The 60,948-nt window shown below is 42.1% G+C and overlaps 1 protein-coding gene across 4 annotated transcripts; it reads left to right on the forward strand.

Moving 5' to 3' along the window:
* Positions 1-10,348: 10,348 nt before the first annotated feature.
* LOC123362237 (norrin cystine knot growth factor NDP) lies at positions 10,349-54,806 on the forward strand. Of its 4 annotated transcripts, XM_045002650.1 has the most exons (6): positions 10,349-10,365; positions 16,568-16,815; positions 27,610-27,751; positions 30,662-30,782; positions 41,127-41,482; positions 50,274-54,806. In XM_045002650.1, exons 5-6 carry the CDS (start codon positions 41,309-41,311, stop codon positions 50,499-50,501), a joined length of 402 nt encoding a protein of 133 aa, XP_044858585.1. In that variant the 5' UTR covers positions 10,349-10,365; positions 16,568-16,815; positions 27,610-27,751; positions 30,662-30,782; positions 41,127-41,308; the 3' UTR covers positions 50,502-54,806. The 4 variants fall into 4 exon arrangements, with proteins under 4 accessions (XP_044858585.1, XP_044858586.1, XP_044858583.1 ...); XM_045002651.1 differs by lacking the exon at positions 30,662-30,782 and having other exon boundaries at positions 41,080-41,482; XM_045002648.1 differs by lacking the exon at positions 30,662-30,782.
* Positions 54,807-60,948: the final 6,142 nt, after the last annotated feature.

A 60,948-nucleotide genomic window follows, 5' to 3' on the forward strand; every position in this document is an offset into this window, starting at 1 on the left:
TAATTTAAAATCTAGAGAATAAGAGTATCTTGAACAATAAGGATCATGGGTTTATAAAGAACATATTTTAACAGACTAATCTGATTACTTAGTTACAGATTTAATATGGTCACAGTTCTCTCCCTGCTTGCTCCCAGAGAGAAGTAATCAGCTCCTGCCCTTTACCAGTAGCAGACTACTTGTCCCCCTGCACCAGCTCAGCTGTGCTGGTTGGTACTCTGAGGGGCTGAATCAAGTCTCTATCTTATCCGTGTGCCTATCCGCCTATGCTCTCTCCGCCTGAATGGGGGATGTCATGGTCCTCCCAAACCTGTTGTGCCCCCTCTGAGTGGTGAACTTGGGAAGCCACATTGTGCGAGTGTAGAGAATGTGTCTGAGTCTCTCTCACACTCTTATAAAGCTATATAATAAACCCAGGCCATTGTCTTTGCTCTAAAAGAGTGGACGAAGGGAAATCAATAAATATAAAGTATTTGGATCTCAATTTTAAAATTCCATGAAATCTCACTCTCAAAATTAATTCACATTGGACTGAATATGTGCACTGACCTGTCAACTGGAAACTTGCTAAAGGACAATAAACAATATATAATGAATAAGTACAGGATCCTTTCTTGTGGGCAGACCTCAGACAACTGTGTGTTCCTAATCCAGACTATGTTTCCTGTTGTGTATTTGGTTGTCATGGGTTTTGTTACTATGGCAACTGAGTTAGACTATTAAGGGATAGCTCAGCCGGTTTCAACCGGCTGAGTGAGCTCTCTGTATATCTGTAAATAAAATGGAGGTTTTGGTTAGCTGCCTGCTCTCTGGCCTCAAGTGATTGCTTCCTACACCGGCTGCCCCAAGGATATAACATTTCCCTTCAACACACAGCAAATAGGCTCTCTTAGAAAGGAGGACTGCTACTGAATCTTATTCTTTCTTCCTCTCCTGCACCACCAGATTCATCCACCAGTTTCTGCCATTTATTTCAGTCTTGTCTTTGGATGTTCAGACTTTGAGTGTCATATTGATGGATTTGGCCTCTTTCTCTATTGTTCTACATAAAGTTTCTCTAGGTTTTCTCTTTCCAGGTGGTGCCTATATTACCACTTGCCACAGAAGTCATGTTGGCGGCAGCCTTCAAGCATATCCTAAATATGTTGTTCATCATCTTCTTACCATATTTAATATTTTAGATTGGTTTGCTCTACTTAGAATTTCTGATGTTACAAGAAACTCTTTCCAATGGACTCTGAAGATCTTCCGAAGGCATTTACTTTGGAATGAGTTGATCTTCTTACCAATTTCTGTTGTTGTTTTCCATTACTCTGCTCCATAAATAAGAATAGACATGATGCTGGGTTAAAAAGTCATATTTTTATGTCAGGGCCAATCATGCTGCTTTTCCAACTCTTTTCAAGTTTATGAAAGTTGTTTGCTGCTTTTGATATTAATTGCTTGAGATCTAGCATGGTGTCACCATTGTTGCACATCTCACTCTCTAGACAGGTAAAATGATTGACTTCTGCTAATGTTTCTCTGTCCACACTAATGGTTACTTTTGGGCTATTGATAGCCATATAGTTTGTCTTCCTCTTGTTGATGAACAAACCAGAATATTGCTACAGAATATTGGAGTCAAGTTCCACTACATAAATCTGAGTGCTGAATTTTTCTAATTAGGGCTGGATTAGTACAGGATAAAGTGTAATGCTTTGATATTGAAATAATTGCCATGATGATCAGTCAAACTGCAGGAGAATGCTATACTCTGTCGAAAAATGTCACAGGGACTTGACTCTTCTAAAATGTTTATGCAATATCCTTCCCTTTACCACTGGTGGAATTAGCCTGGTTCACTTGAAACTCATTTCTGAATTTGAGAGGGTGTAATTTACTTGATGTTATCCTGGTTCCCTCAGCTTCCTAATCCATCTCTACTTGCACTCACCCACCTTACTGTATTTTCATGTGCTATATCGATAAAACTGCTATTTTAAAAGACAAACATGTGTTATAATAATAATAAAACACCACATTACTCTCAAAGGCATTCCCACTCATTAACACTCATCTAGATCTATGCAAACTCATTTTATACCTATAATTTGATTTCCAAAAATGCTAAATTCTTACCTGTGCTCTGGGACTTACCCACAGGTAAAGTTTTTCTGTATGAATTGGACCATTGCTGTACTTACCATAGTGCATAATACAAAGTGCAACAGAAACATTTTTTCTTAGGGCTATATGCTAAAAATATACAGTCCTGACATAGTGCTCTAGTCCTATGCAATGATACAACCCATAGTCAATATTAATTCTGTGACCTAATATTAGTTTATGGGTTGTGTCCATTTCTATGGTAATTTAAAATTTTATTCTATCAATTACTTTTAAAAAAAAGTGATTAAATGACATTGTAATGTAATATGAATTTGATGCTTCTGAAATTTGCTGCATTGGCAGTACTTAAAACTGAATTCTCTGTTTTTCTTAAGAGAAAGTAAAGTATGGACATCTTTGGTGCCAGGCTCTCTGCATAGGCTTCTGTCATAAATTATTTGTTCAGCATTAATAAAGAAGAATGATCATTTCCCTTCTCAGTCCATTAATGCCTGTATTTATTTAGCCCCAAATCACTGTTATTGCCAGATAACATTTGTTATTTTTGTTGAGGCATACCATTGTCAGTTCATAGCTATAGGAAAGTGCTCGATAGACAATCACAGAGGGACAAATGGTCATTGGAGATAGATCACTCCCTCAGAAGAGTGAGTTTTCAGGAGCTTCTTAAGTGCAATGAAGGAGGGTGCTTTTCACCCATTAATGGGAAGATTGTTCTAGGGGCAGGCCTGTTCCTGCATGACAGAAGTTGTGAAATTCTGAGGGGGTGAAAATAATGAAGGTGAGAGGTTGGGGCTGGCATGTCAAAGCAGGAAAAGGCATAGCATGAGACAAGGGCCAAGTCTAACCTGATTTTTAATATCTGTGGCAATAATGCTGTGGTCACTTCCCTTAACACTCCCGAGCTTGAATGTTCAGTGAAAAACATTTTCATAGCTTCTCATCTATGTTTCCTTTCTTAACCATTGTTCCTTGTTATCCCACCTTCAGAGACGGAAGCATTCCTTTTGTGTGTGTGTGTTTTCTGAAGGTGTGTATAGATTCAGATCAAGTCCCCATTGCGTCTTACCTGTCCTAGGTTATAGACGTTTAGTTCCCTCAGGCTCTTATTGTTTGTCTTACATTCTCATCACCATATCATTTTGAGCAACCCGTCTTTGTAATTTCTCAACATTTTCTATATCCCTATTAAACTGTAGGGACCAGAACTGTGTATGGTATTGCCTGTACTGTTGCACAAGAGCCATATAGAGTGATACTATTATAATGTCTATCTATATTCAAATAGCATTGTTTGCAATGGCATTGTACTGCACATTCATGGCTGTCATCTATCACACCCCAATATGTCTTGAACTCACTGCATGAGGGCATTTGCAGGGCAGAATTGAAAAAAGTCCAGCATTGTCAGTTCATTAAAGAGAGAAACTGCATCTTTAGTGAATTTTAGTATTTGCCTGGGGCATTCTCATCTTCTCTGTGGGTGTCCATCAGCACCCCAAAGGGTTAAATCTCTCACTGTCTGGTCCTGGCCCATACTTCTTGGTCTAGTCTCTTTCAGAGAGGCAGCCGTTAACCATTCTCTGTGTTTAGAGACTTGAAAGCTGGCTCCCTGCCCACAGCTTTTTGTTAGAAACTGGAATCTTTTCTCCTTTCTGAAAGCATCAGTAGAAGAGCAGCAAGTGTGCCTTGCCTGACAATGTACCAGCTGGATGGTGGTGTATCTGCTGTTCAGAAATGTTTCTGGTCCGGTGACTTGCTGCTTATCTGGTGAAAGCACTCAAGAGCCAAGATATGACATTTTTTATTGGAGTCCAAGCAGATACAAATCTTTTACCAGTGGCTCATTAAGTAAAATGTGTTCTTAACTAAGAAGTGATTCCTCACAGATCTACTTACAGAGTCTGAGAGCATGTAACCTATCTCCAAGTGGTTTGTATATCTAAAAACAACTCTTTTGATTGTGATTTATAAACCTGTGCACTTTCTGGGCCAAATTCTCTGCTGGCATAATTCTGTTATCTACCATAGACCGAGTCAAGTTCAAAATAGCTGTAAGCTTGCAAGCGAGTGCAACACATCGCAGGCTAGTCAGACCACTTGCCCCCATGGAGATTAGGCACAAGGGTGGGGGGAGAACACATTGGGCCAACAGAGAATTTGGCCGTCTCCGTCTGCCCCCTTTTTCCCATTCTCCACAGGGGAAAGTGAAAATGAGTCCTTCAAGCTTACAGATTTGCTTTGAACTTGGCAGGTCTAGTATTGGCATACGGACAGGTTAGAGACAGGCATGCCTATGCAAACATTAATACAGATGCAAATTCAGATTACTTTTTCTTTTTTTGCTTCATCCGGGATAGAGGCTCATTCCTAAGAGTAACTGGAGCACCACATTCTCCATACATTTCAATCAATATACTACAATCAAGACTGTGTGGATGCAAAAATGTCATCTCCCAAAAGGGAAGGTGTCCCAAAAATACTGATGATGATTATGTTATTGTATTCCTTATATAATGTTGAGATGTGTCTGATGCTTTCAGTATAGATTATAGACCTTATTCACCACTGCATTACTCCAGCTTTCAGCCGGTGGAACTCTACTGAAATCAACACCGTGGTGAATCAGGCCCAATACTTGGTGCAGCTCCAATACATTAATCATTCACATATCTAGACTTGCCAGCACTGGGTTTTTTTTATGGACAGGCCTGTGGACCCTTCTATGAAAACTGCATTGTTCTTGGCTAATCCACTTAGAAAACTGAGATCTGTTGACAAAAATGAGGCAGTTGACTTGTTTTCCGATCCCTTACGTGCGAGGGAATTGTTGAGAGTTGGTATTTCACTGACCACAATATTAAATCATGGGGACAGTGAGAATTGTTGTTATTTGCCATTCTTCCACAGTTGGAATAGGCTTTTTTACAGGTCATGAGCCACCTAAGGCACCAGTGCAGGGGAGTTCAGAGGCCCCATCGTCACACTGTGCATGGAGTTGGCAGGGAGAGCAGCCACTCAAGCTCCTCTCCTTCCTGTGCAGGTGGCAGGGCTGGCTCCAGCTTTTTTGCTGCCCCACGTGGCAAAGCCAAAAAAAAAAAAAGAGAAAGCCTCGATCGGCGGCAGCTCTACCGCGCCGCTTCATTCTTCGACGGCAATTCAGCGGCAGGTCCTTCCCTCCAAGAGGGAGTGAGGGACCCACCGCCGAATTGCCACTGAAGACCTGGATGTGCCGCCGTTTCTATTGGCCGCCCCAAGCGCCTGCTTCCAGGTGTGGGGAATGGGTGGAATTTTGGTTCTGTCCCCATCTGCACCAGCCAGCACTGCTTGGCCAGCAGGAGTGGGGGAGAATGCAGTGTCAGGAAAAGGGCTGGGCCAGGTTCTTCTCCCTGGAGCCAGGGCTGGAAGCAGGGACTAGAGTCACAATCTGGTCCCTGTTCTGCTCTGGGAGGAGTGCAACTAATTTTTTTTGCAAGGTGCCCATCCATCCCTATAAGATTAAATCACACACCTTTTCTACAGAATACAACACTGTTTATCCACAGCTGCTCAGTCTGACACTAGGCCTCGTAGCAAAGCTCATGTGTGGCTGAGTTTTTCAGCAACAGGCCAAGATGCGCTGTCATGGTATGAAGGGTATATAAACAAAGGGTGTGAAGTACAGTATTCCAAATACATTACTGTACTGGTATTTTTTGTCAGGGCAAACCTGGTTGATTACATGGCTTCCATAACTCTGTGCAACTGAGCAGCTGGCTGTTGTCTTTCAGGAACCAAAATCCAGGAACTAAGCAGCATGTGTGTGTGCGTGTGCGTGCACGTGCATAGAACCGGGTGTCAGGTCTTTGGCCTCACAGCTTCATTTGACATGCTGCATTTTTCCTTCTTTATACTCATCCTCCGCCCCCTCTAGGGAAAGTCTCCTGAGGGCCTCCTGCCCAGCAGTGGTGCCAAAAAAATGTCCTTCAGCTGAAAGGAGGAACCTTTTCAAGCACAGCTTCCTACTAACTTGGCTAGAAGATGCCATCGTGGTAGTGGACAAAGGTCTCTCCTCTCCACCCACCTAGCAGAGAGGGTAACCTTTGCCATGTTCAAATCCTCATGGCACCGGAAGTAAAAACAACGTGCTACCATCAACTGAACGTTATTATGCTCTCTATGCCTGCTACAGTGAGAAGTGCAAACGAACCCCTGGTTTGCACCAGGCAATCTAGAACTTACTTGAAAGGTCAGCACTTATTCTCATTTATTTAAGAGCAACCAAAGAAAGCTTCATTGTGTTAGGTGTCTTGGCACAATTAAGCTGTGACTAGTGCTCCTAGGCCTCCCTTGCAGCATAGCAGATCTGTGCTGTAAGCCTGATGGAGGAGATATTTCCAATGATCAGGCTCTAGGGTGTGCATGAGTCCATATATCACAGAACACATGCAATGGCTTTGCAAACACCCCTAGAGTTATTCTGAAAAACTCTTGGAAGAAGCTGCTGCTGGGTGTTATTGATTACTGACTATTGTGGAGTTTCTGTTTGTGTGCCCCTTTACTTCCAGAAGCTCCCCTTATTACAAAGTGTATTCCTTTATAATCCAGTGACTGAGAGGTGATTGCTGACACACAGACAGAGGATGTTATGCTTGAATCTGCTATTTAAAATCCCATTTAGTTAATTGTTTCTGTAAACAAGGAATGCATCTGTTAATTAATGAGACCCCAGGGTAAGATGATTAAACACTGTATCAGCCATTATACAAAACTAACCAATCTGCCCTGGCTCATTCAGTCACCTCCACCCACTGCTGACTTGTGATTTGTTTTCCTTTTGTCCAGCATTTGTATCTGCTCAGGGAGGAGCTGCACTCATATTTCCTATAGCATCTGGACAAACTGGAGAAATGGTCAGAAGTAAATAGGATGAAATTCAATAAGGACAAATGCAAAGTACTCCACTTAGGGAGGAACAATCAATTGCACACGTACAAAATGGGAAATGACTGCCTAGGAAGGAGTACTGCAGAAAGGGATCTGGGGGTCATAGTGGACTACAAGCTAAATATGAGTCAACAGTGTAACACTGTTGCAAAAAAGCAAACATCATTCTAGGATGTAGTAGCACGAGTGTTGTGAGCAAGACACAAGAAGTAATTATTCCGCTCTACTCTACGCTGATTAGGCCTCAACTAGAGTATTGTGTCCAGTTCTGGGTGCCACATTTCAGGAAAGATGTGAACAAATTGGAGGAAATCCAGAGAAGAGCAACAAAAATGATTAAAGGTCTAGAAAACATGACCTATGAGGGAAGATTGAAAAAATTGGGTTTCTTTAGTCTGGAAAAGAGAAGACTGAGAGGGGACATGATAACAGTTTTCAAGTACATAAAAGGTAGTTACAAGGAAGAGGGTGAAAAATTGTTCTCCTTAACCTCTGAGGATAGGACAAGAAGCAATGGGCTTACATTGCAGCAAGGGAGGTTTAGGCTGGACATTAGGAAAAACTTCCTAACTGTCAGGGTGGTTAAGCACTGGAATAAATTGCCTAGAGAGGTTGTGAAATCTCTATCATTGGGGGGTTTTAAGAGCAGGTTAGATCAACAGCTGTCAGGGATGGCCTAGATTATACTTAGTCCTACCACAAGTGCAGGGGACGGGACTAGATGACCTCTTGAGGTCCCTTCCAGTTCTATAATTCTATGATGAATGGAACTAGAGAAAGAGAGCCAGGTCTCAGGAGGGATCTCCTGTGGTGTGGAACCGGAGGGCTCAGGTGTGCAGAGGCCTGACTGCCTGCTCTCAAACTCTATTACCTGAGCATATGATATTGGCCACTCAGCATGCCTAGTAAAGAGCTTTTTCCAGCAGCACTGCCTGTCACATCACTTGTTGCTTATGAATAGGCTTGGAAGGACTGGATTTTTGTTAGCGTTTGATTCAAGGATATTTATCTTATATATTTTGACATGTGGTGTTGACAATTGGTGCTTTAATGGTTATAAAGCTTTAACTTTTTAAATCTCAGTTGGTGCTGTCATTAAATAATTATTGTCTGGCCAACCTCTCAGAATTCTGCACAACTGTGAAAATTGAAATGGATAAAAATAGAGAAAAATGCTTAAAAATAAACATCAATATCTGTCAAAATGATAGAAATAATATTTTCCCAATTTTATGAAACTCTTCTGCCCATGCACAGATGATGCTCTTGTACATTGTACTCCTCGATTCTAATATGCCTGGCTCCTGGGATCTCTAGTTCATCTGTAGACTAATGGGTTGCTTTCCTGCGTCTTGTCCTTGGTACTTATAGAATGTGTTCCTCATCTTCACAGTTTTACTACCTATCCTGTTGTGCCAGGGTTTCTGACAATCTGATGGGTGAGAGAACATGATATAGGCAGTTGCATGTATCTTAAGAAAGACCAAAATATATTTTAAAATAGACCGTAAGAGGTATAAAGCAGGAACAGTATACATTCCTAATTCATTCCAAGGGAGGGAGAATGCAATGGAATATTTCATGATCTGCCTACACCTGATTTTTCCCTTGGCTACAGCTAAATTTTCTGAGTGCTGCAGTAAAACTCTGTGGAATTACCATGATGGTGACTCTTCAGTGTATACAGAAGATGCATAACACTCCTATGTGGTGTTCAGGCACCTTGCCTATCTTTACTTAAAACATGGTGCAACGTGCACCTTACTAGACACTTGTGCAGTTAAGGTGGCTAAAATGAGTAAAGAGCTAACCTTTGATAGTGCTACAGCCAATACCCTGATTTCCCATCAGGTACGATCACATATAGATTGTAATAGTATTGATGTTCTTTTTCTTACATGGTTACCATCATCTTACTTAGCGCATTTAGTATTGCACCACTCGTTTTCTTAGAAATGTCCGATATGCTATTTCTGTCTCATTTGTCTTGCATTTTACAACACGAGACTTAATAGAGAAGTAATAATAGTAAGGAATAGTAATGAACCTGTCTCTCTCACCCCTCTTTGTTCCTGCATCCCAGCTCTGGGAGTTCCCTCTAAAAAAGCCATCTGGTGCTGGTTGATTGGCTTGCAAACCCAAAATCAAACACCTATATGCCAGGCGTAAATAGCTGTGAGTCTATTATTTATGATCTCGCCACAGTACAAGTCACATGTTGGTTATTCTATTTAGGATGGGAATGGTTAAGAATGGACTCATTAAAGAGACAAAGTCAACTGCACAATTAAGTGCATTTTTTACTCCTCGCCTTTCCTGGTTATTGTAGGAAGGAAGCGTGTATGTGATTGGGCAAATAGGAGCTGGGTGTTGTTAATCTGGCCCCAGTTGATTAAAGCACTTAAGCATATGCTTAACTTAAATACATGTTTAAATGGTTTCTCGAGGAGGGATGCTTTCCTGACTAAGGGCCCCTGTTACTTGTCTTTAATAATACTAGTGGGTAGCCTGCCAGGTTGGATATTTCAAACATGCCCTAGCACTTATGTTTATCCAGTCATGTATAATATTACATACTATGAGAGTTTTTGATAGGGAATTAGGATAATGAGCTGCAATTTGCAGGCACCACAGGTTTTGTAAGGGCATTGCCATAACACAATATTACCTGTGTAGGCTCTTCTGTCTGTAGATCGGTACCTTTTACCTTTAACACATCTCAAAGTATAACAAACCAAATCTGCCTTTGTTTATCCTTATAGATTCACTGACTTTTTCATGTTTGTTTCCTGTAACATTTTGCATATTCAGAATATTGTGGATACATATCATAAGTTTTGGTGGTGGTGTTTTGTTTTTATTTTTAGCCTGCAACTTCTTGTCCTGTCCAAAGGGCACTGCATGGAATGCCATTTCCAATAGTCTGTGTTTACATGCCTCTTCTTGATTTAATCAACAACCCCTGGCCCTCTGCTGACAAATTCAATAAATATATTGAATTTCAATATGGATCATGTTTTTTTTTTTATATAATTCTCACATTCCACTAGACAGTTTACAGTTTGACAATACTGCTATCAATGCTTTCTATTTGTATTTTCGGCAAGCTACTAAATAGTTTAAGCTATATCAGATCACCCTGGTCTCTCTGTAGTTGTCTTATTATAAGCCCCCAAGGTTTGGCTCAGACTTGATGTTAAATCTAGGTTATAATAAAAACAATCTGTGCTTTTACAAAAATTAAAGTGTGACATACATTTTCTCTTATTTGTCATGTATTATAGGAATTTTGCATTAAAAGAAAGCTGCAAAGATGTTTTCATGCAGGTAATGTATAGTCAAATCAGTTTGCTGCAATGCATTCATAGTCACCGGCAGCAGGATAAAAATGTAAACGAATAAATAGAAATAAATAGTAATCTGTTGCTTTTGCAAATGAAACTTGGGTGAATCTCAGAAACAGTTGTAGAGTGAAATGTCTTTGGGTTGATTTTTTTTGTTTGTTTTTTTTCCAGTAAGACTGCAGCTGAGTATTATGGGTCAGAGTCCTCAAGAGGTTGGATTTAATTGTTGCCTTTTAATTTTTTAAACAAATATATGCCATCTGTAATTGTATCCCTGTTAAAATGTGAGAGTAAACAAAATCATAAATAGTTCCAGGAATAATGGTTAAATGTCTATTTTATCCATCGCATACACATAGAAACCTAATACAAATAAATAATAATAATAATACTTAAGCAACTACACATGGGCCCCATTAAATCAGTTGCTCACTTGAAGTAGTCTTCTTATATTGACTGAGAATATTTTGAGTCTCTTGCTTAATACAGATTACCTAATAATTGTAGTCTCTTGTACATGTGTATATACCATGCCATATTTCCAACGCTGTTGCCATGGTTTTGCTTATGGTGACAAGTCCTAAGAAGGGGCAGATTGGGTGGTGTTTAGTGTCTCTTGGTGCTGTCTAATTTAAATATCACTTACTTAATCTTCAAATGTCAAAAGAAAATGTCAAGCTGGGCTGGTAATGACAATTTGACACTGAATGCTTGAGAATTAGGGATTCAATAAATAAAATTCTGTTTTTTCCCCCCTGCAAAACAGTTAGTTCTCAGAACCCCAGGAACAAGATGAACCATTCTGAGGTTGCTCAAATGCATTCTCACAACAAATTTCAAACTTGAACAGAATGAAATGGGAAATCTGAGAAAAGTGGACAAATGAAATATATTAGCTTGGAATTTTGTCTTGTGAGGAAATCTGGATTTGGATAATGTAATTTACAAGAAAAGTCAGAGAAAAAGAAGATGACATTTAAGCACGTTTAGTGCCTGGACAATTTCCTAACATACAAAAATGACTCTGATTTCAGATGAAATCTCCTGCATCAACTCTGGAGCCCAGCACCAGAAAAAATAAACAACAGTAGGTAGGTTGGGCTTCCCAGTAGAAAGAACTAAAAAAAGCAATAGTCTACTGGAAAAAGCAGTTGGCTTGGCATGGTTGAGTAATCCCCATTAATAGTTACGGGCACTGTGCTTTCATCTACTTTAGAAGTGTCTATTGTATTGTTCTGTGTGCAAACACACAGTAAAAGAGGGAAGGAGAAGTTAGTCTCTCTTTTTATTTGATCTAGGGGGCATCTTGAATGAAAAATAATGATGTGGTTGAACACACAGACCAAGTTTTTCAAAGATAGATGCCCAAAATTAGTCTCCTAAGTCCATATTTAGATAACTAAATAAGTGACCTAATTTTCAGAAGCACCGAGAGACTTACTAGCTTTCACTGAAGTGACTGGGAGCTACTGAATGCTCAGCGCTTCTGATCAATGGGGTGTTTGGACCTCCATTGGAAGGGCTGGTCACTGAAGTCATTTCATTGGAAATTTTAAAACATGAAGTAATTCCATTTACTCACCCTTTCCTGGATGGCAGGAAGAGTAATCATCTGAACAGGCCATACAAATCACATCACAAGTGGGAGCCTATCTGATTAATCTTTAAAAATGCATTCTTTTCAGTTAGTGGATCTGGACGTCAGAAACACAGTCACTGTTTGTTGGTGATAACCGTCCTGATGAACGGCCTGGGGGAGAGCAGTCGAAGTTGGTTTTCACTGGTACGTTCAATCATGGGGGAGAGAGCAGTTGGCTGACACACCTGGTTAACAGTGCCAGGTTTTCATCAACTTGTACAGGTCTAACATTGTGAGGCCCTGGCCAGATTTTTCAGCATGATGGCGGGATTAGTCCTGAGGAGACTTTTTTTTCCTTGTATGAAGCAGAGGAGAGCAGATAACTCTGAAGAGATAATAAATTTGATTCACAAGCTGTTGCCATGTCTCATACTACTATTACTACTACTACAGCAGATGTGGAACCAAGCATAGGCCCGTTATTGAAGACAGGACTTCATTTCATAAGCCCAGATATAAAAACACAGAACATGCAGCACAGAACAGGAATGAAGAGAAGCCCAGAAAATATAGTCTACTACTATCTCTGCAGTTACTAAGATTACCTCTGAGGTTCTTTACAGCAAAACCCCACCTCATAAAGAACGGCATGGTGCCTGCTCCAATCTGAACCAAACAGGTACTTCTGGGCAGCATTGAAGGACCCTCCTCTCTCGTGCACTACACACCAAGGCAAGTTACAGCAGGAACAGTGCGAAGTTTGGAAGAGCATGCAGGACATCAGGTGTTGCAGTGGAACCTGAATGTTATGAATTGCCACCAGGGCAAGGATATTTTGCGCCCTAGGCGAAACTTCCATCTTGTGCCCCCCTTGCACATCAGTTCATTGAGGGGCAAATCCCAATGAGCCTTTATAGACCCCAGGGGCCAGCCTGCCCAGGGGCTGCTCCCCAGATCAGATTTCCCCCTCCCTGCCCCCTGAACTCCCCTGGAGGGTGCACAGCCCCCCCATGAGCCCTCCCCACCCCACCCCAGTGGCCCCCACTCGAGTCCACTCACTGACTTTGCCGGGCTTGGGCTGCTGCAGCAGCTCGGCAGGGAGGAGCCGCCTTCTGGAGGCACCAGAGAGCCAGAGCATCCCGCTTGCAGCGGCGGCGAGCCCCAGCCATGGAGGAGCCGGCACGGTGCAGGGGGGCAGCAGCCCTGCAAAGGCGGCAGCGCTGCTAGTGGGGAGTAACTGTGCCCCCTGCCCTTTCTGTCCAGGCTGCAGCCCAGCGCCCCCCTGGGGGCTCCTGTAGGCTGCAGTGGATGCATGTGGGTGCCAGCCCCCATGTGCCCCCTGGCTTTCCCCCTTGCCTAGAGTTACCATATTTCAACAATCAAAAAAGAGGACGCGGGAGAGCCCTGCCCCATCCACTCTCTTCCACTTCCCACCCCCTGACTGCCCCCCTCATAACTCCCAACTCCTCCCTCCTGGGACCCCTGCCCCTAACTGCCCCCCAGAACCCCACCCCCTACCTAAGCCTCCCTGTTCCTTGTCCCCTGACTGCCCCCTCCTGAGACCCCCCCACCCTAACTGCCCCCCTAGGACCTTATCCCTACCTGTTCCCCCTTACCCTACCCCCACCAACCCTTATCCACACCCCCGCCTCCAGACAGACTCCCAAGACTCCCACACCCCATCCAACCACTCCCCGCCCCCTGACAGGACCCCCAGAACTCCCGACCCATCCAACCCTCCCCCTGCCCCCTGGGACTCCCCTTACCAGGCCCAGGCCGGTCAGACGCTGGCTCCATGTGGAGACAAAACACGCTGCTGGGCTGCTGTGCGCACAGCCCCTCCCCCGCAGAGTGCTGAGGCAGGGGAGGGGGGAGCTCCGGGAGGGGCAGTGGCGGCGGCTCACACGGGAGCCGCAGAGCCCGAGCGTGGCAAGCGGGGAGCTGGGGGGCGCACGGGGACTGCCATCCACATGCATCTGCTGCAGCCTGCAGGAGCCCCCTGGGGGGGGCGCCAGGCCACAGCCTGGGCAGGAGGGGCGGGGGGGTGCGGCTGCTCCCCGCTAGCAGCGCCACTGCCTTTGCAGGGCTGCTGCCCCCCCCTCCACTGCGCCGGCTCCTCCATGGCTGGGGCTCGCTGCTCCCGCAAGCTGACGCTCTGGCTCTCTGGTGCCTCCGCTTTTTGGCACCCCCAACCATTTGGCGCCCTAGGCGACCGCCTAATTCACCTGGTGGTTGCACCAGCCCTGGTTGCCACCAACTGAATCCTGATGTAAGCAGAGTCAGGATGAGCTCTACCCTGACATCTGGTGGTAGATTATGGGGAGTGCGGAAAGAAGTTTCAAATATTCGCATTAGCATTTCAGTTATTTGCATGGGCACTCCCACCCCACTTAGCATACCGCAAAGCAGCCTGGGATGGTTATTTTCACAGCTATGGGAGCCCCAATTTTGTTGTTATTGGGGCAGGAGCAATAAAATGTTGTCATCCCGATTAAGTAAATGAGGAACTACAAAACTGTCTTATGATAGAAGGTTTCATTGTCAACTAAATAGCACTTGCTAGACAAGGGACATGGGTTCCAAAACCCAGTCAAGAGAGAGAGGCGCTGGGGACAGAGATTTGTACTTGGTGGTGCAGGCTCCTTGTGTGAGCCAGAAGCACCAGTTCCACCTGTGCTTCTCTCCACTGTGGAATGTCAGAGTTAATTTTTGATTCCCTTAAGAATCTAAATGCAGGTTACTGAGCTGAATTCACTGGTACTGGGGCTCCCCTACTAAGAGCTGAAATCACTGAAGAGCTGGACTTGCTGAGCTGAGAGCACTGAGTACTGTGCTAATGAGTGGGGGAGCCTGAAGCCATACTGTGGAGCAGAGCAGCTGGCAGAGCAGAGTGGAGCAGTTTGTGCAGCCACTGGGTGAGTGGAGCCAAGCAGCTCGCGAGGACGGCTGGAGTGGCTCACAGGACAGCTGGTGGACCAGAGCAGCTGGCAGAGTGGAGCAGCCCACAGAGCAAGCGGAGCTGAGCTGTTTGCGGGGATGACTAGTGGAAGCAGAACCCCACGAAGAGGCAGGGCAGTTGGCCCCGAAACCACGTAAGGTGCCCCTTTCTACCCAGGCTGGGGAGGGGGACCTCTGCAGAGAGACTCTTGAGCTTTGGGGCTGCACTGACCCGGGACAGAGACTTTTGGATTGTGGGACTTTTGGGACTGTGGGTGATTTGGGGGTTGCTGGACTCAAGGGCCCCGAGAGAAGGACATGGCCCAATTTGCTGGAGTGGGTCTTTGCTCACGGTTTGACCTATGAACTCTAGCTGAGGTATTTTCCCAATTTAATGCTTGTTGTTTGTCATGTAATTAAACCTTTTCTGCTACACCAAGACTCTGTGCTTGCGAGAGGGGAAGTATTGCCTCTTCGAGGCGCCCAGGGGTGAGTGTAAGATTTTCCCAGGTCACTGGGTGGGGGCTTGAATTGGTTTTGCATTATGTTGTGGGGAAGGGACCCCTATGTATTGAACCCAGCCCTTGCTGCTATCGTTTCGGCCCGGCAGAAGGGTTACACTAGTATAACTGCTGCTCCTTCCATTGTGAAGAGAAGTTGAAAACTCCTAGTGATTCAGATTTGGGGAGGAAGTGAGAAAAGTGCTCTAAACCTACAAGAAAATCCATGTTCTAGACTGGCAGCTTCTCTTGCTTGTGCAGAGACCTCCAGGGAGTTAGGAGGTCTGAGGTCAGACCTCCTCTTGAGAGAAGGATTTATCCTGTAGGGGCAAATCCTGTTTGCACTCCCCACATCCACTGTAGAGGATCCTGACAGCAGCAGAGCATCTGACTGAAGCAGAGGTGAGCTGAGGGCAACGATGCCTGCACACCAAGTTACAAAGCTGCTATAGCAGGGCTGCTCAGAAGCTGCACAGTGGCTATCCTCCTCACAACCATCACCTCTCCACTGCAGCCTATGTAAGTCCCAGAGATAGAGGGTGCTGAGCTCATAACATTTGGCGTCCCCTTCCCCAGCACCAGCCACTGCTTTTCCTGCTTCCTGTCTACCCTGGCCCCTGCCGGTCTTGACATTGCTGAAGGAAAACAGGTTTTATCTTTTAGAACTTATTACTAATTGCGTGGCAACTGTAACTGAGGACTTAGAGAGTGAGACTGTTATGAGCTGTGTATATTAATGAGCGCTGCAGCTTGCTTCCTGTTGTTTCTGATGTTTCTCCTGCCTGTTCTCTTGCGTTTGGAGAGATTGTGTTGGTTGTGTATGAAGACCTGTGTCTTTTGTACATGAGCAAATTGCTAGCTTTATTTGACTTATTTCACACTCTTTGATTTCTAGTCTCAGGTGGACCTTATAGCTGTTTATCAGAGTTTGGAATCTTTCTTTTCCTACCATGTTAATTGTCATCCTGGCTTGTCAACCTCAACAAGTCCCTGTTTTTTGAGTTTTAAAAATGAAGGCACAGCTGAGATCCTGGGATCTACAGTTGTTATGGAAGAAATAATTTCTCCTTATTAAATCCCCTTCGTAACTGAGATTTTTTTATGCTTCCTATGAAAATATTCTCTGATTCCACTCCTGTGATACTCTGATTGGCTCTCTTTTCTTTTAGAAAATATCTACATAAAGAAAACTTCAAATGATCTTCACAACATCAAAGCTGGTGGCACTACTTCCCACCAGCCCTTGTTGATGGAATACTTAGATTCATAACTTTGAAGGCCAGAAGAGACTAATCTGACCTCCTATATAACACAAGCCATAAAACTTCCCAAAAGAATTCCTAGAGAACATCTTTTTGAAAAACAGCCAATTTTGACTTAAAAATTGTCATTGATGGAGAATCCACCATGAACCTTGGTAAGTTGTTCCAATGGTTAATTACTCTCACCATTAACAATTTACACCTTATTTCCAGTCTGAATTTGTCTAATTCCAATTTCCAACCATTTTTCTGCTAGATTGAAGAGCCCATTATTAAATATTCCTTCCCTGTGTAGGTACTTATAGACTGTAGCCAAGTTAGCCCTTAACTTTCTCTTTAGTAAGATAAACCGATTGAGGTCTTGCAATCTATCGCTATACAGCATGTTTTCTAATCCTGTAATTATTCTCGTGGCTCTTCTGTGAACCCTCTCCAGCTTATCAACAACCTACTTGATCAGTGTGCATCTTATGCAAGGAATTATGCTTCAACCGATTTATAGTCTCTTACATTGGGCTTTCATAATGCTGGCATTACAAGTGACATATATATTTTAGCAAGGTGGCTGCCTTTGCTGGAAATCAGAATTGGCCATTTTAATTAATGCAATTGTTTTTAGAGATGTGTTAATGCTCATGCATGGTAAGGAGTTTGAGGCTGCTGTGCTTAATGAAAATAGGGCAGCTTTTCTTTAAGATGTAAACAGTTGAAATGGAAATTTGAATTGGATAAGCCTATAAATATAGAGCCAGATTCTCAGCTGCTGTAAACTGGCCCATTGAAGTAAATGGAACTGTGCTGATTTGCACCAGCTGAAGATTTGACTTGTAGTTTTGTTATCACAAAACACTAGAGCTGGTCAATACTTTTTGTATTAACAGCTTTCCATCAGAAAATGCAGTTTTATTGAAATCAAAATGTTTTGCAGGAATGTGTCAATTTCAAAGACGTTTTTGATAGGAAAGAGTTGCAATGATTTGGAATTTCTTATTTTGCTTTGGTAATGCTGAAATATTTTGTTTCGATAAGGTAATATGTCAGCTTTAGCTTTTTGTCATTTTAATTAATTAAATTTTGACTTTTATTTTATATTAAAATATCCTATTAATGTTTTATATTATAATGTTTCAACATTATTGAAACAAAGCATTTTTCATGGTCCTGAAGAGAAACTTTTCAGAATATTAACCTCACAGGAAATTTTGAAACTTTGGCTTTTTGCTCTGATTTGGAAAGTATTCTTTTTTTCAAAATGTGAGAATGTTACCAAGGAACAAAATTCCATTTTCAATTAGCTGAACAAAACATGTGAATGAGCTTCCATATCTATTATTAGGATGTCCATGGCTTCTGAACTTTTTAAAGAAACCTAGATCTTGCTATGATTTCCTCTCATATCTGCCATGATAAACCCCATCTTACATGGTAAATCTGTGTCTTACTTACCCAAAGAGTATAACTGCTCCTTTCCTTTCATTCTGATTTATTAGGCAAATTTATATTGAAAATACCATCATTCATTGGATCCGTGTATAGATAAAGGGTCAGATTCTCAGCTGGTGTATTTGGCAAAGGTCCACTGACTTCTGTAGCCCCACCCACAAACTGTGGCTCAAAACTCCTGCTTGGTCCTTGCTCTTTGGAGTGGCTTCTCCCCTCTCCTCACAGGCATTGGGTCCTGGGTTCTTTTTTGTGAGGCCTGATGCCTCCTCTCAAGGTGATTCCTCACTGTGCCTGGGACACAAAGGTGCATGAGCAATTCTACCACTGCTGGCAAGGATTATAAAACCCAGTACCCAAGAAATAATAAAGTACATCAACACAAATCCGAGCAAAAAAATGACACACCCAAAATAAAAGCATAACAAAGCTGGGGTTTTAGTGGGAGCAGGAAAATAGGATCTGGGAAAGGTTTAGGGTTAACTAATAAATACTAAAACATCAACAAATCAACCAGTTCCTCTTCTCCCAACACTCACACCTCTCCCCAACCTCCAGCACTCTCCCTGATACCTTCCCAGGTCGGTGCTACACTGAGGATAATTCCAGAGACAAGTGCTGCAGCGCTGTGAACGTTGGCCGGCTTAAACAAAAAAAGGTCCTTTTACAGAGTCTTCACCCTGGGAGGGGCAGGGTCCTCTCCTGTCTCCTTGGTCTGGAGTCCTGTGGAGGTCTCAACTGGCTCTCAGTAGCTGGTGCCAGGCTGGATTTCTGCCACTGTGGCTGCTGGTCTCCACAGGTCTAGAACTGCTTGACCCATGCACTAGATCCCACTGCCGTTCAAAGTAGGGTGACCAGATGTCTCGATTTTATAGAGACAGTCCCGATTTTTTAGTCTTTTTCTTATATAGGCTCCTATTACCCCCCACACTGTCCCAATTTTTCACATTTGCTGTCTGGTCACCCTAGTTCAAAGTCACCCTTTGTGGGGAGAGGAGTTAATCAGAGACTCCCTGAGCTGTTCTGCTTCCCCCTCAGCAACCAAACTCAAAGCTGAAACTAATATTAGTGGCTTTGTCTCTGAGTCAGGCTGTTCCCTGTCCCTGAGGGGCTGAGGAGCCCTGGCTCATCACCAGTCCAGCAAACTGCTTGTCCATATCACACCAGGCAGAAACCTCCACATTGGCCTCAGTGGGGGTTTCGTAGACTCATAGACTTTAAAACCAGAAGGGACCATAGGGATCATCTAGTCTGACCTCCTGCACATTCCAGGCCACAGAACCTCACCCACCCACTCATGTAATAGGCCCCTAACCTCTGACTGGGTTACTGAACTCCTCAAACCATGTTTAAGGACTTCAAGTTACAAAAAAACCACTATTTACACTAATTTAAACCAGGAAGTGACCCATGTCCCATGCTGCAGAGGAAGGGGAAAAATACCTGAGTCTCTGACCTGGGGGAAAATTCCTTCCCTACCCCAAATATGGTGAGACCCACCAGCCAGACACCTGGAAAAGAATTCGCTGTAGAGAGCCCTCCCCGTGTAAAGTCCCATCACCGGCTGCTGGAGATATTGCTACTAGCAGCCACAGATGGGCCTCATGCATTATAGGCAGTCTCATCATACCATCCCCTGATAAACGTATCAAACACAGGCTATGGCTACACTTGCACTTCAAAGCGCTGCCCCGGCAGCGCTTTGAAGCGATAAGTGTAGTCAAAGCGCCAGCGCTGGGAGAGAGCTCTCCCAGCGCTGTCCGTACTCCACCTCCCTGTGGGGAATAACGTACAGCGCTGGGAGCCATGCTCCCAGCGCTGGGGCTTTGACCACACTGGCGCTTTGCAGCGCCACAATTTGCAGCGCTGGAGAGGGTGTGTTTTCACACCCTGCTGCAGCGCTGCAAATTTGCAAGTGTAGCCATGGCCTCAGTCTTGGATCCAGTTAAGTTTTTGCTCCCACTACTCCCCTATGAAGGTTGTTTCACTTCACTCCTCTGATGGTTAGAAACCATCTAATTTCAAGCCTAAACTTGTTGATGGCCAGTTTATATCCATTTGTTCTTGTGCCAACATTGGCACTTAACTTAAATAACTCATCTCCCTCTCTGTTATTTATCCCTCTGATGTATTTATAGAGAGAAATCATATCTCCTCTCAACCTTTGTTTTGTTAGGCTAAACAAACAAGCTTCTTAAGTCTCCTCTTATAAGGTAGGTTCTCCATTCCTCTGATCATCCTTCTTTGCACCTGTTCCAGTTTGAATTCATCTTTCTTAAACATGGGAGACCAGAATTGCACACAGTATTCCAGCTGAGGTCTCACCAGTGCTTTGTATAATGGTACTAACACTTCCCTGTCTCTACTGGAAATACCTCGCCTGATGCATCTAGGATTGCATTAGCCTTTTTTCACAGTCGCATCACATCAGCAGTTCATAGTTATCCTGTGATTGACCAACACACCCAGGTCTTTCTTACTCCTTTGTTGCTTCCAACTGATATGTCCCCAGCTTATAGCAAAAATGCTTGTTGTTAGTCCCTACATGCATGACCTTGCCCTTTGCATAATTAAATTTCATCCCATTTCTATTACTACAGTTTTCAATGTCATCCAGATATCTTGTCTGATATTCCAGTCCTCCATCATATTGGCAATACCTCCCAACTTTGTGTCATCTGCAGATTTTATTAGCACACTCCAACTTTTTGTGCCAAGGTCATTAATAAAATTGTTAAATAAGATTGGTCCCAAGACCCATCCCTAGTCCATTCTGCCCCACCCATGACTACAAGTCTGATGGGAAATGCTGTCAGACGGCCATGGTAGCCATTACTGTTGTAGTCAGAAGGGTATGGACTCCGCTCAGTCCAGAGTTCCAGGAGCTGGCAAATCCCAAGTGAGGATTACTCTTCAATAGAGGTAAATTGATTTACACCAGATGTGTATCTAGTCCTAATTGGTTTCCAGCCTTAAGACCAAAACTGGCTCACCTTATCCGCTTGAGTTCCCATTGAATAAGGAGAGCAAAATGAGGCACTTAAACTTCAAAAACATTTTTTTTATATTAATCAAACTATTTGTGTTGGATGTGTAACACTTTATTCCAAGCTTTGGTCTGGTGCAAATTTTAAGATCAAGTTATAAACCTCTGAAAAATGTCATTTACTATGAAAATGCTGCTGATCTAATCTCAGACAAGGGGGTATTACATACATTTTTAAACACATTTCTCAGCTGAGCCCGAGGAACAATGGGCAAATATGAGAAGGTGTGGAGGATAACATGTGCTTTTTGCACTCCCTTTGATCTTTGGACAGGATCTGTACTAGTCCAGTCCAGGGTACAGAGCTGCTCAAAACTACGTTTAAATTAAACAGCACGCACAAGGAACTGTTCCAGTATCCTGGGATCATCAAGCTGCAAGGATGCCCCTGTTCTGCCCCGTTTTCCCTGCATATGCCCACTACACCAGAGTCAGGAATGGGGGCTAGTGAAGGAGCTACTATGGTGGCTCCGTGCCTCCAGAGGAGTCCCCTGCACTGGGTGAATCCTTCACTGAATAGCTACACTAGCTTTAGGGCAGCTTTTACCTGAGCATCTACTCTCTGGGATGCTGAAAGTGTATGTATTTAGTTGTCCTTAACTGAACACTTGAAACAGGTTGTTTTCTTATGAGATTTGTGGTGCACCTCACGGAGAGAGGGATTTAGAGCTAGCTCCAGCACAGTGCTTAGCACCTAATGTTAACTGTCATGGGGGTTGAGGGCCCCTAGCACCTCTAAGGACATACACGGCTCCTCACAGGATTGGCCCCTTAGGAAGCCAAAAAGGATGGAAATCACTAATTTCTTAAAGTCACAACACTTTTTTTTAAAGCAACCATGTGGCCTTGTTTTAAAGTTCTTTTTTATTGAAGTTCAAAGACGCCTACACTTATAGCCATGTGAGTCTTTATTCTGGTTCTCTTCCTAAAGCCTGTCTCTGATTTATGGCTGCAGTTTGAGAGGTACTCTGTGTCAGAAGGAAAGATGTTCTTCTTTTTTCTTTGAAAATTGAAAATTTCTCATAAAAATTGGACAAGCTGCCAAAAAAGGTCACTCACTGGAAATGAAACACAGAACAGCTTCTACTCAATTCATTTTTCTAGGCTTATATTATGATGTAGTAATTAAGTTCACATGTTTATTTTGACTGAATAAATGTCTGCATTTTAAAAAATGGCTCTGTATATGTATCCAATTCTTGGCCTTTCCACTAATGCAACCAATAAGTGTGTCAATTAATACCAGTGGAGGTCTGCTGTGGAAATCTGCTGTTCTCTTATGAAATAAAACACCAACTATATAGTGATTCCATATATTCCACCTTGTCAAAAACTTTGAGTCAGTATTGACCTTGGATGGATTTGAATTAGTGATTTAGAGGTGAAAGGCTCCTCAACCGATAACTAGTTATCTGAATCCTTCCATTCTCTGGGCTCTAAAATCTTTGGATGTAGACTATTCATCAATTGCTAGAGATAATTGTTTGCACCTCCATCCTCCACAGTTTGATTTTGATCATTCCATAATGGCATGAAAGTTACAGTCTAATACAGGGGTCAGCAACCTTTCAGAAATGGTGTGCCGAAACTTCATTTATTCACTCTAATTTAAGGTTTCGTGTGCCAGTCATACATTTTAAAGTTTTTAGAAGGTCTCTTTCTAGAAGTCTATAATATATAACTATTGTTGTATGTAAAGTAAATAAGGTTTTTAAAATGTTTAAGAAGCTTCATTTAAAATTAAATTAAAATGCAGAGCCGCCTGGATCGGTGGCCAGGACCCGGACAGTGTGAATGCCTCTGAAAATCAGCTTGCGTGCCACCTTCGGCACGTGTGCCATAGGTTGCCTACCCCTGGTCTAATATGATGGTTATCAGTCTGACAGCTTTGAAATCCACAGTGGTGTCAAACAGGCATGTTTATCGACACTCTTCAGTATAGTCTTTTCTCTGCTGCTTCACCCAGCAGTGAGTGTGTACATTTCCATACAACATCAGAAGGAAAACTGTTCAAAATTGTACTTATCAGTGAAAAAAGCAAAGTCAAACACCTGCTGATAACAAAGTTGCTTTTTGGTGACAATGCAGTGCTCATTAAACACAATGAAGAGGAGTTTCAGCAACTTTGCAATAGCTTTGTGCTAGTTTGTGATGAATTTGGATTTAACCAGCAGTCTAAAGAAGACAATGATTATGGCACAAGGTGTGTTGACTGCTCCGGTGATTTCAATAGCTAACCCCATGATAGAAGTTGTGCACAAGTTCTGCTATCTATGGCCTGGTCTACACTAAGGGCGGGGGTCGAACTAGGGTACGCAAGTTCAGCTACGCGAATAGCGTAGCTGAACTCGAAGTACCCTAGTTCGACTGACTTACCCGTCCAGCCGCAGCGGGGTCGAACTCCGCGGCTCCAAGGTCGACTCCGCCACCGCCGTTCGTGGTGGTGGAGTTCCGGAGTCGACCGGAGCACGTGGGGAGTTCGAACTATTGCGTCTTGATTAGACGCGATAGTTCGAACTCCGAGAAGTCGAACTCACCGCGTCGACCCGGACGGTGAGTATAGACTTACCCTATGATCAACTGTATCAGATCCCTTATCTCTAGATGACTAGCTTAATTCTCACGTCAGAAAGGCAGCTACCAGAAATTCTCACATCAGAAAGGCAGCTAAAGTTCGGCTAACTGACCAAGTACGTGCGTGGGATAACATGAAAACCAAGATACAGGTCTACCAGATATGTATTTTGAGCATTCTGCTGTATGGTGGCAAGACCTGGACTACCTGCAGCAGGCATGAGAGAAGGCTAAACACCTTCCACATTCCTATCTTGGCTGTATTCTAAATATCAACTGGGAAATAAAAGTTCCTGACTCCAAAGTCCATGAGAAAGTAAAATTGACAAGTCTAGTCACTACTCTCAAACACAGATGTCTATGTTGGCTTTCTCATTGGATGGACATTGGATGCATTCGAAAGGATCTCCTGTATGGAGAACTTGCAGATGTTCCAAGGCCACTGGGTTGACGTAGACTCAGGTTCAGGGGCATTTTCAAGAGGAACTTGAAAACTTTCAGCGCCAACACCTCAAGCGGAGCAGATGCAGCTTTGCTAGCTGAAGGGCTGCACTGTGCCAGGAAGTCAAAGATCCTAAGAGAGGAAAGCAAAGAGAGGAGAGTACAGTAGGTCTCAAGCTAGTAGCATGCAGGTTTCATCCTCTGGCCCTGTGCCTTATGCCTGCACTATTTGTGGCGAGGACAATTGCTCGAAAACTGGACTTTTTAGCCACTCGTGATGCAGCAGCATGACAGAGTAACTGAACTGCTCTGGTGTTTACATCAATGTCTTTCAAGATGAATGGTTGCCATCTGAGCACACCTGGTATTAGTTCTGAGAAAATATTCCATAACTAAAAAGAGATGTTACAGTTGAGAATGGAAAATTGCCAGAGGAAAGGGTTTTATATGGCAATGTAGGAGACTACTTGACATTAAAAACAAATTGATTTGTCTGTAGAAGTCTGAATGCGTGCCACAATAAATCTGTGACACAGAAGGTGAAATCCTGGCCCTGTTGATATCAGTGAGTACCAGGATTTCACCCCTACTGTACTATAGGAAATTCTGAAATAGTGACTTTCTGTAGGTTAATATGAGTTGTTTATTACAAGTACAAGAATATGCCACAGAAGAATGTACTGGAACAGAAAATAAGGCCCTGATCCTGCAAGAAACTCCGTGTGGACAGAATCCTTTCAGTCAGTGGGACTCCGTGCAGATGCAGGATCCACCACCAGAATATTTATTGCAGGATAGGACTTAAACTGCCAATTTTTTCAGACTGATTTCAATGAGTATTAGACATTTAACCTCCTTAGGTGCTTTTGAAAATCTTAGGAGCAATCCATCTGCATCTTTAGGTGCCTAAATACCCTTAGAAATATGTCCCCAAGTCCTTGAGGCTTCCTTTTTAATTTATTTCCTCCTCATTTCCCTTTTTATGTGGTAGGACTTAGCCCCAATTGATTGATGGTCATGAAGAGATAGAAGTTGTAAACAAATATGGACCATATTTTTAAAGGGGATTCTAATTTTGTGCTACTAATTTTGTCCCTGCAATCACCTAGAAGTGCAATTCTGAGATTGCAAATTATTATATACTGAGTCCTAACTACATGATTTTCAAGGTCAAGTAGGTAAGTAGATGTCAATATGTTATCATTTGTGCCCAGAAATGGATGCTAAATTGGAGGTGAAAAATTAGAGGTTGCTTTTAACTATGTGTCCCAATATTTAAATTTTGAATTTTGCATTACTAGGAATTCATAGCTGTACTAGGAAACAAACCATCATTAATTTTCAGCAATACTGACAACCCTATTATTATTTACTTAATACCATAAGTGTGCATGGCACTTAATAGACAACTATCAGTCAATGTAGATAGGCTCTGCTATAGAATACATGAAGGTTCCATACCAAGATAGCAACAATAAAGAATCTAGGAAAAGTTATTTTTAGTAATGATTGTGGACATAACATCTGATGTCTCATGAAAGATTTCATTCTTATAATATTTAAATAGTTTCTTATCTTCCATATTGCAATTCCTTTGTGCAAGGAACCAGAGCATGGAAACTTGTACCACTCTCTTTCCATTGGAAAACTGAAGAGACCTGTATTTGTATTATAGATCTGACAACAATAACAAGAAAAATCTTTGGGTACATTTAGTTTTACAAGTTTATTAGAACTATATTACAAAAAAATGGCAGGTTTAGAAAACAATGTAGTCTATTCTAGTCAGGTTAATTGAGGTACCTGAGCATCACTGTAGTACCAGCACTCAAATAAAATGAAAGGATCTCTAGATAGAGATTTTAGAGTATGTTTTCCATCTTCCCATACTGAGGTGATCAATGCGACTATATTGGTGACTGCTGGGAGGGAGTCACAGAGTTTGTTCACACATGTTAAATGTCAAGAAGGCATCTGAGAGAAATGATGGGCTGATGTAGAGAAAGGAACAAATAAGAAACAAAAAGCTGGCTGAAATTCAAATTCTGAGGATATAAAACTAAAGTGGTTTGTTGTTTAACCTCCAGCCAAATCTGACTCCAAGGAAAATTAAGCCAAATACTGTTTATTGTTGCCATGATGCTTACTCATATATGAACCATCCCCCTTTTAGATTATTCTGTTTTTAAGGCATAATTTCCATCTGTTCTTTGATCTTCTACCACATAAGACATTTAGCTAATAACAACATCCATCAAATCGCAACTTTTCTTTAGTGTTTGAACACTATCAACTCAGGACTCCATCCATCTTATCGTCATTGATTCTGATCAGGTACATCTTGTGAATGGCTAGGTATGCTCTGGAATCACAGCCAAGGTTATCAATTTATTTTTATTTAGCAAGATAGCTTTGTTGTCACTTGTGCATTGTTGTACTAATAATGGGGAACCTAACATTCTGTGGCAATGGAATGAAACATATATTGTAACTTAGGGGAAGGCAAGACAATGATTTCACAACTACTGAAATGAGTGTAACTAGACAAATTTATGATGCATTTGTTATTTGTGTCATTTTTTCAGTAGTTTGGATCTGTCTTCATTCCCTGAGAGACTGAACAGTTATGTTTGCATGTCTCAGACAGAATGCCTAAACAATATGGATTGAAGAATCATCATTTACCAAAGGTTACACTGTTCAGAAGAGGGTGAATAATGGAAAATTAAAAAAAGGAAAATATTTGTTTGTAATTTCAGAATTGTGGGGAAGATTATTTGCAGAAACTGAATTTTAGATTGGTACACACACGTATTTATGTCGGAAATATTTACCCGCTCATTCAATCAGAGAACTGAAAAAACAGCATGTGACTTATCTGGCCAATTGCAGTAAGAACACACAGCTTGAATTTAGAATATCTGGAGTCAGTCTGTAGAATTTTGTTGTTTTTTTTAAAAAGGATAATGAATAAATCGAAGAAAATTCAGTTGTCTTGTTGATATTTTCGAAACACAAACAGAGGCTTAAGTGGTCAAATTATTTATTGCAAATTATTTGCTCAGCTCTAATTATCTTACCCCTCATGCTCATTGTATTATCTCAGATACTGTACATTTATTTCGGAGTGAAGTAAATTCAGGACATTTACCTCACTCTCTTTTATGCCACCACAAGATAGCTCATGAATTTAAATGAAAAAAAGTGCATTTACTTCTCTTTCTTGGCTCTCCAATAAGAAGTCCCTGAAGAGACGAGCTTGGCTGGTGGTGTTTAGTGATTTCTCAGATAACAAGAGCTTCACATTTCTGTGGAATTCCCATTTGCCAGTGAGCTGCTGCTGCCGCTCGCCTGATTGATATATGACTGCAATGGCACTTTTCCATTTGACATTCTCTCTCCCTCTCTCGCTCCCTCTCTCTCTCTCTCTCTCTCTCTCAAACAACAGCCCTAACTTTTGTGTGTTGCAAATATAAAAGGCAAGCCATGTGACAGAGGGACAGAAGAACAAAAGCATTTGGAAGTAACAGGACCTCTCTTTCGCTCTCAGAAGAGTGTGAGGGAAGGAAGGAGCGGCATATTTTCCAAAGGTAAGCACACAAATAAACGCCTACTCCTATTTTGGGTATTACATGTACTTAAACTAAGCATTTAATTTATTTATTTGACAAATACATGTTCACCAGATAGCATGTTTAAAATAAAGTGTATTCACTTTAAAAATGACTTCAGTTCTACTACCTACATCATCTTCTTCTTATTATTTCCTTAATTACACGTCTGTCTGAGGATGTCTATGTGAAATCTCTGGGAAGAAAAACAGGCAGTGTACTGTGGTTCTGGATAAAATGATCCAATACATTTCTTTTTGTAACTTTGTATTGATTCTCATTTGTATAAATTTGGGAGGAATGGAGGCACTTGATTCTGTCCTGAATTCATAGAAAGAACTATAGTATCTCCAGGACTGTCTTTGTCCCATTACAATAGAGCTCCAAGCCTGCTAGTTTAAAATTGAACTGTTTACTTTTATTACTACTTATATATGCTGCTCTCTTGCCAGTCATCTGCTGGAGTGCTTAGAATAATTTGAAACAATAGGCAATATTTATTTCTAGCTTTGTGTGTCATGCTTTGCAGGAGCACTTTTAATTTGCACATTATTATTTAACCAAACTTCTGGGCAGCTTTGCCATGGATAGCATAGCACTGGTTATGGATTAGGATGGATTTAATGTATGTATTTGATTGGCTAAAAGTGACGAGGAAATCCACAGTGTTTGTCTTGGCTGTAGCACTGAGGGGTATATTTAGTAGTCAGTTTACCCCTTCAGCACAACAAATAATGCAGTGTGGATGTGCGTTCAGCAGCTCAAACTGGAGGATGCTCAGGCAGGGCACTGCTTTCAGTGACAATCTTCAAGACCTCAAAACACCTGCCAGGAGGTATAAAGGCTCTTTCAGTCCCCTGAAATCATGGTTTTGCAGGGTAAAATGTCTCTTTAAGAAGAGTGTCACTGTAAGAGGCATGAACAGAACTATTTTCTATGTGCTTGGGACAAAAGAAGACTATGGCTGTGAACCGAATAATATATCACAGTACAGTATAACTGGTGCCCATTGTAATGGATAAAGTCCAATCAGAACTTGATTAAAGAAAAAAGTCCCATGTAGCTGCTGAGATTCAGGTGAGTGCAAGAATCCTGGGAAGGTTGGAATCAGCGGATTAAATAGCAATCATCACAATAACAGAGATGGACAGTTGAAAATGTGGCATCCCATTTTCACTTTAATGATATGAATGAAATTACCTGGAATTGATGAAGCAGCCCTGGAAAGAAAGCTTGGGTGAGAAAAGTGTTTTACATGGAGGTGAATATTCATTTTGGAGAGAGAGAGACGTGGTCTGGCAGTTAGGACATGGGACACGGGGCCAGAATTCTAATCTCAGTTCTGAAGCTGATTTAAACTCTCTACCTCAATTTCCTGTAGGGTGACCAGATGTCCTGATTTTATAGGGACAGTCTCGATATTTGGAGCTTTTTCATATATAGGCTCCTATTATCCCCCACCCCCATCCCGATTTTTCACATTTGCTGTCTGGTCACCCTAATTTCCTGGTCTGTAAGAAAAGGCATAATAGTACATCCCTACTGTACCTACTTCATTGGGGTGTTGAGGAGGTTAATTTATTAATATCTGTACTTTTTAAAGATGAAGAGTGTCATATGACTGCCAAGTATTATTAGCAATTTGTAGTAACTTTCAATGCAACCTGTCATAATTGGTGCATGCAAGGGACAGTGTGTACTGGAACTAAAGAGCACATTTGAAGTGATAAATTAAAACAAATTCACTTCATACTAGTGCTGCATCATGTAATGATTTCCTAATGGAAGCAGCCCAGATGCCTGTTAGGGTCACTACATGTGGGTATAACAGATACTGTTCTGTTATTTGTCCTTATTTATAAGAACAACTTGTTTTCGTGGGATCTACTTTTTTCATTGCTAGTAATATTCGCTTTTGCTCGGATTGTGAGACCCTGACTCATGCTAATGAGCAGCTATGCACATGAATAGCTCCATGGATTTCAATGAAACTATTTTTGTGAGTAACTGCTTACTAGCTTGAATCAGAGATTCACAGGCTGGCCCATATGACATATACATTGACATTCTCTTGCTGGAATAATGAAATCTTGCTTCCAGGATAAATATCTTATTGAGTATCTTTCAGCTAAAACATAAAGGGGATTAAATAGATTTTGTTGCTACAAGTTTACATAATGAAAATGGAATTTTATTATTATGAAGCCAATTAACTATGGATGTTAGCCAGCTACTGTGCCACTCTTTTATGAGATCATTATTCAGATCATCGCCTGCCAGTGAGGCTTCTTAGAATTCAGTTTTTTCACACACCACTCATTTTTAAACAGATGCATGTATGTAAATTACCCTTGCTTGGATAGCACAGCAATATCATCATTCACTATATCCAGTACCGTTTGCTGGTTATAGTAGTAGTTTTCCATTCAGCCATCTAAGCATGGGTAATCTGCACAGTAGCAATCGGACTAACCCAAATAGGTTCAGATGTGCCATAGGGGTCATTGAAATCACCAGTTTATCCTTGCCTTCTACTTTGATTGGTGGAATTGCAACACCATTCCTTTAGGCGGGAGGGATGTGAGGCACGCTCAATGACTCATTCAACAAGAAGTGCTCGTGTAGTCAACTCCATTCATTGTATCTCCTGAGATCTGACCACATCACCTCTCTGACTTATCTGCTCTGAAAAGAATGAGGAAGTGAGAAGCTCGAGGTTGTTCCTCAACCTGAATGTCCCTGACATAAGCTTGCAGTGCAGTGCTGTTGTTAAGTCATCAGGCCATTTATTTTTACAAACATTATAGTGGATTTAAAAAGAAAACATATTTTTCAAATTGAATTGAATGTCCCTGTGCCTCTAATACCTTGCACTTTGGCCATTTTCAGGAGATAATTGGCATGCTTGGTTTTAGTATCAGAAGAATGATCATTCTGGATTGGACCACTGGCCCAGCTTATTGGATATTCTGTCTCTGACAGTGGCTAGAGCCATTTACTTCAAAGGAAGGTATCAAAAACTCTGTAGTGGGCAGCTATGTAATAACCTGCCCACAGGGGGTTTCTTCCTAACTCCATCAGTTAAAGGTTGGTTTATGCCCTAAAGCATGAGGGTTTGTAATCCTTCCAAAAGTCTTTACAAATCTTTATTATTGTAATGCTGGATGCTCACATTAGCTGTATAAATGTCCAATACTTTCTTGAACCCATCTTAGTTCTTGACCTCAATGATATCGCAGGGACTTGAGTTCCACAGGCTGATTGTATGTTGTTTGTACGTTGTAAGTGTGTTTCCTTTTCATCAGTTTTAAATTTGCTCTCTTTCAAGTTCATGGAATGTCCTCATGTTCTTGGCTCATTCGAGAGTGAATAGTAGTGCCCGATTCAACTTCTCTCTACCCTTTGTTATTTTGTTAACTGTTGTCTGGCTTTTCCACTGAATGCTTATTGCACTGTAACTCATGTTAATTCCTGGATAAAAGTTTGGATGCAATCAGATTAGCTCATTCACATGTCTCTCTGCAGATGACCAGATCGTCCTAATTTCCCACAATTCTGTACACGCATGTTGAGAGGTGCTGTCGCCTGCTCTGACTATGATCAGCTGTTATTTCCTTTTTATATGTGTCAGAGTGGAACATATTAAAATTTCTCAGTAATGGTATGTTTGGAATCCCTCTGATGCCCCATCTCTAACTTAGCAGAACAATAAAAGCAAGGTTGTAGTAAGCCTTTGAGCAGCTGGTAGTCTATATATTCCTTCTTTTTTCACATAATCTAATTCAAATAGAATTCGGGTAGCACTGGCACTACCACTTCTAAACACCATCAGCTCTCATCCTATTTACTGGATTTATACTGCGTGGTATATCTGACTAGAGTCCACTTATATTGTAGGCAACATAGTCTTTCTTCTGGTATCACACCATTTGTTTGCAGAGTACTTAGATCAGCTAATATAAAGGAAACACAGCTATGAGAAATTCCACAAGATCAATATTATTCTAGTAACTTTTCTTTACATCAATCATTGTTAAGGTTTCTGCTGCTAAGATTTGCATGCATATTATAACTGAGCTGTAAACCACTTTAGAGTGGCACTGTAGAGGCGGTGTGGGTTATGCTGCCCTTTAAGATATATGAGTTTAGGGTTGGAGTTCATGCTCCTGCTTTGGTTTGGCAAAGGTTAAACATACCAGGACAGTGATACTTGCATCACTGTCATAGCAGTGGGGCTCAAATTGAGTGGGAACTAGACGGTTCCTCTTATTACAATGCATGTATTGCTATCATGAACCAAATCCGGCAGTTCGTAATCAGTTTTTTGTTCACTTGGTCAAATTCTTATGGACATCAATGGGAATTTTTCCTGAATAAGGACTGAGAGTATAAAGGAGTACAGGATTTGGACCCGAACGTGTTAGGGAGAGGACAGAAGAAAAGGAGTTTCCGATGGCTGCTAATAACTGAAGCTGTCTCAGAACCTAAAAACAAATAAATAAAATCAGATCTTACTTAACAGGCATCTAGCCTAATAAATACCATAGAATCAGAAATTCCACCTCTTTGTAATGCTCCAAAATATACCGTACACATATTCTAATGCCTTCAAGCAGTGCTAGGCCTCAGGGCAACTTTTAACTTGGTCAACAGTATTTTTTATGACATTATTATTACTATTTATTAATTGTATTACCATCACACCTAGGACCCCTGGTCATGGACCAGGACCCCATTGTGAAAGGCATTGTGCAAACATTATGTTGAGCTGTTAGACTAAAGTAGAGTCAATGATAGAAACTAAAGCCAAAGTAGAAGTTTGGATGTGAGTATTTTCATTAGGAGGACAGAGACTGGTCTGAGTTATTGTGAAGAAGTGTATTCAGTGCAGAGCTACAGTTCCCTATTAAAAAAAAAATCAATCCTATGCACCGAGCTTCACTCATAAATGATGCTGTTCATTTGCTCTGTACTAAAAGGTGTGAAAATGTATTCTTCCCTTTTCTTTTCCTCATTGTGGGAGCTGGATTACCCTTTACAAAACTGCCCCAAATTCATTCAAAATTAGAATGGTGCAAAAATACAAGTTTAGTGCATCTCTATCAAAATCAGTACTTGCCTGAGGCTTTGCCACAAAGCTCGACCAGCTCCTGGGCTCTGCTGGGAGGTATTGTACACAAGCTACTAGGGGAATCTATTTAAAGACTCCTGGCAGCATGAAGGGAAAGGGTAAAAATACAACCCCTCTTTTGTCCACCGATGGTTTTCTTTGGGAGTATATTAAAAACCTTCCTACATTTCTGTCTGGCTCTGTCCACTGGCAGTGTGCCAGGCAGCCCATAGTACCCACTTCTGGTCGCCATTTCAAGACTGCAGTCACGAAGGACTCTGTCTGTTTCCCACAGCAACTAAAGGATGGGCAATACTCCTGCAGACTTAAAAAGAATGCTACTCGCCTGGTTCCAGAGCTATTCACCTTAGTTTGGCCCACTTCATGCACTAGGCCCCAATCCTGTAAACACTTATGCTTTGTCTTTGGTCAGTAGTATTGTTAAACTCAATGGCACAGCTCCCGTTCATACAGTTACTTGTAAGTGTATTTGCAGCATGGGGGTCTTGTGCTATATTTGCTGCAAATACTGTTCACTTTTCCCTCACTCCTCTCAGTGTAATATGACAGTGCCACTAATGTTTCTAGTCCACTGGTATTTTATACTGCAATATTAGACAAGCAGATAAGCCTTGAATTAGAAAATGAAATTTGTGAGGTTTCTTTGAATGTTATGACAATAATTGAAAGCTTCTGAATCTTCAGCGTTAGAGTCCATCATCCCATTTTTAAAGCCTAGCATTCTACATTTGCTGTTTGGTAGGAGGAAAATTGTGGTACTGTCTCAGTACTGCTAAAAGATGTATTTTCTTTGCTAGAGGAGAAGATCCAGAGATTTAAGTACCTTCCTTTAGCCCATTTACCTTTCTCCTGTCTTTATTTGTTCTTTCAAGCTCTTATTTTCTCTGCTATGGCTTTTCAGTTAGTGGTCTTTTCCTTATTGAGCCTCTGTGCCTTTTTCACTATTCCATTACACTGGTTTGCTGCTGGTGGCACTGAACTCCGACTGGTATAAGAGGCTGGAGACTGAGGCTCTCGGTGTCCCTCACTAGATTCCTAAAGATACTAAGACGGACTTTCAAAAATCACAGTGTTCAAAAGATTTTAATGTGTCTAACATTTTCATCACTCCAAAGCAGGGGGCTTTAAAAAGTGTTTGAAAATGAGTAGCCTCTTTTTCTACAGTAGGTGATACTTAGCATGCTGGATCTGATTCTAAGGCAATTTCATACTACAGGGTGTTAAAATAGAAGTAAATGATTTACACCCAACATACGGCCCCTTTACATGGCTAGGGCATTGTCAGTTGTCAAGTGGCCTTAATGCAAATGAGAATCAGGTCCACCAACTTCAATATATAAAAAACAATATCATGGTAGGAATGTTGAAAAGCAGACTACAGAGGAAAATGAAATCTGTTTACTAAAACTGGAGCAGGGGTAGTCACAGAGAGCAGAGTGGGCAGAAATCAGCAGATATGACCTTCACATTTGGGCAGTCTATGTGCATTATTTAAAGCAGTAATACTCAGACTAAGTCTTGCAGGCTGAAAGTGGCTCTTTAATGTGTCTCCTGTAGCTCTTTGCAGCACATGATATTAAAGCAATGTGATTTAATTATTAACTAATCAGGATGGTTTTACTATGTTATTAACCAATTGTAGTTGATAGATACTTGGTCAGTTATTTTGCTGCGAGAATTATATATATATAGTAAATGAAACAATGAATTCACATTACTGTGGTTCTTTTGGGTAATGTTGATCACTAATTTGGCTCCTGAACCACTGAGGTCTGAGTATCACTGATTGAAATGTTGTATACAATAGGTAAAATCCTTGCACCATGCAATAAATGGCAAACCTCCCATTGACATCAATGAGGCCGGGATTTCAACCTAAGTTTATCTTGGATTACCATGTGTCAGTGTGGGGGCCAGTTTCTTAGTTGATGTAAATGAGTATAGGCCTCGTGACATCAGTGAAGAGATGCTGGTTTACACTCACAAGAATCTGGCCCCAAATGTTTAATTTAGTATTTGCACCATTTCAGGTAGGAGGAAAAACCCCTATTTCAGTTGTGAATGAAAATCTTTTTTATACTGCGCCAGTTCTATATATTCACCTGTTTCACGCTGAGTGTAGTGCAGCTGATTTAAGATGACCTCATTGGGCATTTTAAAATTTGACTACAACACAGGACAGGGGTTTTGAATGCACTGCTAGGATCACATCCCTGACCATATTGAGGCTGGCAGGGCATAGCAATTTGAAATGCAAAAATAAACAAATGGAAAGACCACATCCTCTATTTATAGAACTAAAAGAAACTCTCTGAGAGCAGGACTGGGCACAATATTTTAAAATATAAATGCAGATCCATGCAAGCAGACATATGCAATGACTCCCACCTTAAGTGGATAACTACTGAAAGAATCAACCTAGTAAGGGGGAAGTTCTGCTGCTGCTGCGCCCTTGTGGTGATGGAAGGGCCAAGTGCCGTAGTACAGTGGTGGGAGTAAGGCTGTAGAGATGCTGCACTTGGGGACTCTGCAGCCCGTCACAAAGCTGCGTCCCCAGTAGCTGACTGTGGGAGCATACCGGGCAGGTTGGAGTGCAGAGCTGTGGCGGGGCATCACTAAGTCTATCAGCGCATAGATCCACTAGCCACAAATCCAGTTTATGAGGGCTCAGTGGGCCATGCCACAACTGGGGGCTAATTGACTGTAACAGCAACTGTGGAAAGGGGTATGGTTATCCCATGCCCTGCTTCTGGTTGGAAGGGGAGTCTATCGTCCCAACTTCTGTATAATTTCACTCTCCCTCCAACCCCAAGCCCATTTAATTGCTCTTTGCATGGGAACTGAGAATTTCATCCTAAAAGAATGAATTATGATGCAACTTGATAATACCTATTTAACTGGCCTCTCTCTCTGAAATAATTATAGCTATATAATTATATAATGTAGACAGCCTAAATAGTTCCATTCTCACCCAGATTTGGGGGGTTTATAATTTTTCAAAATTTTAATCTTTTTGATGTAAACTTTTCCAGGGTTAATAAAGTTGCCCGAAAGTCATTTAAAAAAAAAGTTTGACCAAAATCACTGCAGCATTTCTGAGTATAAGAACAGTGAAAAATATATTCTTTATATAATAACAAAAATGTTATGAGACTTTTTGTTTCTGTGTAGTGTTGACATGACTCTGAGTAGTGTCTTGTCTTTTGCTGTGTACACAACAAACTCAAAATGAAAGAACCACATAGCATGATGGGATCCAAATAATGGTGTTTCCTAAATATACCCAATATGCAAGGCCTCAATATGTATACAAACTGCTGCTCTGGCCGTGTTCTGCCAGCTTCTACAACTTGGAACACACTGAGTGCCACTAGAAGGCTCACAAACTCTTAAAAGGAATACTACCATATTCCTGTAATACTACAAGCAGGGAATTTAAATTTGGCAGGGAACTAGCCTTTATTGAGAAGTGCTTTTGACTGCTCCATTGGAAACTAGTTTTAATCAGATATTTTTCAGGTAAGAGTTCACAGCTTTAGTTTGTTTTTTAAAATATGTACTTCTACATACATCCAAATTAAAATGTAACCTCATCACAAATTCCTATCTGACTGTGATGTTATTTCATATAGCTTGTTTCGTATGTGCATATAAGGTGAAATTTTGTGTTGCGCCTCTAAAAGACGCAGCACAAAATTTATAGCTCAGGGAGGTTAAGCTACCCTTTCACCTGCCCACTTTTTTCACCCTTTTGATCCTGGGCTGCTGCAGGGGTCAGTGGGGCCCTGGGAGTAACTTCGAGCTGGTTGAAATTTTTTGTGTGGAAAAAAAAATTCTATTGAAAACTGTGGTTTCAGTGAAACAGAAATTTTCCAAGTGAGTGTTGATTTTTGAAAAAAACAAAACAAAACAACCCAACAACAACCCTGATTTTTTTTAATCAGGAGAATCGACACATAGAATTCTGTTTTGAGTTGACATTTCAAAAGGAAAAAACCTGCGGATTTGAAATGAAAAATGTCATTTCCATATGTTGAACCATTTTGTCTCCATGTTTCCAAACTGCAACTGCTCAGAATTTTTCATCTTCTGAATTTTTTTGATATTTTGATTTTCTCATTCTGATTTGGAACAGAAACTCATTTCCAAACATTGAAATGTCCCATGGAACACAAATTCCATTTTTTTAGTGTTAGAAAAATGTGTTATATAATTACATAGATGTATAAGAACTTATTTGCACATGCAGTTATCATGATTCTACGTACAATCATGGTACCTATTGGTACAAATTTAGCTTTCTACCATGTATATATTCAATTGAACACAATTTTCCAAAAATAAAGGCTATGTTTCTATCTAAAATCTCTCTTCTGGCTAATTTTTTTTTTAAATTCTTCCCTCTTGTTCCAGTGGAGCTATGTCTCCAGGATTTCCTAAGATAGTTGCTCCCCTCTTATCACCTTATTAGAGCTATATTAATACAAACTGAGAGCTATATTAATGTTTTGCATGGATACTATGCTATGTTGGTACAAAGGATGTGTAGACCTCTTCTTCTTCCTGTCCCCTGCCTATTCTGTCCCAGGACAGAAAGGTATGCACGGGTCCCAAAAAGGTGGGGGAAGGGAACAGTTCCATGCAGGCTGCTAATCTGTGTATAGTGATGATTACAAGAGACTCCAGTTATGGGTAATTGATGTTTGTGTGGACAATGTGGAGAGAGATTCTAAAATATCCTCTTATTAACAGATTTTTCTCCTTTCCTGTGTTTCCCCCTTTATTCCAATCGATGACTTTCCATGACACTGGCTAACATGAGTCGCATTTTCCTAGTTAGTCTTTGTGTCCTCCAGGTAGCTCTTAAAAAACAGGGAGATGGGCCTTCACACATCAAGTCAGGACTTTGGGTCTTAGCCATATCTATTAACTTCAACAGTCATACCGCTCTACGTGCAAAGCAATGTGAAGACAGGGAAGGCAGCTAGTAGGAGGGAAATGCGTTGGGACACATATAGTGGAAATTGAGGCCCTCTGGGCATATATTTACTGGGGGTGCAAATGGGGGTGTGGGGTTAGAGGTGAATGTATTTGGGTGGAGAGGGAATTTCTGGGTGAGTAATACTAGTTAATTATGTTGGAGAGAGAGACCTTTCCAAGAACAATATTTTGGCCAGCTTGGTTATGTTAGGTAAGCAGAGGGAGCTAAGAGGAAGAGTCAAAGACTGGGTGTGCTATTCTTTGTGATAAATAATTAGACACAATGGCACATTCCTATTCTATGCAGGGATCAGCTCAATGTCTTGGATTTCTGTCATGTCTTGCTAAATTCTCAGCAAACGTTTCATTGACATCAGCAGGACAGTTCACAAACAAATCTGAGTTCCTAAAGACTTTAGGGTTTTCAAGTTTTTACTTTGCTTGTACAATATTTTTCTTTTTCAATGTCAATTCTCTTCAGCTGAAAAACATTTGCTTGGGAAATATCTCAAGGCAAGGGAAGGAGTTGGTGTCTGTAACATATACAAGTTTACATTAAAGTCATTCTTCCTTTTCTTTATCAGCAAGTGAACATTGCCGTGAAAACAAAAAAGCATTTTTTTCCTGACATCTAATACAAGAATAGCCTGACTAGTATTTTTCACATTTTAGAATTACGCTTCTTTGTAGGTAGAGACTTCATGTGTCCAGGTTTAGCCTGAAGAACATTGGCTCCAAACTTGTATAAATGCTGGAACAGCTTACCACGGCTATGCACTCACCTTTCTTTACAAAAGTGTCAGAGCAGGCTCTAAGACTACATACAAACACCGAGTTCTGCAGTTCTAATGGCTTTCAATTTCATTTCATATTGAAATCTTTTTAACAACATCTTTTAAACAAAACTGCCAGCAAAGCAGACAGGCAATAAAAACACACATTATATTATCAAACAGGCAACAAGCTCTGTGAGAAATATTTTTGTTATCATGTCAACTATATCTGTTCAGAAAGCCCATCTATTTTAATGCTACTTACCAGCTTCCCTTGCTATCTAAAGTTATGTTTAGTCCAGAGGTGGGCAAACTACAGCCCGTGGGCCACATTTGGCCTGTGGGACCGTCCTGCCCAGCCCCGAGCTCCTGGCCTGGGAGACTAGCCCCCGACCCCTCCCCTGCTGCCCCCACGCCCTGCAGCCTCAGCTCGCTCGCTCCACTGATGGCGCAATGCTCTGGGCGGCGGCGGCTGTGAGCTCCTGGGGCAGTGCAGCTGCAACTTGATGACTTTTCAAGGTCCCTTCCAGTTCTAGGAGATAGGTATATCTCCAATTATTATTATTATTATTATATAGCTGCAGAGCCTGGCCTGACCCAGTCTCTGTGCTGCGTGGTGGCAGTGGTGGCGGCGGCGTGGCCCGGCTCCAGCTGGGTGGTGCGGCTGTAGCGACGCCAGCCACCGGTGCTCCAGGCAGCGCAGTAAGAGGGCATGGAGTGGGGGGTTGGATAGAGGGCAGGGGAGTTTGGGGTGGAAGATGGGGTCAGGGTGGTCATGGGGGGAACAGGAGTTGAATGGGGGCAGGGGCCCCGGGGGGGCAGTAAGGAATGAGAGGAGTGGTTGGATGGGGCGGCGGGAGTCCAGGGGTGGTCAGCGGTCAGGGAATGGTGGTGTGTGGATGGGGCAAGGGTCCCGGGGGGAGGGCATCAGGGAACGGGGGGGGGGTCAATGGTGCAGGAGTCCTGAGGGGGGGCAGATAGGAGGTGGGGGCCAGGCCATGACCCCCTCTCTAACTGGCCCTCCATACAATTTACGAAACCTGATGCGGCCCTCAGGCCAAAAAGTTTGCCCACTCCTGGTTTAGTCCAATAATTTACAGTTCCATCAGGTTATATCTGTAGTCAATATAAAATTAAATGGCCAGCTCAAGACTATTGGCTCCGTAACAGATCTTTCAAGGGATTGTGATGGAGAAATTTAGGAAAGTGTCATACTTACCTTGTAAGAACGGAGCTCCAGACAGATTTGATGGGGGTTCTGTGTGCTGTTGTCCAGGGGGTTTCTCCCATTTTCCAATATGGACCAGAAATCCAGATGACCATGTGGCTGTATCTGTGACTTCATCTGCAGATATGTATTTCCAAAGCATCGCTGGGATGTACTTGGAGGTTATGCAGTTTAATGTATTTTTCAGATCTTGTTCCTTAATAATGGTGGGGAGAGAGTGAAACTCAGGAAGTGCAACCTGATGAGCAAGCAAGTAAAACATTTTAAACCTTTCTGTGGGTGAATTTGGTGCTCATGAAAGTGAAGGTCTAAGACCACTAACTGGAGCCAGATATGTAGGTAGGGGCTCTGCAACCTTCCCTATTGGGTATGTCTACACTGCAATTAAAAACCTGTGTCTGGCCCATGCCAGCTGGCTTGGGCTAAGGGACTGTTTAATTGTGGTGTAGATGCTTGGGCTCAGGCTGGAGCATGGGCTCTGGGACCCTCCCTTCTTAGAGCCCTCAGCAGGGGAGGGTCCCAGGGTCTGGGATCCACCCTGACCCTGAACATCTACACCACAATTAAACAGCCCTTAGCCCGAGCCCTGTGAGCCAGAGCCAGCTGGCATGGGCCAGTCAGGGGTTTTAATTGCAGTGTAGACACACCCTTAGGGCACACCGCTAATATACCTCAGCTTTGACCTGCAATATCCCTTCCATTCCAGTCCCAGGCCTCTCTTGAATAAAGACTGACAGTTATGCCAAATTGTGTGATGGCTTGTTGATGTGGATGTATGACCACTAGAGACTGGGATGAGACCGCCAAATACATTTTCACACGCTACCTGAGCCAGAATTTCCATCTTTTAATGCAGAAGATAGTTTATTTTAGTTCCTTGAAATATGCCCTTCAGCATTTTAAGTGAAGGCAGGCTCTTTCATTTGCAGAAATCCTAAATTGTGTTACAAATCATCAGTACTAAAGTGAACCCATTATAAAGTAAAAAGCGCTGGCATTACAGCACTTGTGATCATGGAAGTTAATATCATCATTATTAAAATGATAGAGAAGTGCTTAAAGTAACAAGGCCTTGACCTTTTTCTTCATAATCTTGTATACTGTACCTACAGTGAAAATGATGTTCACTCAGTGACAAATATTTTGGTTAACAGAAATCCCCTGAGCCTTATTTATGTCTGTTTTTATCTTGCAGGCTTTTTTGGGGGGTCAGGACTGTAATTTATGTTGTTTTTGTTCCAGCCATGGAGAAGATTCTTTGATGGATTACAACCTCAACAAAACGCCAACTTAAAAAGAACAATGACAACCAAGAGACTTAAACCAGGTTTTTCATCTTCCTTGAAAGGAACTGAGTCCCAGTATTTAGAGTTTTTTTAATACTCTACCTCCCTCTGCTGTTATTACTGAGAAGTTCTTCAGCAATGGGAAATCATGTACTAGCAGCTTCGATTTCCATGCTCTCCCTTCTTGCAATAATGGGAGACACAGACAGTAAAACGGACAGTTCGTTCATGATTGACTCAGACCCAGGTCGCTGTATGAGGCATCATTATGTTGATTCCATCAGTCATCCATTGTACAAGTGTAACTCAAAGGTAAGTACCTATTTAAAAAAATGATACCAGGACTTTGTTATCAAGAATATTTCTGAAACCAACTAATAATAATAATTATTCTGATGTGAAATATTAGTACCAAAAAACAGAGCAGGAAGCTGAATGCTTAGATCAGAGGTTTTGTGCTTTCTCAACAGCATAGTATGTGAATTTGTGAACAATAGTTATCAGATTCATTTTTAAAAGGAGCAAGATTAAAGCTGAGTTGCTTGTACAATGCTCCTAAGGTTGGAATCTCAGATCACCTTTCAACTTTCTCCCTCAGTGTTTAGGCTTACTCAGAGTGAATATTTGATTCCAAAGAAATGAGAAGAAATGGTGATATGTAGACAGGTACCTGAGCCACAGATTTCACATCCAGATCTGAATTGTCCTGTGGTGTTGGGACTGTACCTGGAAACTTCCTTGGGAGATCTCAAAGTGCTTTATCATGGAAGGCAGTATCATTATCCCCATTTTATAGATCGGGAAACTGAGGCACGGAGCAGTGATGTGACTTGCCCAAAGTCATACAGCAGGCTGCTAGCAGAGCCAGGAATAGAATCCAGGTCTCTTGAGTCCATGTCCAGTACACTGACCACTAGCTAACACTTCTCAGGATTTTGATACAACCCATTAAAGGGAGGGGTCTAGCTGTGAAGGTCAAATCATCACAATCCAAACTTCCTATAAACTCGGATCCAGTTTTGGTTTGGGCCAAGCTCAGTTAATATGGGTCGCATAAGACATGCACTTTGACTGGCTATGCTTGAGGTAAAGAATTAAGCTATACAAAAGTAATGAAAAAGAGTCTGAAAAACTTCTCAACATTTTTTACTATTTAGTTTCTAGTGATTTTTCACCTGTCAATATTGCTTTTCCACCAAATTTCAGCTGGATCACGGGGGAGGGATAGTTCAGTGGTTTGAGCATTGGTCTGCTAAACCCACGGTTGTGAGTTCAATCCTTGAGGGGGCCATGTAGGGATCTGGGGCAAAAATCAGTAGTTGGTCCTCCTAGTGAAGGCAGGGGGATGGACTTGATGACCTTTCAAGGTCCCTTCCAGTTCTAGGAGATAGGTATATCACCTTTTTTTTTTTTTTACTTTTGGCTTGGGCTGTTTTGCATTTGCTCATGTTTCTATCTTTCATTTGAAATTTCAAGCTTGGAAAACTTTGAGCCAAAGTGTTATATTAGCCTCTGTAAATAGTCTACAGTAGCTTCTGACATGAATTATAAATGAGGCAAGAAGGAAGACATAGAGTGAGAGACCCATTACTGATCCCTTTCTTTTCCTTTGAAAAAGTTAGACCAGTGTGCATTCAAACATGTGGTCAATGGTCTGGCCATTAGAACTGTGTGAATAACTGATTTTTTTGATTCACTGACTGAACCAAAACATTGGGAGTAGGGGGAGGGGAATAATTGTGTCAAAAGAAATGTTTCATTGTGTTTTTGAGGCTTTTAAACCTTTTTTAAAAAAATAAAATAGCCGTAAAATTCAAAACAAGAAGTCATTTTGAATAAAACAACTGAAACATCATGTTGAAAATGTCAGTGTTTAATTTTTTTCAGAATTGTTGTTCATTTTTCAGCTGAAACAAGTTAGCGAATTCCACACAAACTCACAAAATGTTTAGATTGACCCAGATCTACAATTTTTGGCAAAAAAATTGTCCAAAAATTTTCACCCAGCTCTGCTGACCACCCCGCTCTCTGTTGGCTGCTGGAATGGCCTCCTCCGCTCCCAGATCAACAAAAGAGAACAATGAATGCCAGCGCTGAGTAGGTGCCCTTCAAGCTCTCCTCTCAGTGAGTTCCCATAAACGCCCACAGTTGCTAATGAATAACAAAGGGTTGCTCTATTAGGGCTGCCAGAAATACAAAGTGCAATTCAAGTTACAAACAAAAGATGATAAACACAACAGGTCCCAACTCAGCCTGTACGGCAAGTCAGCACAGGAATACAAAGGTGGGGCTCCCCAGGTCTAGTGCTGGGGATATTCAGATCAGGCTATCCTTCTCCTGGAGGCAATCACATGCTGGCCTGCAGATCCCCCAGACAGAGTCTAGTCCTTTCATCAGGCCTGTCCCTGTGTCTCCTATCCACCAGCCACAGCTTCGGTCCCTCATAGCCAGGCTGTCAGCCCTTCAGCACCTAAAATGCCCAGCCTTAGCCATAGCTCCTAGGCTGCTGCTCCTGACTGCCTACTGGTCCTGCTCACTCACAGCCTTTAGTTCCCTCCTGAGCCATGTCCCTTCTGGCAGTACTTCCCTTTCCTGTGCTGCAGGGATTTTGGAGCCTGCTGGGAATTAACACAATTGCCAGTAAGGAGCCAGCAGTTTTCATTATATTATTGTTTGGGTGTCTCTCTCTAGTAATAATTGGAGATATACCAATCTCCTAGAACTGGAAGGGACCTTGAAAGGTCATTGAGTCCAGCCCCCTGCCTTCACTAGCAGGACCAATTTTTGCCCCAGATCCTTAAGTGGCCCCCCTCACGGATTGAACTCACAACCCTGGTTTAGCAGGCCAATGCTCAAACCACTGAGCTATCCCTCCCCCCCTGCTGTGCCCTTACCCTGTAGGTATCCTGGATTGGAATGTATGAGTTTCATAATGTTGCCAACTTTTGCAATTTTATCACGAGTCTTGCAATATTTGATGTTTTTCTTAATCCCCAATCTTGAAGATGAGAGACTGCATGAAAATCTCTGCTTTCACTTAAAAGCAAAAATTTCTAGTCTTCCAGGTGGCAGAGAAAAGCCAATGTGAAGTGAGTATACTGTAAAGACTCAGAAATCAAAAGGCAAATTAAAAAATAATCATGATTTTTAAGCCAATGGCATGATTTCTTTGGGAGGAGGTGGGGCTGTGACTCATGATTTTTCAATTTTTGAGGTTGGCAATACTGATTTCAGTCCAAGATCTTGCAAAATTTCTCTTATTTCTGTGATTGTAAATGGAATGTGTTCACGCTAAATCCTTAGGTATACCATCCCTTTTAATTGGGTTTATGGTCATTGGGATGATGTAGTGCTGCTTTCTTCTGGCCTCATTAATAGATTTATTATTTAACTATTAATAGAGTTGCGGGGACTATTTTGGTATAAAAAGGTTTTCTGATGAAAAATGAGTCTTCAAAAACAGAACTTCTTGTGGAACAATTGGTGACATCTTTGAAATTTTTCATTTTGCAAAAGCTTCCGTGACATCTTAATCTATTTTTAATCAAAATTTTGTTTGAAATCTGTAAGTTCCATAATAATTTTGAAAATGGTTTTGTTAAACATTTGAATGTAAAAGTTTCTATAAAAATCTTGTGGGAACTTTCATATAAACTGGAAAGTGGGTCCATTTCAAACCCTGCAAAATGGAAAAAAATTGAAAATTTCCTATGGAACAGTTTTTCAACCAGCTCATATTGTTAAGATCTTGTAGATCCAGGACATTGCTTCTGTGAGAGTGACTATTCTGAAGCTACCATACACTACTAGCACAATATTAGATTCCCTTATGCAGTTTGGCCTCAGAATCTGTCTTAAAATATGGTCTGATAAAATATTAATTTGAAATATATAGGCATGGTATGTTCTTTATATATAGTGTAGAAACACTGAGTTTCTGTTGTATTATCTATGTGTTTTTTGTGTGTTGTTACCCCTTGTACTGTTTCTGTGTAGAACACAGACTGATAATCTATTTCAACCATAGATTTGTGTCCTTTTTTCTGTGATGGGTTTGTTCCACTGCACACCCACTTTTCTACACAGTTCTGCTAATGGGCCTATTTCCTGATCTGTGTTGTTCCTGCTACTGCATCATAAAATCATCAAAATTAGAGATGGAAAATCCCTATTAGGTTTTCTTGTCCATTCTGGGCTAATGAAGGATTATGCCCTAAAATATATCAAGTGCTTTGTTTTCGCCTTCGAGGCTGCCAATTGGGTCCACTTGGAAGGTGTTTCTGTGACATTTAATATGTCCATTGAATGCAATTCGGTTGATCAAATCCCATTCACTTGTGACCTCAACTGGATGTTGAACACAGGCCTCAGGACTGAGAAACTAACATAGTAATACACTATATACAGTATGTAGAAGACACACCAAGAAGAGACACTAGAAGGTAATTCAACCCTAAAAGACAATGTTCTTCTACCTTGACCTAAAGCAAAACATTTGTTTCAGCTCATAATGAATTGAATTCCCTGACCAGTCTTAGATTCCATCTTTCCTCTGCCACCAAGACTCATTGGACCCTAAGGCACTGAATCCCCAATGCCTCATGAATCAGTACCTCCTGAATTACATTACTGTCATAAGGCACTCTTTCTGGATGTGCCAAAAGAGTGCTACAAAAGACATCTGAGAATGATGAGGCCAGGCTGGATAGAGGCATACTGTAAGAGGAGTTTTTAGTATATGTTTAAGATAATAGTGGTAGTGGAAAAAGATCCCATGAGATTTGCAGTAATTCCAGCTCGATGCCAGGCCAGAAGTACTACAGATATAAAATTAGGACAGCATGTCCACTTTCAGCATGTCCACTTTCAGACCCAGCCAGTCACGGGAAATGTGCAAATGAGAAATACTACCACTAATAAAAGCTTGAATTCCCAAAAGGATATGGTTTGAGTTAGGGAAACGCTCTAGGCCCATTTGTAATTATCTCTGAACGTGTTATAAGAACTACTCCCGCTCCTTTACCCAACCTTCAGAATAGTTGAGTCCTGCTGACTGTAAATTAGGGTGGAGTTTTTGCTTAGCTGATTCAATCCCAGTACAGAGGGGCAATCATGATCCTCCCTGTCATTCCTGTATTGCATTAGGAAGGTGGTACCGTACTTCCTAGGGTGACCAGACGTCCTGTTTTTAAAGGGACAGTCCCGTATTTAAGCCCTCCTGCAGGTGTCCTGACTTTTTCTGAAAAAGTGGCAAATTGTCCCGTATTTTCTGTCTCCCACCCCCAGTCAGTACTCCCGTCTCACCAACTGCCTGTCCACCAGCGGAGTATGGGGGAGGGGTCCAGTGGACATCGATGAGGGTGGGTATGCAAGGCTGGTGGTGGGGCAAAGATGCAGCAGGATGGCCACTCCCCCTGCTGGTCCATCAGTGCAGTACCTCTGTGTGGCAGTTTTTGGCCAGCTGGGCCCTCCCTCATCCCGTTTCTGGCTGGCACTGGCTGCGCGCTGCGAGCTGTGCTGGTTGGTGAGTGCAGGCAGGCACCAGGTAGCAGCCATTTACGGGTTGCCTCTGCTGCCCACCCATTGGCCCTTTATGTGCTTCCCTTCTCGCTGTCCTCTCCCTGCTTTGCCCCTTCACCCCCCACCCAGCCCTGCTGCTCCTCCATATCCCCCCACCCCCACCGCGGCAGGGCACATCCCACTCCCAGCCCCCGGTTAGAGCGCTCAGCTTGCTGCCACCCTGGCCGGCAGGCTCCTTCCTTCCCCCACTGCCTCTGGCTGGGCTGGTGCCCCAGGAAAGCCCAAGACCCTCTGGCCCAGGGCTCTGGCCAGGAGGAGCCGAGCCCTGCATGGACCAAAGCCCCGCACAGTGCTGGCATGGGGAAGCCTCTGCACCCCTCAGCTAAGCTCTGGAGTGGTGGTGGTGGGGGGGGGGAGCGATTTCCAGCCTGTTCATGTCCCAAACCTGCAGGCTCCACACCAGCCCCTGGGGCAGGAGTTTAGCACCTCACCCCCCCACCCCCACCCTGGGTCCTGCCCCCAGGGAGCGCAGGGCTGTGCCATTCCCTAGGCCCCCTCCCCTGCTGAGCCACTTCTCTGGCCGGGTTCCTTAAAGCCCCTGCAGTCAGATTCCCTGGGTCCTGGTGCACAATTCATCCTTAGGGCTTAACCCCTTCCTGCCCACACTGCCGCTGGAGGCGGCTGGGTTATGTTGTGGCCAGCAGCAGCCTGGAGGTGTTAGCTGCCTTTTGACACTGTGAAGGCAGGACGGGACAAGCTGCTTCCAGACACACAGAGGGTGGGAGTGGGGGTGGGGGGAGGGGGAAGAGATGAGCTCTGCAAAGATACATGCTAGGTCATCCCTTCCCCCGGCCTTCCTCCCCTGCAGCTGGAAGCAGCTCCCATCCCTTCCCTCCTGCACAGTGCTGAAAGGCTGCTGCTGGCCACGCTCAGGTATGAACCCTGGCAGAAATCTGGAGGGGGCGGGGGGCATATGACCCTGCATGCCCACCACGTGTTGCCTCAGGAAGACATGGCACCAGGTACCAGGAGAGGCGGGTCCATCCAGGGGGCCCAGCCATGTATGGACGGCGGAGAGCATCAGGCAGGGAGGGTCAAGTTGGTCGATCACCGCCCCCTTCCCCTGGGTAAGAGAGGTGTATGGGAGTGTGTGTGTGTCTCCTCTCCCCTTGTGTACGTGTGGGGGTAGGTGTGTGTGTGTGTGTCAGTCACCCCTCCCCATGTGAACCCTAAAACCTTAAAGATAAGAAGGTAAATAAAAATACAACTACACAGTATTTCTTTTTAACAGGCTCAGTCAACTTGATGTTAATTTGAATGTTTGTACTGTATAGTTCTGATTGATTGCCATTGAACTCACTTGAATATGAGTAATTTTACCTGGTGTCCCATGTTCAGCATAGAAAAATATGGTCACCCTATACTTCTGGAATAGCATGACAATATGACATGTACATGGTTTTGTAGGGGAGGAGGAGAACTCACACTTGGATATTGGGTTATAAAATACCCATACATTTCTACTATATATACACACTTACTCTATTAGTGCACTATGCCATCATAGCATTACTAATTATTTAATGGAGTAATCTCTATTTCACTATTGTATACATTGCAATAAACAGCTGCGGCAATTGATTACATGGCAAAGCAAAGCTTTTAAAGTACATGCTATTTCCAGCTCATTTGCACACCTGCCAAAATATACTGGTGATGTTTGGGATTTATGAGGAGGAGGTTAAATTACAGGTTAGTCCAGGAGTTTAAAAGGCCATCTAAATGTGAATTCTGACTACTTTTTTTCCCTACAAAGTTTATGATTCCCATGATGCAGTGCCACTCTTAAAGTTTACATTGTAACCTATAAATAGGGGCTGTAAGGAAAAAACATAGTTTTAAAAATTACCATGCACTAGAAAGCCTATCTTCCCATTGATACCTGAGCAAAATTTTGCAATTATATGATCTTCAAAGAATGTGATGCTTTGTTTTAAAATCACTATGTTAAATTTATTAGACTAACTAAACAATTACAATGCAGTTTTATTGCAAAAAAGTGTCTTTTTTGTGGAAGACTAGTATTAGTGTCAGCTCTGAATAGATTTCTTGCTGGCACATAAAAAATTCTGCTTTGCAGTTGTGTAATATTTATCCTGTCCCCAGTTAAGTTTCCCAGTTCCATTGTTTTCTGCTGCTTCTGGCGACACCTGCAGGTTTAGGCAGAGAGTAGTGAGATTAAAGGGGTTTTTTTTAGCACAGTGGAGCCAAAAATGTATAAACATTCCAGTGCTAAGAACACCATCATTTGCAGGTATTCTTCACCGCATGGTAATGTATCCCATGACGGATCATGTAACATTTCAGTTGAGATGCTTTTCTATTAATCTTTGAAAAAGAATTCTTGCAATCAGATAAAAGACATAGTGGCATTCTCAGGATTCTGTGGGAAAAATTAAAGTTAAAATGTTAATTGAAGAAGGTTCAGAAAAAGAGCAACAAGAATGAATAAGTAATTGGAAAATATGCCTCAGGGAACTCAATCTATTTAGTATCAAAGAGAATGTTAGGGAGTGATTTTATTGCAATCTATAAAAACCTACGTGGGAAACAGATATTTGATAACAGAAGGCTCTTCAGTCTAGCAGAGAAAGGTATAACACAGTCTGGTGGCTGGAAGTTGGAGCTAGACAAAGGTAGGAATTTTGGGGAAGTTCAATGGCTTGTGTTACACAGGTGATCAGACTAGATGATCACAGTGGTCCCTTCTGGACTTGGAATCTATGAATCTGTCTTGGCTAACTAAAGTTTGCTGATCTAGTTTGAAACACCTCATGTAGGCATAGCAAATTACCAGCAGTAAAATCATGCTGGTTGGCCATGGTGTAGCTTTAAAGTTGTTAAATACTGACTGTGTCTAAATGAACTGTTAGCCACTGTGGTTTAAAATAACCCTTAACTCGAGTTAGCTAACACGGTTTTAAAAAGCACCCTTTTTTTTGTCCTTTAGACAGGGCCTAACACAGTTTCTACTCTTCTCCACAGCTGGACAGCAGATTGTTTGGAAGGGAAATAAATGGGTAATCACCATGGAAGCTCTTTAGTTCTTTCCAGGTCTGTAATACGTCTTCATCTATTCACAGTTCATTCAGTGGAAGAAGAGACAGACCAGTGGGCCTTTAATATTGTTAGAAAAAGTCAGTGATAAGCTTTCAAACCCAGCAAAGAGTTTATATTGGTTTATATTTTCATTACATTATATCTTCATTACATTATATTGATTTACCTCTTTAAGGTGATCCTTGCAAAGAAAAGGTCTAGAAACTTACTTTAAAAAATAAGAAAGTTGAGATTCTTCTTTATACAACTTAACATTGAACAATCTGGACTGGGCACAATCCATTATTACTGTTATGCATCATACTAGACAGTCAAGAGCCACTACCATGTGTTTCCCAGTTAATCCTGAGACACTTAAATTCAATTACATTTGAATGAACTCCATGTCTGTATTCCTTGGCCACCCACTTACATAGATGGGGTGTGCGTATGTTTCTTAACCCTTCTCTGTTCTATCTTGCAGATGGTGCTGCTGGCTCGTTGCGAGGGACGCTGCAGTCAGATATCACGCTCTGAGCCGATGGTCTCCTTCAGCACAGTCCTAAAACAACCATTCCGTTCTACCTGCCACTGTTGCCGGCCCCAGACCTCCAAGCTAAAAGCAATGAGGTTGCGCTGCTCAGGTGGCATGAGGCTCACTGCTACCTACCGCTACATCCTATCCTGCCATTGTGAAGAGTGCAACTCCTAGGGGGGACACCAGTTGCAATGAGGAGAGGCGGGACACTGCTCCCAGAAAGCAACCCCAGCCACTGAGAACTCACCAGCACGCTATTAAAGTATTCCTACTACCAGGGCTCATCAAGCTGGGTTGGATCTGAGAGGTAGAAAACGAAAGACACTGAGACCCTGGATTGTGCTGATTGTGAAAACAAAGACATCCATCTGCTGGTCTGTGCTGAAGACAAAACCCTGGAGACATGAACCCTTTTTTCCCCCTGAAAGGATACTTTGGGGGGTATATTTTCAGGCTCAGCCTTTCTTCTGCTCTGAATAAGGACTGATGGGCGTTTTATTTTTTTTGCCGATGAACAATAAAGACACACAGAGAGAACAACGGGGGTCCATCAGCTGGAGATACTATATTCTACAAGAGTTGACATTGGGAAGCAGGATGGCTCCATTCCTGCATACGACTGCTTATTGTGTCATTTTATTATATTGCCTTTCAAAATGAACTGCGTTGATGGTAGGGGATATATGTTACTTGATCTGGCAGACAAGTTCTGGAGAATTTTAACTGTGGTTTAGCTGAAATTACAAATAAATAATTGAAAAGTGAACTGGATAGCGAACGAAGCATGGGAATTGTCCAGCTCTAAATGGTTCAAATGATTATTTGTAGTCGATTGCATCACAACTTGGTGTCTGAGTGACATTTAGAAAGAAAAAGGTCATGCAGTTCATTCTTTCTCCTTTAATATCCTGGGGGTGATCATTACAGGCAGACTGTAGCTGTCACAAAATGCACTAATTAAAAACTAGAAACTAAGCACCAGTTTACAATTTAAAAATGGAGCCTCTTAAACTGAATCTCTTCTTAAACTGGGCTGGCCTCAGGAGGAACAGATCCCAGAGCTGCCAGAATAATAACAATATGTAGGAATACTTTTTATCCATAGATCTCAAAGTACTTCATCCAAAGTGAGTATCATATCCCCGTTTTAAAGATAAAAAATCTGAGGCACAAGGGAGTTAATTGATCTGCCTACAACAAGGCCATGGCAGAGCCTGAATCCCAGTTGTGTACTAATTCTTGGATCATGCTGCTTCTCTGCAAGGGAGGTTCTGACCACCAGTTGCCTTCCCCTCTAGGACCACTATTGTACAAGGAAATAGGCCTAGCCCATGAGTTACAGAGGTTGCCTGGCATGCAAACAGAGGTGATGTGGGGGGCAGGGAGGGGTCGGGTCACATGGCCCCCCAATTTGCTGCTTGGCTTGTACTGAGCATGCTTACATGGACTGAGCATGCTCAGTAACATACGCTGAAGCCACTGCCCTCAATGTACACCCCCGTCCCCCCTCCCCCCACTATTGGAAGTCCGTTGTCTCTGCAAAGTTTCAAAAAACGGTGCCCCTAAGTGGCAGATTACTTTATTTGTAGTTAAAGCTGGCTCTACTCTTAAACAGTTAGCTTTTGGGAGGGTCAGTTGAACAATAAATACCTATAGCCTTCCACAACATGGAAACTATGTAAATTTATTTGGATCTTGGATCCTATTAATGGCGATATACTGAGTAGGATAGTCAACCTGCTACAGAATCTCTTCCCTGCACCCAGATCAACCTAAACAGGTGTTCCATGTGAGATAGTCAAAGCCAAAGAAGTAGAGAGCTCATGGAAGCTTCTTCCATGGCTCATAATGCCAGATTCAGTCCAGCTTCAAATCAGCACTGACACCCACCTGGAATCTGGCTAAAGTCCAATAGTTACTCCAGCAGTAATCTGAACGTCATTGCACAATGATGTATAGGAGGGGCAGAGGATGGGGTTGGGAGTGGGTAGTCAAATCCAGAATGCAGCCCATCTGTTGTATGCCATCTAATCTGTCTTGAACAATTGCCATATAAAGCAACCAGGCTTTTGACAGTTACATCACAGGGAATCCCTTGAGCATGCTCAAGGAGTCCCCAACGACTTTCTCTAATATAAAGAAACAGATTAAGTGGCCTGAAATTGGGAAGTGAGCATTTCCATGGCTTATATATGCATTACTGTGGTCGACCAGGCAGAGCCAATGTCCTTGACCATTACTGCCCCAGGAGTACTATGGGAAGTAGCGACAAGTAGCAGGCATATACTCAGCTGAATTATGGAGCAGGATATAAATCAGTAAAAGTAGAAAATGACTGGGGCCAAATGTACACAGACACTTGTAGATATTAGTGATAGATAGGTGGTATAGACTGAAAAGGGTAGCCCCTGTCTGCTGGAGAGTATCTTGTCATTGATGGCCAGTTTTAAATAAGAACTCATAAAGCTGTGGATGAAGAGTGAATCAAATTGTTATGAGCTATGTAGCTCATAGTCAAATGCCAGGACCACGACTGAAGGACCACGATGAGATCATTGGATTAGATGGATTCATTATTTCATTCTGATGGTGATTCTTTTCATATCTGTTGAATGGTTTGAACATGACATAAGTGTGTGTACTGAGCATTATCACTTAACTAGTTTGTACAAGACCACCACCCCCACCCCCACCCAAAGGAACATTTTTGTGTGTCTTTTTGTCTGTCCAAGCTTCATTATCTAAAATTCTTCATTATCCACAACAGGATCGTGTCTCCATATTAATTATATAGAAAATTCCCCTGATTATCTGAACCATTAATAATCTAAAATTATAGTGGTTGCCCTAATACATTTTCAGTTTTATCTTTGATAACTACATACTATTACCTCAAAATATACAAAGTATCCTGTACTTAGGATAGAGAATTCTGCATGAGCTGAAGTCATATTTAGTTATCAAAGGTATTGGAAACATTTTAAGGGTAACTGCTGGTATTCAGTGTCTCTCCCCTTTTCCCCACCACATGACATCAAGGGGCAGAGCCTTAGCTCCACTGAAGTCACTAGAGCGCTGACAATTTACATAGGCTAAGGATCTGCTGCTTGAAGCTTTTACTGTACAGTAGCCAATGTCTCAAGCTAGACAGTACTCAATTGATGAATAATACCAAACTGAACAACTCATTGGTTGTGCTGTTGCTCTCCCTCTCTTTGATAAGAAGAGAGGGGGGATTTAAAGAAAGACTTTCACACCAGAGCCAACTTAGAAAAAAGAGAATATTTATAGTGAGAGAAAAACTTGGGATACATTTATTCCTGTGTCCCTTTTCCATCACAATGCAAGAGCTATTATTGTGACAATAGGTCTCCTAGAAGATATTTGTGTTTTAACAAAAGCTTTCTCTCACACCCAAGATTCCTTCCCCTTCTCTTGATACTATAGTGACGTCATCTCCTTGTAACCTCAAAATCTGTTGCCAGGCAAATATATGTGATGTCAATTCAACTTGTTTTTACTTAATTATAGGGTCAAATAAATATAATAGAGTTGGGACATGAAGGTGTCAACCCTATTTGCAAACAAGTTGAATTGGTAAATAACAAACTCTGAGCCAAATCTTTAAGTTCTTACTTGGTTTTTGCTTAGCCCTTCCTCAGGTAAAACTCGTATTGACTTCAGAAGATAAGGACCGAAGGCCCAGTTTTCATGTAGCATGGGAATTGTCCAGCCCTAGACAGTTGACATGATTATTAGTAGTGGACTTCATGACAGCTCAGTGGCTGAATGATGTTTAGAAAGAAAAAGCTCATGCAGTTCATTTTTCCTCCTCTAACATCCCTGGGGGTTATCACTACAGCCAGACTGTAGCTGTCACTAAATGAGTGTCTAAAATTTAGCACCTAAATCCATATTTTGACACCTATATATCCATTTTAGGCAACTAAACAAAGTACATACATTATCAGTTATGTGCAACAATATGGATTCAAGTGCCCCATGTAGAACAACACAGGACCACAGGATTTTACTCATTGTGCGAGAAAATATGAAAATTAAATGACTTTGTTTCCTTTAGCCTGAGATTGTACTTGATACATATCTGATATGTTCTGAAGGTCTGACTACATTCTAAGTACCTCTGTAATAATGTTGTTCCTTGAGAACAGAAAGGGATAATTGTCTAGATAATGCTGAGGAGCGGGTTCTTTGCCATAGTGTCCTCTCCTCAGCATCTGAATTTGTGTGTCTGTGTGGTTTTTCTTTTTCCACTGAGGTTTACCCTTCCTGAAGAAGGATCCACCACACTTGCAGAATGGGCAGCTTCCGCCAAGAACATTCTGTGGTTTGCCCAACAGGTGATGCTCCTACAACCAAAGGCCACCATCACCTCTCCCTGCTTTCCTGTCTCATCCTCCCCTTTCTTCCTTTCTCTTCATCATGTTCCTAATGTGTGGGCCACAAAATCAGACCCCCAATAATCTCTTCTGTATCCACATCTCCCATCTCCTACAGCATCATGCTACCCAATTAGTTTACTTTTTAAAACCATATACTATCGCATCAGCAGTGCTATAGTTCAATTTGAATTGGGTTAATTGCATTAAAATGATTTACTAATGGAGCCCAGACAGAGAAAGACACAAACTCGGCGCATAGAAAAGAACTATAATGAAGAGCTTCATCGGGATTGTTTATGTGTAAGAAGTATGTTATAAGCTAATGTTGTATATCGGAGACCTCATTAGGAAGAAGTTGTGATGTGCCAGAATAAAAAGACCATAATCTAGCATACATTGAGTACTAAGGTCCCACTTCAGTGGGACCACTCGTGTGCTTAAAGTCACATGCATGTGTAAGTGCTTTTGCTGGGTCAGTCCCTATATAAATAATAACAATTAGCTTAAGAGCTCACTGTTTTCCTGAAGATGTCCACAGGGACATTAATTACGCTTTCCCTTGGCTTGTGAGCATGGAGAACTTTTATAGATAAGAGACCCTGAGCCTGGCTGTCTCTGCTTGGCATAATCAAGTGCTTTAGTCAGCTGTTTGTACAATGCTAAGTACAATAAAGGGGCCTGATATGAAGTTCATTGACATTAAGGGGAATCCATTGTCTTTGAGGGGCTTCAGATCAAGTCCTAAATGAGCGCTTTTTACTATCCATTAAATAACAAATTAAAACATTTTATAATCTCAGAGACAAGTGTGCGACAGGGCAACTCTAGCAGATTTGCACTGACACACAGACCAAGCTGTATAATTTGCAGTTAAATGTGTTTTTGTGAACAGGCAAGAAGAATACAAAATAAAAGTTACTGCAGCAGTGGAATATTCTGATCTCCTGCTCTTCTGTGTGTCTTTCTTCAGTGCTGCTTCTGCTTTTTAGCATCTGATTTGGGAAGAAGAGCTATTTAGAATGGTGGTGTGTCCTTTTCTGGGAGGTGAGGTGTACTTCAGTGCCGTTTTCCTATGCTACTAAAGTCAATGGAAGGTTTGCAATGGCGTTTGAGAGGAATGGGATTAGGCCCTAAAGAAAAGAGAGCTCTGAAGACAGTACTCCAGAGTTCAAGGGTCTTGTTGGTGGGAATAAGCATTCCTATTGGGGCTTCACAGAGAAATCCATCTTCCAGAAATACCAACGTTGATAAACAGACCATTCTGGAACATTGTGAGGAATCTAAAAGGGATATCAAAGAAACACCATGAATTTTTTACCTGTGACAAAAATCAATCCCTCCTTTAGCCAGCTGACCAAAATTAACCAATAACAACATTGCTCATTTTAAAAAAATATAAAACTCTCTGAGTAATTTACTAACCAGGGCATCATTTGTTAGGGGATTCAGGGGGCAGTTGCCCCCTCAACTTTCATAGGTCTATTTGCTTCCTTATGTCTTCCGTTTCCCTCCAGCCCCAGCTTTGCAGGGTATAACATAATCACATAGAATGTTCTATATGCTGACACAACTTTGCCTCCCACTAGAATTTTTCTGAAATGATGCCCCTGTTTACAAATATTCTTCTTCTAGGAAGAGTTAAAGCGCTAGTCTATAGATAGATCAGTTTGCCTTTAACTGTAACCACGAGCGCTACATGGATTTTATGATTTTCTAATTTTCCATCAGGACTAGGCTCTTTTCTCTGCACTCTACTTTCAAATAGAAAAAAGCATCTGAAAACATAAAAGCATCCATTCCTTTCATATGAAAGCAATATGAGGTTTTCAATATTGTAATTTTGCAGGGGTAGTAAGATTCTTAAGAACAATTAGCCTCAGTTTGCTGCTTTATTTAGAAGCAATTTGGTAACATTAAAAATGAGACTTAATATATATAATATTGTATTTATTAGATGGTTGAGTCTTTTTTTTTTTTGAGGCATCTCCCTGCAGCCTCACAACTGTCACTCCCTCTGAGCTCTATCAATGTTTCACTTCAATGACCAGCGGGTGTCCCTGTTGAGCAAGATGAGGCTCAGCTTCTCTGATCTGGGAGCAATGCAGCCGCAGGCAGCTCAAACCCTTTTGGTTTAGGGAGCAAGAGGTTAATGTTGATGCTCATTTGTAAAATACTTAGATCCAAATAAACACAATGCTCTAAATGCTATGGAAAGAGGGATGTTTACATACGCCAATAATGTTAATGAATCTATGTGCATAACACATTTATATGTATATACTGTATTGCTATCTGCCAGATATGTTGCACAGCTACAACATGTGACAATTAAGCAGCTTTTGCAAAAAGAATAACTACACTTTTGTGAGTTATAAATGCTGCATGAACAAAATGACTTGCCATGACCAAAACCACTTGCCAGATTTGGGTCACTTGGAGTTGGCTTTGTGCATAATACTATCTGGTCAGGAGCATCAGTGTTTGGCACTGAGGTTTCAAATATGGGAAAGCTCACGGGCTATAAAGTTTGAATTTCAGAGTTGCCGTAGCAAGATGGCTGCAGCATAATGTACATATACTGGGGTGCAGGAGGGCAGGCCTGAGCACGCAGTGACTGATACGATAGTATTTATTTCAATAAACCAGTAAATGTTTTGTGTGCTCTGTTGACCATTTGTAAAAGTAGAAAACCTGTTTTGTGATTTTTTTTGTGACAGAAGATGTTGGTATGTTGTTATAGACAAAGGAAGGCCTCCAATTATTTTTCAAATATGTTGTTATTTTAGTTTCTCACCGTCTCCTGTGGCTACAGAAGACCAGCAGCTGCAGTTTTTTATTTGGTGGCTCATTGGGTCTGGATTCTGGTCTCACTCATATTGGTTTTACATCACATAACTCCACTGAATTGAATCCAGTTACTTCTGATGTACACTCGTTTTAGATGAGATTCAAGCTCTTTTTGTGCCCATCAGTGTAGAAGCCATCAGTGTAGAAGCCATTCTTCTGATCAATCTAATTTCAGTAGGGTCCAAATCCGGGCATCCTTGCTCACTTTCACTAGTACCTAACTTATTGACCATTCTCACTGAAAGCAGGTGAGTTATTCAAGAAGCAAGGCATTACTTATTGTGAGAAAAGGAGTTAGACTTTTACCTGTAGCAAGTCTCATGTCTCAAGTGGGAACACTTGCAATCTGTATTTTCTCTAGTCCTCTTCCTTATAGTCAATACACAGATATTTTTGTTTTAATAACTTCAGGATGTTTGCCTGGTTTATTGTCTCTTTAATAAAATTATTTCTCTGGCCATTTGGAAACCGTGCCTCATGTAAACTCTTGTATGATATTAAAAAGTGCAGCTCTTTCCCCATTGACTATAACCATAGGAAGGAAAACATGGCACAAGAGTCGCAGTGATCTCTAATTCCTTTTATTTATTATTAATGGTTGTGTATTTGGGGACAATGAGAGTGTGTTCTATTGAGCATAGAGTATGGGACTTGTCCCAAGAAGATTCCTTAATTAACACTAAGGGCTTATCAAGAGGAACAGTTCCTGTGTTGCAGACTGGGGTTTAAATCTACCTTACACTAGTGTGCTGCATACCAACTGCCCATGTGGATGTGGCTGCCCCACACTAACAGTACCCATTTCAAAGCAGGGTAGATCAAAGTGCACTAGGCAGCTTTTAGTGTGGGGCAGCCGGTTACACATGGATAGTTATTATGTGGTGTAAATTTATACTCCAGCCTGTCCTCCACTAACTGTAAACCTAGACAAGCCCTAACTCAATTAACATTAAGGGCTTGGCTACATGGAGGCATTCAGGGAAGCTAATCTGAATTAACTTTCAAAGTGGATTAGTGAAACCACATTAAACCCCTTTATGGAAGATCCTATTCAGAATTAAAGTGCTCTTAATTTGATTTAGCTTAATTCACCTTGGAACTCTGTGTGGACACTTTTATTTAGATTTAAAGTGGCTTTAACTCGGTTTATCTTAGGGTATGTCTACACTGGCAGAGTTACAGTGCCGGCAGTTACAGCACCGCTCAGAGAGCACTGAAGGGAAAGCACTGTTGTGTGTTCATGCTGTCAGCTGCCTGCGCAATAGCGTGTTCACACTTGTGGCACTTGCAGCAGCATTCAGAGCAGTGCATTCTGGGCAGCTAGCCCACAGAGCATCTCTTCCTTTTCTGATGCTAAGAGTTGTGGGAAGGTGGAAGGGCTCGTGGGCCATCCTGGCAGGGGCGGCTCTCTGTTTTTTGCTGCCTCAAGCACGGCAGTCAGGCAGCCTTCAGTGGCGTTTTTGTGGGAGGTCCACTGGTCACGCAGATTCGGCGGCAGCTCTGTGGGTGATCTGCCGGTCCCGCACCTTCGGCGTACCCACCGCCAAATTGCTGTCGAAACCGCGGGACCAGCGGACCTCCCACAGAAATGCCGCTGAAGGCTGCCTGACTGCCGCCCTCGCAGGGACCGGCAGGCCGCCCCCCGCATCTTACTGCCCCAGGCACACGCTTGCTGCGCTGGTGCCTGGAGCCGCCCCTGCATCCTGGGTCCTGTCCCAAGGCCCCATGATGCATTGCTTCACATCCCAGCAACCTCTGTGCTTCCGTCTGCATTTGGTGCCAGCTTTCAATGGTTTATGTACTGTGCGCTCTGCCTCTTCAGTCTGTAGGAATGGATCCCAAGCTGTTGACCAGTATGTTGCTTGCTCTGACTAACACGTCACAAGTGGCAGTGGAGTTATTCCTTAAACTACAGAGGCAATAGGAGTTCAACATTGATCTTGCCACGTGTAGTAGCTACAACACAAGATTGCTTGTGGCATTCATGAAGGTGCTGACCACAGTAGAACGTCGCTTTTGGGCTCAGGAAACAAGCACTGAGTGGTGGGATCACATTGTGATGCACGTCTGGGATGATAAGCAGTGGCTGCAGAACTTTTGGATGAGGAAAGCCACATTTATGAGACGGTGTGATGAGCTCATCCCCAGCCCTGCAGCACAAGGACACGAGAATGAGAGCTGCCATTGGAGAAGCATGTGGCGATTGCACTGTGGAAGCTGGCTACTGCAGACTGCTACCAATCGGTCGCTAACCAGTTCAGAATGGGAAAGTCAACCGGTGGACTCGTGTTGACGGAAGTGTGTAGGGACATTAATTGCATCCTGCTCTGAAAGACTGTGACTTTAGGCAATGTGCATGACATTGTGGATGGCTTTGCAGAAATGGGCTTCCCTAACTACAGAGGTGCGATAGCTGGCACGCATATTCCAATTCCGGCACCAACCCATCTAGCCACCGAGTATGTTAATCGGAAGTGATATTTCTCTATGGTTCTCCAGGCACTTGTGGATCACCATGGGCATTTCACAGACATTAACGCAGGCTGGTCTGGAAAGGTGTATGATGCACACATCTTTCGGAACACTGGCCTGTTCAAGAAGCTGCAAGCCAGGACTTTCTTCCCTGACCAGAAGATCACCCTAGGGGAAGTCGAAATGCTGTTTCTTTATTTGAGATTCCCTTCTTTCTTGCTCTCCTGTCCTGTGTTGGGGAAATTGCTGCCCAGCCTTCTGCTTATAAAATGTGCAGATGACACGAAGCTGGGAGGAGTTGCAAGTACTTCAGAGGACAGGATTAAAATTCAAAATGATTTTGACAAAGTGGAGAATTAGTCTGAAATTGACAAGATGAAATTCAATAAAGACAAGTGCAAAGGATGTCACTTAAGAAGGGGAAAAAAATCAAACACACAGCTACAAAATGGGGAATAACTGGCTAGGCAGTAATTCTGCAGAAAATATGAGGCCAACAATGTAATGCAGTTGCAAAAAAGCTAATATCATTTTGAGATGTGTTAACAGGACTATCATTTGTAAGACAAGGACAGTAATTGTCCCACGGCACTGGTGAGAACTCAGCTGGAGTATTTGATTCAGTTTTGGGTGCCACCCTTTAAGAAAAATATGAACAAATTGGACAGTGTCCAAGGGAGAGAAACAAAAATGATAGAAAATTTAGAAAAAAGTGAGTATATTTTGGCTTGAGAAAAGATGACTTGGGGGTGGGGGGGCTAATAATAGTTTCCAAATACATTAAGGGCTATTAAAAAGAGGACAATGATAATTTGTTCTCCCTGACTGCTGAAGTTAGGACAAGAAGTTATTGGAGATTTAGGTTAGATATCAGGAACAACTTCCTAGCTCTAAGATAG

The sequence above is a fragment of the Mauremys mutica genome, chromosome 1 (genome assembly GCF_020497125.1).
Source record: "Mauremys mutica isolate MM-2020 ecotype Southern chromosome 1, ASM2049712v1, whole genome shotgun sequence".
In the NCBI taxonomy this organism is placed as follows: Eukaryota; Metazoa; Chordata; order Testudines; family Geoemydidae; genus Mauremys; species Mauremys mutica.

Bases quoted from the DNA above. Each gene is read 5' to 3' on its own strand.
- LOC123362237 (XM_045002650.1), top strand. From the start codon at position 41,309: ATGGGAAATCATGTACTAGCAGCTTCGATTTCCATGCTCTCCCTTCTT. The intron at 41,483-50,273 runs GTAAGTACCTAT...TCTATCTTGCAG, and splicing joins TGTACAAGTGTAACTCAAAG to ATGGTGCTGCTGGCTCGTTG.